This window comes from Chrysochloris asiatica, unplaced genomic scaffold, assembly GCF_000296735.1.
Source record: "Chrysochloris asiatica unplaced genomic scaffold, ChrAsi1.0 scaffold00007, whole genome shotgun sequence".
In the NCBI taxonomy this organism is placed as follows: Eukaryota; Metazoa; Chordata; class Mammalia; order Afrosoricida; family Chrysochloridae; genus Chrysochloris; species Chrysochloris asiatica.
Genome location: NW_006408525.1, coordinates 4,119,387 through 4,179,276, shown reverse-complemented (window position 1 = coordinate 4,179,276; position 59,890 = coordinate 4,119,387). Strand labels below are relative to the sequence as shown.

General features: G+C 46.9%; 3 protein-coding genes across 5 annotated transcripts in view; 1 reads left to right on the top strand and 2 right to left on the bottom strand.

The window, feature by feature from the left end:
• Positions 1 to 3,786: 3,786 nt before the first annotated feature.
• Positions 3,787 to 36,462, bottom strand: UNC45B (unc-45 homolog B (C. elegans)). Of its 3 annotated transcripts, none has more exons than XM_006832326.1 (19): positions 36,295 to 36,462; positions 35,782 to 35,818; positions 33,900 to 34,075; positions 31,269 to 31,358; positions 29,549 to 29,716; positions 27,652 to 27,820; positions 26,319 to 26,489; positions 24,907 to 25,078; positions 20,777 to 21,077; positions 19,263 to 19,357; positions 18,925 to 19,075; positions 17,386 to 17,526; positions 14,405 to 14,532; positions 13,847 to 13,913; positions 12,318 to 12,431; positions 11,720 to 11,835; positions 10,043 to 10,160; positions 6,846 to 7,001; positions 3,787 to 4,047 (listed from the first exon to the last, which is right to left on the bottom strand). In XM_006832326.1, exons 1-19 carry the CDS (start codon positions 36,460 to 36,462, stop codon positions 3,787 to 3,789), a joined length of 2,799 nt encoding a protein of 932 aa, XP_006832389.1. The 3 variants fall into 3 exon arrangements, with proteins under 3 accessions (XP_006832389.1, XP_006832390.1, XP_006832391.1); XM_006832327.1 differs by having other exon boundaries at positions 18,934 to 19,075; XM_006832328.1 differs by lacking the exons at positions 18,925 to 19,075; positions 19,263 to 19,357.
• Positions 36,463 to 40,227: 3,765 nt separating this feature from the next.
• On the top strand, positions 40,228 to 49,875 carry NLE1 (notchless homolog 1 (Drosophila)). The gene is made up of 14 exons (XM_006832325.1): positions 40,228 to 40,257; positions 40,400 to 40,543; positions 42,454 to 42,671; positions 43,334 to 43,413; positions 44,633 to 44,709; positions 44,867 to 44,874; positions 44,947 to 44,964; positions 45,280 to 45,472; positions 45,956 to 46,091; positions 46,195 to 46,241; positions 47,649 to 47,851; positions 48,892 to 49,051; positions 49,127 to 49,197; positions 49,809 to 49,875. Exons 1-14 carry the CDS (start codon positions 40,237 to 40,239, stop codon positions 49,819 to 49,821), a joined length of 1,389 nt encoding a protein of 462 aa, XP_006832388.1. The 5' UTR covers positions 40,228 to 40,236; the 3' UTR covers positions 49,822 to 49,875.
• Positions 49,876 to 51,759: 1,884 nt separating this feature from the next.
• Positions 51,760 to 59,890, bottom strand: part of FNDC8 (fibronectin type III domain containing 8) — an 8,707-nt gene continuing 576 nt past the window's right edge. The window contains exons 2-4 of the mRNA XM_006832324.1: positions 55,069 to 55,438; positions 52,828 to 53,064; positions 51,760 to 51,912 (exon numbers count right to left, since the gene is read on the bottom strand). Of these exons, the coding sequence (XP_006832387.1) occupies positions 51,760 to 51,912; positions 52,828 to 53,064; positions 55,069 to 55,438 (760 nt within the window). The remainder of the gene's footprint in view (positions 51,913 to 52,827; positions 53,065 to 55,068; positions 55,439 to 59,890) is intronic.

Below are 59,890 nucleotides of genomic sequence, written 5' to 3'. Positions count from 1 at the left end.
TGAGTCAGTCCTAACTCATAGTGATCCTGTATAGAGTATCTGAGGAGCAACTGGTGGGTTTGAACTGCTTACCTTGAGGTTCAAACTGACCTTGTGGTCCAGTGCTTTATCCCCACAGTGTCACACCAGGACATAAAATTAGGAAAGATGTAGTTTTTAAAAATCAGTGAGAGATTGAGCAGCTGGGGACTCTAGACCCAAAGAGGGAGACGGACTGTGTGCTGATGACCGGGGATGGGGGTGGTGGGGGGAGCAGGCTTGCAGGATATACCCTTTGGTTGGCTGATGATGCATGGAGGGGATTGTAACCATGGCAACAAAATTATATACGATAGGATAAATGTAAAGCTAATGTTCTCCCATGTAAACTATCACATAATTCACAATAAAATATTTTAAAAATATATCAGTGAGTTAGAAGATTCTAGTTAAGATAGTAACTTAGCTAGAAGCAACCTGGACATCTCCCTACAGCATGAGTCAAGAAACCAAATGAAATGAATCAAACAATGACCCCAGATCCCTGCATATCAAAAGAAAGTTTGGAGAATTGGACTGAGCACAAATTTGAAAGCATTACAATGAAATCAACAGGGACATGAAGATTCTCAGATAAAACAATTCCAACCTGCTGGTCTGGCACTGCACGGCCATTATGAGAAGGCACCAGGGCACATCCCAGGGAAGGAGCCCAGGCGGGTAATTTTGCCAAAAAATGCTGCTGGAAGCAGAAACATTGAGTGAAGGATCCTGGAAAGAAACCAGGTAGGCAGGACTGGTACTGAGTCCAGGCTATCCAAAAGAGACACAAGGGAGTCTCACAGCATTGAAAATAGGAAAACATAGGGAAGTACCAGTAGAGAAAAGGGGGGATGATCCAATTGTTGGAGCCTCAGGACACGATTCTATTAAAATAGGGAGTGCACTTCTAAAGAGGGATAAGAGTAAGTACAGGAAGGTGGGTAAGAACCTCAGAGTCCCTGGTGACTACAGAGAAGGGAGGGAACAAGAAAGTAGGGACAGGACTTACTATCAGCTGTAGTGCACACCCAATTGCTCAGAAGAATCCATGGAATAATGAAACAGCAGAGCAATTATCAGAAGTTTCCCTTGACTGGCTTCCTGGTGGTCCCCTTCCCCTCACATCTGAGTAGCCCAAGTCTCCGCACCTCACCCCTTGCCCCCAGGACCATCAGCTACTTGCCCAACATTTGACATGGTCACAGCACACCCTGCCCTGGGTGGTTTGTCCTCCTCTGAGAGAAGTCCAAGAGACATGCCCACAGCCTGTCCACCCAGCTCCAGTGGAGGACAGTTTCAAAGAACACCCAGAGTTCCTCTCTCCTGCTCAGATGCACAGAGAAAACCCCTAAAGAACTGCCCACCTTTCCTCTCACCCACCTGAGCTCACCTAGCACCCCAGCTGGCCTGCACTGCAAGACCCCCAGGTCGTTCTTCACTGCTCACCCCAGCCTGCTGGATCCCACAGTGCACATTGCCCAGCCTGAGAAAAGAGACATTCCCAGTGAATGGTCCACTTTATGCCCCTTCTATACCCCACCTAGCCCAAATGCCCCAGGGTGGCAGGTGCCAGAGAACTGAAAAAAAATGGAGCCACTGGACTGCACAGATGCAGGGGACCAAAGGGGACCAGGAGCAGGCTGCGTAGAAGCTGGCTTGAAACAGTGAACATGGGAGTAAGTATCACCTAGAAGATCCTTGGAGCCTTCAGTCTCTTCTGGGCCCCAACTACTTGTGTCCTGGGCACTCTCCTCTGGCCTGTCTCAGTGCTCTTAAATTCTGGTGAACGGATGTTTCTCTACTGTCAGATATAAAGGAATCACGCTGCAGCAAGAGTGTCACATGAAAACATAGCTACACTTAAAATTCTGTGGAGGTACAGTCCCCAAGCATACTGGCAGGATTCTAAGAGACTGAACGGAGGAAGACAGAATGTCATAGAAACTATTCTTTATCTCTTTAAGCAGGTGGGTGTCCTGGGGTGTGTAGCTTACCAAAAAAAAACCCTACTAAATCCATATAAACAGTCCAACTTATACTAAACTGAGTTCAAGCACTTTCCCCATCTGCAGCCCAACTTTCAGCACCTCCTGCCTCCACGCCCATCTGAGGATTCCTTTCTAGTACCACATCCACCATGAATAGATGTTGTTAAATGCCATCGAGTCGGTTCCAACTCATAGTGATCCTGGATAGGGTTTCCAAGGAGTGGCTAATGAGTTTGAACCACAGACCTTGTGGTTCAAACCAACCTTGTGGTCCAGTGCTTTATCCTACTGTGCCACACCAGGACTCCATGGATAGATAGGAAAGGAAGTCTCCTTTCCCTCAGGTCTCATCCTCTGGGGACTGGTACCTACAAGAGCTAGGTGGATCTCAGTTATGGAACACTGGTGCTCTGTAGGTTAATCTGAGTCCTGCTCACACCAGCCAATCATGCTGTTCTACAAAGACTTCCAAGTCATTATTGGTGTGTGCCATTGACTTCATTTCAATTTACAGAGATCCTGTATAGGGTTTCTGAGGCAATAAATCTTTACACAAGCAGAAAGTCTCATCTTTTTCCCATAGAATAGCTGGTGGATTCAAACCTTGTGGTTAGCAGCCCAATGCATAACCCACTACACCATAAGTTGGGATGCGGTAGAAATCGTATCAGTCTAACGCTCTCTCTCTCTCATACATACACACACTCACTAAGAATGTAGTTTCCCTCACTCCTTTTCTTCTTGCTGCCTCTAAGGCATCTTAGCCCACTAGGGCAGTAGGATTTTTTTTACTGACAGTGGTGAGCACTAGTGTTAAGGTTCAGAGAAAACAAAATTGAACATGCAAATACTCTCCAGGCACTCGAGACATGCAAGGATCAGTGCTGGTGGTCCTGTTTGTATGACCCTGCAGGCCCAAGAAGAAGACCAGGGAGGGAAGAGCAGACCTTACCAGAAAGGAACCCACACCTGGGGTGGGGGAGCGGGGAGACTAGGTAGAACCTTGGGAGCTCCTTGGGCACCCTCCTTCCCCACCTTCCTCAGCCCCTTTAAAGCACAGGTGAATGGATGTTTCTCCTCATACCAACTCTCCTGACAAGGACGCTAAGTCTCCTAGACATAATGAAGCAGAGATGACTATGTTTTTTGGGGGAGTTTACAAGTCTGAACTGCGCTTCCTCACCATCTCTCTAATCCCCTCCCTAACCTGTTGAAGTTGTTAAGTTCTGACTCATAGTCACCTTGTATAGGGTGTCCATGGAGTATGTGGTAGGTTTGAACTGCTGACTTTGCAGTAAACAGTCCAGTGCTTATCCTACAGCACTACACCAGGACTGTTGAAGTACAGCTCCCTACTCTAATGTTGTTTTGTTGTTGTTGTTGTAATGTTGTCATTGTTGTTAAGTGCTGTCTCATAGCAACCCTGTAGAGGGTTTCTGAGGAGCAGCTGGTGGGTTTGACTCCATCTTTACCAATCCATTTTCAAGAATATAAAAAACATCCATCACGGAATTCAATGTGGATACAGAAAGAATCATCAAACTTGTCTTCTAATCACAAATGAAAATTATCCTAGGGATTTCTGGAGTAGAACAGATGGGAAGGAGACAGGGAGTAGGAAAACCAGTGAAACATCCCAACTGTTTCAGGGCAAAGGACAACTCAGGAAACAACCAGACCTTCCCTTTACATTGATCCCTAGCTGAGCTGATACAAGAGTAGCTAGTTCAGGTCTCTGTACAATACAGGACCAGTCCCAGACCCTATACACCCCTGTCTAGGACACAGGTTTGATGAAGCCATAATCCATGCACTTGATGAGACATTCTCGGGCAGTCTGAATCACAGCTTCCTTCTTTTCATCTGGCTCCATTTTGCCCACTATTGTCAGAATCTCCAGCAGCTCGCTTTCCACCAGCTTCTTGGCCAGTTCAGCATCGGCTGCCAGCAGATTGTAGGCGATGACCAAGCCCCGGTGCTGGACTGACAGCCGGTCATGCAGACAAAGCCGCTGTAGGATCTCCAACCACTGGGTTGTCTGGAGAGAGAGTAGGGAAAAGAGGATTGCAGGAATCGTTAGGGAGACAGAGGAAGGAGACAGGAGACAAGATACATAGGAAGCATTGGCCAGATACAGATCCTGGGCCCTCAATAGTCTGGTTATCGGAGTCTGGTACTCAACACATGTGTACTTAAGCCCCTTGGGACTAGCTAAACTGGGAGATGCCCCTCTTCTTACCAGAGCCAGAGCAGGAATCAGAGAACTAGAAGAAACTTGAAATAATCCCAGCCCTTTCATTTGATTAGTAGAGGAACTGAGGACAAGACAGGGAAGCAATTTCCTTGTGGTCACATATCTGATAAGTAATAGAGGAAAAACATCTGCCTATCCATTGATTGTGGCTTGCAAAGGGCAGGAACAGACCCACTGCATACTTCAGTGGAATAGGGAGGGAGGGTGTTGAAAAAGAAGCATTCTCACCCTGGGCACAATGCGGAATGCTTGCCTCTGCCAACCCAGGTGCCCTTTGAGATATGAGCTGCAGGCATGTAGCCCTCCTGCCTTGACTTCAATTGCAATCACTAATGTTCCCTCTCCTCCACCCCTCACTGTGCAGATGAGCAAGAAGTCCAACCACTGGGTGTGGAGGGGCGAGACACTGATCAGCCCAAAGACAAAGATGGAGCTGGGCCTAGAGCCTGGAGACTTGATTTATATCACTCAGTGGACACATATGGTATGAGAGAGAAGGAATGAAAACCAGCAGAGATCTGCATCCAAATACAACAGCATTAGCCTTTCTAGTCATACACCCCACCAACTGGTGCCAGGCAGAGTAGAATAGGTTTCAGAGTCAGAGAGACCAGTATTTCAGTCCAAGCTCAGCTACTTACCAACTACATGACCTTAGGTAAATTATTTAATCTCTCCTAGCCTCAGGAGCCTCATCTGTCATCTGTTACACCTACCTCAGAACACTGTGATGGTTTGATAAATTGAAAGAGTTGAAAATGGGGCCTGGAGCAAAGTAAGAGCCCAACACATGGAAGTTGTTGTTAGGGGCCATTGAGTCGGTATCAACTCATATCGACTTTATGCACAGCAGAACGAAGCACTGCCTGATCCTGGGCTAACCTCACTACTGTTGCCACACTTGAGTTCATTGATGCTGCCACTTGGCCAATCCATCTCGTTGGGGTTCTTCCTCTTTTTCTCTGACCGTCCACCTTACCAAACATGATATCCTTCTCTAGCTACTGGTCCCTGCTGACACTATGTCCGAAGTATGAGAGAAGTTTGGCCATCTTGGCCTCGAAGGAAGTAGACAGGGATAATCATTAAGACTCTAGTCCCAGGATTTTCCCCTTGATGATTCCTTGTACTTGTTATCCTCACCCTCCATTGTCATCATGGATAGATTTCTATACATTGCTCTCAAATGGAGACACAGAGAGGGGAGGAAAATGGAATTCTTGCCTCTGAACATCTATGTAACTTTAGGTAAACTTTTCACTGAGTTGCTTATCTTAAAGGAAATGAAACTTCAGCTGGCTGTGGAAGGATTCTTGGAAAGTTTCAATGTTTATAGAAAGCTAATAATGAGCCCAGTGCCCATCCTCCTGGATGAGTCTTTAGGGGCTGGAAAGAGGGTTCCAGAGAAGGAAGAACGGAGCGCAGCATCCCCAGGAATAACTTAGTGATATGAGACTGCAGAGGTATTCAATACCCACCATGGCCCCAATGACCAAAGGAGGTTTCTAAGATGATGGGCCCAGGAAGCCTCATACAGTCCCCAGGGTCCTACTGTGTGAGTGGGAAATGAGCTGAGATTTCCGAAACCCTCAGGAAGAACAAAGATGTGACCAGGAGTGGACCAGAAATCCTGAAGGATTCCAATCCCTCCCCAAGTAACTAGTTGTGTGATCTTCTTGCATCTTCTTTATCTGTAAAACAGGATACTATAATAATATGCATCTAATAAAGGTGACGGGAAGATTAAATGACTTGATAGACATCAACACATAGGACAATGTCTGATGCACAGTAAGAGCAAGGCGTCACAGAGTGTCCTGCGTAGACCTGCTGACCACAGTTGGGCAACCACAGTTACTTCAGCTGATACTGCTTTTAGGCCAGCATTTTCAAAGAGTAAACCCCAAATCAAAAGCACCTCATCCCCAATGTACAGAATCAGAATACTCAGGGAAGTTGTGTTTTAAGTTCTCCAGGAGTTTCTTAGACAAATTAAAGTTTGAGACCCGTGGCTCTAGGGCCAAAGACAAAGGAGAATGCAAAACATTCAGCAGAGAGCTACCCTTCCTCTGGGCTGTGACAACATAAGACCCCTTGGAACTTAGAGAACACACACACTTGTGTGTAAAGAGAACCATTAAACAGCTATCTAAAGGAGTCTGTCTCTAAACCAGAGTTGAATAAATGTGAGTTGCCAAATATACATTTTTTACCATCAGTAGAGATGGGGGTCCACGAACTCAATTAAGTTCAGTTTGGTGAAATAAGCAAAGTTTCATTTTACACACCATATCTCCCATCACACCTGCTGGGATGACCATAATCTCACCATAGGCCCTGGCCATCATGTCTACTTAGGAGAACCTGCACCCTCTTCATCAAGCCACAAGGTCCCTATGGTATTCCCATCCCTTTCACATTTCTTTTGGGGGCTCAGGTACCCCCCTGAGGTAGCCACTGTTGTTGTTATTACTGTTATTATTGTTAAGTTGTAGGAACAGGCAACCCCTGGAAGGTCAGTATGAGCTGAGAATGGGGAGGTCCCTATAGCATACCCAGCCCCTCATTGCCGCAACTCTCACCACTTGAGTCATCTTGATGCAGAGTTTCTTATGTGCTGCTGTCAGCATGGCCAGGGCTCCAGCAGCCGCATTCTGTACCTTGTCATCATCCTCTCCACAAAGCAGCACCACCAGCTTCAGCCGGTCGTTCCCATCAGCCAGGAACCTCTCCTGCACCTATGGGAGAAGTGAAAGATGACAGCCAAGGAGTCAGCTACACGACTTGGAGAAAACCACTGCCCAGCCTGAAAACAGAAAGATGTATCTGATGCCCTGCATTCTAACCCAGAATCCCCCAGAGCTTTTCTGTGAGCAGCTTCCTCATGCCACCTCTCCTCCCTGAAATCTAGATATGAATGGGACTAGAAATTTCTCCTGCTAAAATGTTAGAGTCTCTATCTGGACCAAAGAAGAGTGAAGAAAATCAAAGGCACATGGAAACAAGAAATCCAAACAATTAATCTAAGACCAAAAGAACTAGATGGTGCCCGACTACCATTGCTGACCACTCTGAAAGAGATCACACTAAAAGGTCCTAGATAGACTAGAAGAAAAATGGGGAATAAAACTCAAAATTAATATATGTATGCATAAAAAAATGACCAACCTTACAAGTCTGACAAAGAGCGGTAGAACCCCTAACTGGTAGGACAAAGGCTATGGCCCTTGGTCACTCTTCAGGCCTGGAACTGAACTCATGCCCAGGACTCAACTTGCAGTCAAACACCAGAAAGGCTTACAGGGTGAACAGCAACACCAGGGAGATATCACTCCTTAGAACAATCAACCACAGGAGGCCAAAAGGCCAGCATTTGCCCAGGGATTTAAAGCTCAGAAGGCAGGAATGGATAGGAAAGAAGAATGAAGGCAAATGGAAAACACAGAAAGGAAGTAGAGAAGAGTTTTGTTATCTTGTGGGGGTTGCAATCAATGTCATGAAACAAAAAGTGTATGAATTGTTGAATGGAAAACTAATTGCTCTGCACATTTCACTCAAATAACAATAAAAAGTTTTTAAAAAGTTAAAGAGAATAAGGGGCCCCTGGATGGTGGTCCTACTACCTCTGTTTGCTTTCAGCTACCGACAGCAGGGAGAGAAGGCAGGTACAGACTACAGAAGGGTTGTTGTAAAGTGCGGTCAAGTTACTTCTGATTCATGGTAGCTGAGGATTCTAGATTCATGGAAAGAGAGGGACTAAGAGCTGGCGGCCAGGAGGCAGACTTGCAGAATGTGCCCTTTGGTGGTATAAATTACTATATATGCCTGAGTGTTTTTGAAAAAAAAAGAGCTAAAGCTAATAGAGAAAAATACTGTTGACTGATGGTACATGGAGGGGATTATAATCATGGTAATGAAACAAAGTGTATGATTTGTTGAATGTGTTGAATGTAAAACTGATGATCTGCCCTGTAAACTTTCACTCAATCCACAATAAAAACCTTAAAAAAAAAAAAAAAAAAAAATCACAGTGCTTAAGGCAGACATTTTTTTTTTACTAGTTAAGCTAGACTATTGTTTGGTATTTAAGAAGACTTGGGAAGACATTTTTGGTTTAAGGTTTAAAGAATATCTCAGGGCAATGGTTTCAGCCATCATTCATCATCTATGACTCTAAAATGTCTAGAGTCCATGAGAATTTGAAATTCTGGTCAGCATTTCAGTTCCAACTCATATTGACCCTGTATAGGGTTTCAGAGGCTGCAAATCTTTATGAGCGTAGAAAGCCTCATCTTTCTCCCATGGAGCAGCTGGTAGATTCTAACTACTGATCTTGTAGTTAGCAGCCCAACTCATAACCCACACAGAGAAAAGATTGAAGTTGTCAAACACTTCATTTTGTTTGGATCTACAATCAACATTCATGGAAGGAGCAATCAAGAAATCAAATGACGTATTGTATTAGGTAAGTCTGCTGCAAAAGATCTTTTTAAAGTGTTCAAGAGCAAAGATAACAGTTTGAGGACTAAGGTGCACCTGACCCAAGCCATGATATTTTCAATCACCTCATGTTGTTGTTGTTAAGTGCCATCGAGTCGGTTCCGACCCATAGCGACTCTGGATAGGGTTTTTGAGGAGCAGCTGGTGAGCTTGAACTGTCAACCTTGAGGTTCAAATGGCTTTGCAGTCTGACGCATTAACTCACAGTGCCACACCTCATAGGCATGTGAAATTTGGGCAACAAATAAGGAAGATCTGAGAAGAATCAATGTATTTTAATTATGGTGCTGGAGGAGAATATTGAAAGTACCATGGACTGCCAGAAATAAATCTGTCTTGGAAGAAGTATAGCTAGAAAAGCCCCTAGAAGCAAGGATGGTGATACTTCATCTCTCGTTCTTTGAACATGTCAGGGGGAATTAGTCCTTGGAGAAGGACATCATGCTTGGTAAAGTAGAGGGTCAGTCATTAAAAAAAGAGGAGGACTCCCAAAGAGATTGGTTGACACAGTGGTAGGACCAATGGGTCAGTTGAGAGGATGGTGCAGGATCGGGTGGTGTTTCATTCTGTTGAGCATACAGTCACTAAGAGGTTCTTTGAGTCAGAACCTACTCAAGGGCTCCTAACAACAAGAAGTAACATAGAAGTTCCCAGGTGGTGCAAATGGTAACATGTCAGGTTGTTAACCAAAAGGCTGAAGTCCACCCAGAGGCACTCAGAACAAAGGCCTGGTGATCTCCTTCTGAAAAAGTAGCCATTGCAAATGTGATGGAGCACAGTTCTACTCTGACACATGGAGTGGCCATAGGCCAAAGTCAACTTGATGACTTTAAAATAGAGAAATATCACCTTCACCTTAAAGATTCAGCCCAATGCTTTGGGTTCAAAGTCCCAACTAAAGATAATATTAATTTGTATGCTTTCTCTTGTCTCCTTTGTATAGGAATGTGAGGGTGGTTATGTGCCGTGGAGTCAGTTCCGACTCATAGCAACCCTGTACAGGGTTTCCGAGGCTGTAAATTTTTACAGGAGCAGAAAGTCTCATCTTTTCCCCCTGAACAGCTGGTAGTTTCGAACTGCTGACCTTAAGATTCACAGCCCGATTCATAACCACTACGCTACCAGAGATCCTTTTGTATAGAAAGGGGCTTTGTAACTGCAAAAAGATTCAGAGATTCTGGGGTTCTCTGGAAAAATGCCATCTTGTTGTAATAACCCCTGACGTCATCCTAGCCCTGACCTCTGGCTGAATCTCTATGCCTTGGACCCCACCCCTTACCTCCTTGTTGGTCACCATGTTGCACATGCATTCTGTGGCCGCCTGCCGCAGCTGGTCATGATTCTCAAACATGTAGTTCTCAATGTCTGGCAAAGCCCTCTCTTTCACGATCTTTTGCCTGTGGAGAGAAGGGGTGGTGAAATAGAAGCTAGAGTGAACATGTGTTGTTTTCAATTACTCAGGGCTTGTTTCTCCACCCCTTTCGAGTGGTGTCCTCCTCACACCCTCAGCCAGCTTGGTTTGAATGGTGTTGACCCCTCTCTCAGCTCCAGGAGGGGCACCCATGGAAATAAACAAACTAAATGACAGATCCCAGCATCCTAGACACAGCAATGAGTTCTGAGATGAGCCACGTCACACAACTGGGAAAGTTTAAATTATTATTGTTGGAGAAAGGAAATTATTTTTTTCTCTCTTTTTCTTGCTGGACATGAAGCTAAGAAGATGAGAGGAGAAGTCTGAAGGCATCCTTGTGACCGTGAGAGAAAGGAAAAGAAGAGGAGAGTCAGAAAGACTTAGGGCCTGGACCAGCATTGTAACCCCTGCATCAAGCCACACCTGAATTTGGATCACTATTTTCATGAGCAATCAATTCCCATTCTGATTAAGCCAGTTTAGGTTGAATTTTTAGTGCTGTTAATTTATTTTTTTAAATATTTGTTGAATGTAAGATTAAATGAACAATAGAATGAAATAGATAAGTGAATACTGAAAACAGTAAACCAGTGTAGGCTTTCTAGAAAGTACATGGGTCTTAGAACCAGACAAATAGGAGCAAATGTGGTCTCCACATTTACTAGGTACAGGAATATGGAAACTGATGGAATGTATCAATCTAGCTTCCACACCTGAGAAACATTTCAAGTAAGAACGCATCTGCTCATCAAGGAGCCCCTGGGAGGCAATAACAGTTAAGCATTCAGCTACTAAATAACAGGTTGGTGGTTGAATCCCCCCAAAGGCACCTTGGAAGAGAGACTTGATGATCTACTTCTGATAAATCACAGTAGTTGAAACCCTGTGGAACATAGTTCTACTCTGATATGGCGTTGCCATTAGTTCGAGCCAAGTCAAAGGCAACTGGTTTTGCTGTTTTGAATGTTTTGTTTTGTTGTGTTCATCAAAGCTGATTCTCTGGCCTTTGATAGCTGTCCTCTGGGAATTGAGATTTCAACCACTTGCAACCAAAAGAATCCCAACTCAATACACACCATTGCTTCTAAGAAGGAACATGCTTGATCCCCACTCATCTACCCAGTTATGTTTATTAGTGGTGGTTATGTGCTGTTGGAGTTGGTTCCAACTCATAGTGACCCTGTGTAGGGTTTCCAAGGCTATAAATCTTTATGGGAGCAGAAAGCCTCATCTTTCTCCCATGGAACAGCTGGTAGTTTTGAGACCTTGAGACTAGCAGCCTGACTCCTAACCACTACACTACTGAAGCTCCTTAGTTATATTCATTACTATGTTAAAAAGAAAAGAAATCTCGTCACAGCCTCTCTTGGCTTCAGAACCTTCCTTCATGGTCTTTCCCAGTGTTGACACACATCCCTCTGACTGGGGTTCCTACCCACTGCCTTAACTACTGTCCTCAGAGGGGAGCAATTGTAGTACAAGATGTAGGTGGAATTTCAACCACTTTATGGGATGGCTCTCCCTCCACCCCGCCCTACTCACCGGAGTTTGTCGCTCCGCCCAGACAGGTTGGTGAGGCTCAGGAGCGCCTCATAATTCTGCAGCCCATCCCTTTCTGTGTCCAGGAGACGCACCAGGGGCCGTACCACCTCATATACCTGTGAAGGTCAGGTGGGGTCCTGTTACTCATCCCCATACCCTTACACCCGGAGGTGCCAAGCTTTAACATTTCCAAAGCATTTTCACACACATTGTCTGATTTAATATTCACAGTTATCCAAACCACTGCCACTATACCAATTCCCACTTGTAGCAACCCTACAGAATAGGGTCAAACTGCCCCATGGGGTTTCCAAGGCTGTAATCTTTACAGAAGCCAATTGTCACATCATTCTTGTAAGGTGTGGCTGGTGGGTTTGAACTGCTGACCATTCAGTTAGAAACCAAGTACTTAACCACTATGCTACCAGAGTTCCTAATGATCTGAAAGGCAGAATTATTTACTTTACTTTGCCCAGCGTCTTAGACCCAGATAGATGGGAACATAATGTCTTCTCTGTGACAGCATTATGCCCTCTTCCCAGGCTGGGGGTAGGTTGGCAAGGGAATGGTCCCCACTCCACCCACCAAAGACACCTACCCGCTCTCCTGGAAACGCAATATCTGGGTTGGAGATGGCAGCGATCTTTGCTAGGGCGTGGGCTGCCTTCACCTTGCCCACGTCAGTACCCTCCAAAGCCAGGGGAATCAGGGCCTGCAAGAAAGGGCACAGTCAGACCCAGCCTCTGTCCAGCCTTCCTCTCCATCAGAGGTGCAGCAGGAGGACACTTAAAGTACAGTCAGCTCCTTAGACAGGCCTAGAAGGTGAGCAATAACTCTCCATAGGATCATCAACCACACGAGATCAAAAGGGCAGCACTTGCCTAGGAGAAAAGCTCAGAAGGCAGGAATGGGTAGGAAGGAAGTACTCATGGAAATGGCAAACCCAGGGAGGAAGCGGGAAGAGTGTTGTTACACCATGAGGATTATAATCAAGGTCATAAATCAAAATGGCTACAAATTGTAGGATGGAGAATCAATGTACTCCATAAACTTTCACCCAAACCACTAAAAAAAAAAAAAAAAGAAGATGTAATCTGCTCTTGAGCAATCATAGAAAATAATTAAAAATGTAATTTTAAACTAAAAATGTAAAGACTATCTCCTAAAAATGCATTCTGCTTTTGGAAAAATCTATCAATCCATAAACTGATCATTTACTTTCTGTCTAAACCAAACCTAAGCAAAGCAGCAGCTTTGAACACTTACTATGAACCAAGACTTCAAATGTCTTCTCTCTACTGTTTGTGACATCCTGTAAAATATGAGTGATTTCAACTGTAAAGGTAGAAGTTTTGTAACAAAAATCAGGGGAGTAGTTAATCTTACAGTCCAGGAACAAAGGACTCTAGGACCATCAAGGGAGAAGAGCATGAGTGGAATGTGGGACTTTATCCAGAGAAGCAGTGACACCAGTGATGGAGGCAGAGATGGGGACATGGAGAGAGAAAGCAGCTGAGGCCTCTAGACTGAGTGCTGGCAGCCAGGAGGTAGGCTTGCAGAATGTGCCCTTTGGTTGTTAATTCCTGAGTGTTTTTGTGTACAACCTCCCACCCAAAAAAAAACACACACAGAGGGAATGGAAGCAAAAACTGTTGAATGGTGATGCACGGAGGAGACTGTAATCATTGCAATGAAATGATGAGTGTAAAAATTTTTTTTTAAATGTGACTGAGTTGTCCCATTTTACAGATGAGGAGACTGTGGCTCCAAGAGTTTAAGTAATTTACCCACAGCTAAAGAAAGGCACAGCAAGGATTCAATTTCAAGTCTTCTACTTCAAAGTCCAAGTTCTCTATATTTTGCACCATGCATCCTTCTAATAGGAAGGAAGGAAGTAAATTTCTTGACACCAAAAAAGCAGCAGAAATTGGTATTGGGTTATGTGCACAGACAACACAGATAACTGAGTGACCGTGTCCCAGGAGGTTGGGTTGGGTTGAGCAGGGGGTCCATTATCCTCGGGCCAGGCAAAGACTGAGTATACATGTGCATACACATACACACCCACATATACACATGCACACATACAGCTTTCAGGATGGCAAAGCTCTTATACCATCCAATTACCTTGCCACCACCTTGAGCGACAATGGTACCTCTATCCTTTGGATTGTCACACAGTGCCAGAAACACCCTGTAGGACCAAGGAGAAAGGAGAAGATTTAAAGCCCTTCCTACAGCATCAGCAGATCAGCAAGTCAGAACCAACCAAACCCTACAATGAACAGGAGTACATCTGCCTGAGGGGTGGGGGACGGGGGGAACACTGCTTGTGCTCTAGTTAGCTCTTTGCATTCTCCCAACATGGTGTTCATCACACTGTACTGAAACAGTGACCTTGGCTGCCTTCTCCACCTGGCTGTAAACTTCCTGAGCAGAGACTATGCTTTAATCTCAGGAACAGTTGATCCCACCTGGGACCCAGGATGGACAGTGACTGCTGTTTTCCTAATGTAAATTTCCCCATGCAGTGACCTGCCTCATCTAGTCACTTTTCAATGTTGAGCCTTCTCCAGGCTCCTTCGCGTCCCAATCCCTTCACTGATTCTACTTCCTGGGCCAGCCTCCTTTCTCCACCCTCCGCAGACCCCAGCCTGGCCCGCTTTTGGCCCACAACAGCCTCACCTGGCCAGCAGCTCCTTGGTCTGGTTGGTGAGGATGGCGCTGTCTGCCTTCACCATGCAGGCCAGCGCAGAGATGACCCCAGCCTTCAGAAGCCGCTTCACCCGCATGTCTATGAAGTCCTTCTTGTCCTGAGGAGATGTCAGGTGAGAAAGGGGAGGAGGCCAGGGCATCAAACCAATGTGTATTAAAATTTAAAGATGGTCTGTTTCTGACTTCTTGTGGTAGCTGAATTTTTAAAAAAATTTTAAAGAGGAAGACTGCCCCCTAATAGGATAGGTTGACATAGTGGCTGTAACATTGGGCTCAAACATAACAATTGTGAGGAGGGTACAAGCAAGGGCATAGGTTTTGTTCTGTTGTGCATAGAATCACAATGAATCACTAATAACTCAAAGGCACCTAACAACAACTATGTCCAGGCACGAGTCTCCAGAACCTGAGAATGTAGTCCCCTACATGGAGAAAGGGACTTTAATCCTTAGATAGGGAGGTCAGCCTGGATTATCCAGGTATTATCCAATGTATTCAATATTTAGGTGCTATCTGACCATGCTCCCCTGTTATTCATTAAAGTTTTCAGTGACTAGATATTCAGAAATAGTCTGTCTCTTCTTCCTCGTCTGTCTTAGTCTAGAAGCTCAGCTGAAACCTGTCCACCATGAGTGACCCTGCTGGTATTTAAAATACCGGTGGCATAGCTTCCAGCATCACAGCGACATGCAAACCAGCACAGCACGACAGACTGACAGACGAGCCACCCTCCTGTTGGATGCAGTCGTGCATAAGGTTGCTATGAGTTGGTAGCGACTCGATGGCACCTAACAAGAACAACAACAATCCAGTGTCATCACAAAGGCCCTCTGAAGAGGAAGGCAGAAGAGTCAGACAGAGTAGCAGGAGATGCGATGAGGGAAGCAAGGAGCTGGAGACATTTGGAAAGGGGTCACAAGCCAACGAATGCAAGCAGCTTCCAGGAAATGAAAAAAGCAAAGGAAGGAATTCTTCCCTCCCAGCCTCCAGAAGGAATGAACCCTGATGATACTATGACTTGTACCCAGTGAGATTGATTTTCTGATCTCTGGACTATAACACATTAAGTCTGTATTGTTTTAGGCCACAATGCTTGTGGTCATCTGTTTTAGCAGGAATGGAATGTAAAACACTTCTCTTAACTCCCTTTGTCCAAGCAACTGCCAAGGGGCATGTGGCATTTTAACTATATGAATACAGAGCCCCAAGTAGCTGATAGAGTAAGGAAATGAATTTTCAAAGGCTCTTTAATTCACAGAAGAGTGAAACAAATCAACAACAACAAAAGGATCATCCAGAGCACTAAACCCATATATCATTTTTCTTGCAAAAGCTTGGTTTTCCATTAGAGGGTGTGAGGTATAGGCCAGAATAAAAGAGGTTAAGGAGAAGATGAAGTTGATAACAATGGATTCTGTTTTGCTGGAAACCCACAATCAGCCCCAGGGTTGAATAGTTATGATAGTACATCCTTTGAGTGGTTGACCAGAAGGGACAGTCCCCGACAGTCTCTAAAACTTTTGTGATCCACCCCTTGCCTGGATGAAATACTGTGCAATTTTTGTTGTTGTTGTTCATAATTCAGAGAATGACATAACAATGTGGAAAACACATAAAATATTTTCCTAAAATTAGGCACAAAATAATAACTACCTTCTGTTATAACCATTAAAAAAAAAAAAAAAAAAGATGCAGAAGGGAAAAAACATCTCTACTAGGTAATATAACATCAAAATGCCAACAGCAGCCATATGGAAATAATGCAATTGTAAATGATTATTTTCTTTTCTCTATGACTAACTTTTTTGCTTGTTTTACAACATGGTATATTAATTATATCATTTTTTAAAAAATAAAATGATGCTACTGAGAATAGGATACATATATTCATATGCAAGTAATATACTTATATACATATATACATATACAGGGAGTGCTGGTGTGGCGCTGTGGGTTAATACGCCAGACTGCAAAGCCAGTTGAACTGCAAGGTCAGCACTTCAAGCTCACCAGCTGCTCCTCGTAAACCCTATACAGGGTTGTTATGGGTAGAAACCAACTCGAAGGCCCTTAACAACAACAACATACTTATACATATATGCAAATGATACCCTTGAGTGGAGGGGTCACTAGGGAGGGTCTCAGAAGGATTTGTGGCATTGAAGGAGCTCTAGTAGCGTAGTGGTTGGGCTGCTCACAGTGAGCAGTTCGAAACTGCCAGCTGTTCTGTGCGAGAAAGATGAGGTGTTCTGCTCCCATAAAGATTTACAGCCTCAGAAACCCTGTACAGGGTCGCTATGAGTCGGAACGGACTCCATGGCACACCACCACCAACAACAACAAGCTAATGTTGACCTCATTCTCTCATTATTCTTACTTAGCACCCAAGGCCCCAAATCCAGACACTCTGGAGGAAATTTTTTTCTATTTTATAAATACCAGAAACATGAAATAAAACTACCTGAAATTCATAAAACCAACAACATAAACTGAAAAATGCTCATTATGGCTCCATTTGTTTCCTCAAAGTACAAATTAATTGCTTTTCCATGATCGAAAATGAAAACAAAGACAATACATGAGCGCCACCTGGTGGGAGAAAAGTCATCTTCTACTTCTCGTACCTCTTCCCTTCCCTCAGCAGCTAACCCTTCAAAACCCCACTACAGCCCAATGGATTCCAACTCACAGTGACCCCAGAGAACAGAATACAACTGCTCCCTAGGGTTTCTGAGACTGTAAATCTTAATGGGAGCAGACTCCTTCATCTTTCTACTACCACAGAATGACTGGTGGGTTTGAACCATTGACCTTCAGGTTGGCCTCCCAGCACTTAACCTGTAGTATCACCAGGGCTCCTTGTCCCAAATCATCCCCCACACAGACCACACAACACGCAAGCATCCTTGTTCTTCCTCTTTGACACTCTGGCAGCACAGACCCTGGCCCACCTTGGGGTGCTCCTCAGGCACGTGTTGCTTGGAGAACTTGGCCAGCTGTACGAGCTCAGGAATGACCTCCTTGACATCATAGCTGTTGGTGCAATTCACCAAGGTGGTGGCCACCGAGTACAGGATGGTCTTGTCGCTGGTCTAGAGACATGAAGAACTCGGACATGACCATGGACAAGGCATGGTCTTGAACTTGGACAAGACCTTGGACAAGGCATAGTCTTGTCACTGGTCTAGAGGCATCCAAGAGGGCTCACTCACATGGCTTGGTAAGTTAGTTTAGGGAGTGTGTGACTGGTGTAGCTACATCTTGGAGGAGAAAACAAAAAACACAATACATGAAAAGAACCTGGTCTTGCTCATAAAGGGAAGGTTAAAGGCATTCTGTACACTTAAGAGTGGAGCCCTGGTGGTGCAATGGTTAAGCACTTGGTGGTTTGAACCCACCAGCCACTCCATGGGAAAAAGACATGGCAATGTACTTCCATGAAGCTTTCCAGCCTTGGAAACCCCATGGGGCAAGTCTACGTGTTGTTTGGAAGAACTTGGCTAGCTGCTATTTATACAGTTCTGTCCTATAGGGTCGCTATGAGTTGGCAAGGACTTGATGGCTAAAGATTTGCTCTGGGTTTCCTCTGAGAGTCTGCACAGGAGTCTCTAGTCCTTGCTTAAGGTCTCTGATGGCACAGGTAAGTTTACACTTAACCACTAACTTACGGCTGACAGTTCAAACTCAGCCAGCCTCCCCATGGAAGATATGCCTGGTAATGTGCTTCCATAAAGATTAAAATCAAAACAAAACCTCTCTGTCACTGAGTCAGCTCCAACGCAGAGTGGCTCTATAATGCAGCGTGAACTGCTCTTTGGGATTCCCAAAACTGTAAATCTTTACGGGAATATACACCCTCTTTTTTCTCCCTCAAAGCGGCTGGTGGGCTTGAACCACCAACCTTGTACTTATCAGCCCAATGCTTAACCCACTATGACACCCGGGCTCCCTCCATAAAAATTACAGTCAAGAAAACCCAAGGAGTACTTCCAGGGTCACTATGTCTCGGAATTTATTTGACTCTAATGCATACCTGGCTTTGTGTCTCTTTAAAATTCCAGTCCTACATGCTTTTCCTATCCAACCAGGATGCAGATTGGGGTGGGAGCTGGGCAGCCTCTGATCTGGCCAGAGATCTTCCCATACATCCTCCTTTTACTGGTGGAACTAAGCTAGAGAGTTGGCCTCGAAAAGGAGGCGAGACTGAGAAAGGCAGGAGTCTGGGAAAGGCTGGACCTTCCTTCTTGACTTTTTAAACTTCTCTTGCTAAGGCCCCAGGAAAAAATGCTGTCCTGTGCATCCTCCCAATACCTGGAAGCCATGAAGATTTGTGAGTCCATTTTACAGTCAGGTAAAATGAGGACCAGAAAAGAAAAAGGGAATGACCAATTCAGGTTTACACAGAGAGTATAGGGTAGAGTCAGGATGAGGCTCCTATAGGTCTGGACCCAGAGGGGACAATAGGCCTTCCCTGAGTCAGGAGCCAGGGCCCGACTTGCCTTGGCTAGCTCAAACATGGCCTGTAAGGCAGGGATGTCCTGGACAAAGTCATCCTTCACGTCTGCATCCAGCGTGAGGTAGGCAAGGCCCTCCACTGCCCAGCGTCGGGTCCGCGTATCTATGGACGCATTGCACAGCCACCTGGAAAGGAGGGAGAGGTGCTGGACGAAGGGCGCCAAGATGAGAACCAGAGAGCCAAGCAATCTCAGGGTAGTGGACAGCAGATGAGGAGCCTTTCCTGTCTGGAGTCCACTTGAGCACACTTCAGAGGCTCCTACAAGGAAGCCCATGGGAAGATGCTAGACCTGAGGACATTCAACTCCCTCACTTGCGACATTGTTTGGCCAGCTTCTCCGTGGAGCCTTCAGCAAACTGCCTGAGTCCGTAGTCTGTGCCGCCGGCGGAACCTAGCTTACAGAGTCCCTGCAGAGGTGAGAAAACAGAAGCTTGTAAGGTCAGACACCAGGCTTGGGGACAAGGGCTTGCTCACATGGACCCCTGCTACAAGAACATCTTGGCCCTTTTTCTTCACCTGGATAAACCTCTGTGTCTAAGACCAAGCAGCTAAGGCAGCACCTCTTCTGAGATGCCCTCCCTGATCTCGGGAGATGAGGGTCAATGCCCACAAAACTGGAGGTGTTTATCCTGTCCTTTTGTCTCTACTATTTCATCCCATGAGTTTTGTTCCTGACATTTCTTTAAAAGCCACCACAAGAGAACATCAACCTTGTCCCAAATTGCAACAGTAATCCCTGTTACAGTATAGATGTTATGGGTAACATATTTAAAAGTACAAAATGTGAACCCGGAAAAACTGTACTCTAGCCTAGTGTGGCACTGTGGGTAAATGCGCCAGACTGCAAAGCCGTTTGAACTGCAAGGTTGGTGGTTCAAGCACACCAGTCGCTCCTCGGAAACCCTGTTATAGGGTCGCTATGGGTCGGATCCGACTCAACGGCATTTAACAACAACAGCAACAAGTTAGGAAAAAAAAAAGTCTTCAATAAGAGAAAACTCCCCAGGACAGAAGAAGCTAAACATTTGTTTTATTTTTTAAAAATTCATATGAACAAAAAAATTAACTCATATCTTTATTGTAATATTTACAAGGGAAAAAATGAAAGATGGATAAAATAACTTCAGGAAATTTCAAATGGAAGCAGGTTTAACTATGCTATAAAAAACCTAAGGAATCCAAATGGCTGGCTGCTAACCACAATGCCGGTTACTCAAACCACCAGTCAGTCACATGGTAGGAGAAACCTAGGGTGTTCTGCTTCCGTATGATACGTTGTTATTGTTAAGTGCCATACAGTTGGTTCCAACTCACAGCAACCCTGTGTAGAGTTTCTGAGGCTGTCAATCTTTGTGGGAGCAGAAAGTCTCATCTTTGTCCCAGGGAGCGACTGATGCACTCAAACTGCTGAGCTAGTGGTTCACAGCCCAGTGCTTATCCTACACAGTATCTGAGCACCTCTGTAAAGATTTACAGCTTTGGAAATCCTATGCAGGTAGTTCTACTCTCATAGGGTCATAGGGTTTTATAGAGAAACTGATTAAAGAAACAAACTGACTTCTTGAAATTTGCTCTGGAAATACTTTCTGGACTAGAGTCGTTCATAAGCATAGAGGCAGATGTACTAAAGCTAAGACAGCAGCTATGTTCTGCAGCTATGTTCTTACACACACCAATTCTTCATGGTTGAAGTTATCACCTCGTTCTGCAAGGGCTGGGATGGGGCTGTGTACTCCTTAGAGCATGAGCCCCCCAAGGTTAGGGACCATGTCTGATTCACCCTGGTAGCCCTGGTGCCTGGCACCGGGGCAATGAGCAGCACTTACCACCAGGGTACGGATCTTGATTTTCTCATTTTTGGTGGTCTTGTAGATCTCCTTGAGCAGCGACACACCGTTGGTGATGATGAAGCTGGCCCGGCTGAGCTTGGTGGCAGCATGAATGAGGGCCTCCACAGCTACCAGCTGGTCCTGCTCACGCTCCGAGCCACACAGCGCTACCATCATCTCCATCACACCCTTCATCCCCAGCAGCTGGTTGCCCAGGTCGAAGGGGCCCTGTAGTATCCCCGACACCGTCTGGATGGCACTCACATTCTTGTCCATGTCTTGTGGGTCAAACTTGCCCCTGGAATGGAGGGAGGATAGGAGTGATGAAGAGAACTGGCTCAGTGGGGCGGGAAGGGTGTAAGATCTAGAGGCAGACAGGAGGGCAGCACCACTTGTATCCTGTGTGACTTTAGCCAGCTCACGGAAACTTTCTGAGCCTCACCCTCTTGATCTGTGAATGGAGGAGTTCTGAGGTGGCGCTGTGAGTTAATGCACTGGACTGCAAGTCGATTTGAACCATGAGGTCGGCAGTGCAAGCTCACCAACCATTCCTTGGAAACCCTGTACAGGATCACTATGAGTCAGAACCAACAACAACCACTACATCTGATATTGTCATAGGGATTGAATGACACAAAAGTCATATCAGAAGCTGGGTCCCCAGGAAGTGTACTTTGAGATAGAAATTCACATGCAGTAAGTTTATTAGGGTCAGCACCTGTTGGGGGAAGAAGGAAGCAGGCCTAGATAGAGGGAGGGACTGGGCTGCAATGAAGTCAGCACAAAGCTTCCACCTGCACAGAGTTCTGGAGCTAGGACACCCTTTAGAGCTCTTCCAAGTTGTGACAAGGGACAAGTTACTGGGTGCCAGCCACCCCAGGGAGAGTGAGGTGGCTTTCCTCAGCTAAGGCAAGTCCCAAAGAAAGGTGATAGCTGGCAGCTGGCAGCCTTCCCAGCAGCTGGGGACATAAGCCCTGTGTCCTATCAGGATTGTGGCAGGCAGCACAGTATCCACAATGACATGACAGAGCCTAGCATGGTCCTGGTGTGGCGCTGTGGGTTAATGTGCTGGACTGCAAAGTCGGTTTGAACCTCAGGGTTGGAAGTTCAAGCTCACCAGCCTCTCCTCAGAAACCCTATACAGGGTCACTATGAGTCAGAATCAACTCGACGGCACTTAACAACAACACAAACAAGCCTGGTGTCTGGCTCATGACATGGCATGGGACAGTCACTCCCCTGTCTGGTTCAGTTCCCTTCCCTGCTGAGTGAGAGGGCAGCCTGAATGAGCTGGAAGTTTCTGCCTTGTTTTCAGAATCTATTGTTACCTACTGTGCAGGAGAATCTCTGGGGACATCAGAGGTGACATGCCTTCTGACCCTTGAGGACCTCCCCATGCTGATTTAATGTGGAGTGTCGGGGCACAGACACAGCTGTGTGTAAATGAAAGAAGGCGACTGGGATGACTCAGAAGACTCCACACTGAGAAGTGGAGACCTGGGTTTGGGTCTCACCTCTGCCTCTGACTTGCTGGGAAACCTTGGGAAAGTCCCTCTAGGCCCCAATGACAGTGTTTGTAAAGTGGGAGAAGGGTCTCCCTCCAGCTCTGAACTTCAAAGTCCTGTGCGGAAGAATCTCCTCTCCACTCAGTACCCAGACAAGCAATCGGAGTCTTTCCTTGTTAGTTGGGGTGCTGCCCTTTAAACTAGTCCCTGGATGGTACAAACTGTCAAGGAGTCAACTACTAACAGTAAAAGCTCACACCCACTCGAGGAGTCCAGGAAGTAAGGCCTGGCAATCTGCTTCTGAATGATCACAGCCATGAAAACATTAAGAAGCACAGTTCTACTCTGCACACATGGGGTTGCCATGAATCAAAACCCACTTCACAACAACTGGGTTTACTCCCATTCAACTGGAGACTAAAGATGTAAGGTATATCACCTGGGCCTGCAGCCTCCCACTTTCCTGAGAGACAGCCTGACCCCCTCAGCCTCTGCTGACTGGCCTAAGGACTGGGGGCCCTGAGCAGACTCAGCCATTCCCCAGACGGACAGGGGAGGGGCCTCCACTTAAAAGTGCTGCCAGTTGAGGACTAGCCAGGTGATAGCTGTTGGTGTTGTCCCTGAGTTGATCCAGGTGCATGGAGACCCCGTGTATCCAGAGGAGAAATGCTCCATAGGGTTTTCAAGGCTGTGCCCTTCCGGAAGCTGATCACCAGGCCTTTCTTCCCAGGTGCCTCTGGAGGGGTTCAAACCACCAACCTTCTAGCTACTAGTCAAGCACTTAACTGTCTGCACCACCCAGGGACTCCTAGATGGCATCTACTAGAATTCAGCCGAGGAACTCCTGAGACACCCAAGAAGTTACCAGGAAAAGCTGAAGCTGAGAAGATGCGAGCTGCCATGAAGATTTGTAACTGAACCAAAGTTGTGACGAGTAGAAGTTACTAAACAGAGCAGGAGTCAGCAAACTACAGCTGTGGCCAAATTCCCAAGTCCTCAGGGCTAAGAATGGTTCTCTCATTATAAGGCCAGCAAAATCATTTGGCAACCGCAATTCCAGTCATCACATTATAGCAGGCTAATTTTTAAGTTGATAGTTTCATATAGCCAGCTAATGATGTTATAAATATCCAACTTGCCCTTGACTGAAAAAAGGGTCCCCCACCCAGTTTTAAAGAGTTAAAAAAGAAGACGATGCAATAGAGGCCTAGCCCCTGCCTCAAAAGCCTAAATAAATAGTCATTGTCTGGCTTTGGCAGCCAAAGTTTGTTAACACCTGAGACAGAGAAAGGAAAGGCAGTAAAGGTAGTGTCTTCACCCCTTGAGACTACCTGGGGCTTTTTAAACATGCAACCTCCTGAGTCACACCCCAGACTACTAAGTTAGGATAGAGGGGTCCCAGGAATCAGAACAACAAGCCCCCGCAGTGATTCTTGTGCACAATAAAATATGAGAGTTGTTGGAATAAAGGGTTAAAAAGCCACGTAGCAATGAGAAAAGATGGAGAAAGACACACAGAGAGAAGATAAAACCCAGAGGGCACCTCTGAGCCACACTGATGATGGAGCAACAGAAGGAAGACCCAGGAATTTGGGTTGCTGAGGGCATGGTGCCCTGCCCACACTCTGCAAGGCCACCCAGTTCTTAAAGTCTCAAAAGAGTCAGGACACCCTCCGTAACAAATTGAAATCTGTTCCTTTCGACCACAGGAGCCTGGAAGAGCTTTAAATATGTCCAAAAATTACCTGACAATCTTCCCTTTAAAAGAAGGAGCCCTGATAGCATAGTGGATTACAAGCTGGGCTGCTAACCGTAAGGTCAGCAGTTCAAATCTACCAGTTGCTCCATGGGAGAAAAATGAGGGTTTCTGCTCCTGTAAAGATGTACAGCCTTAGAAACCCTACTCAGGGTTACTATGAGTTGGAACCGGCTCCACAACACACCACCATCACCACCACCACCACCCTTTAAAAGGTGGAACCCAATTCTCTCCCCTTGAATGTAGGCTGGACTTTGCAACTTGATTCTAAGGAACAGAATGTAGCAGAAGTGATGGTGTGGGGTTTCTGAGGTTAGGCACAAAATACATTGCTGTTTCCTCCCTGCTCTCGCTTGGACAGCTCATTCTAGGGGAAGCCAGCTGCCATACCGTGAGCATACTTAAGCAGCGTATAGAGAGGTCCACAGGGTGAACAGGGAAGTTTCCTACCAACACGTCTCCTACCATCTGAATGAGCCATCCTGTGGAGAGGTGAAAAACTGAGGTCTCCCATCAACAGCCACATGAGTGAACCATCCTATGGAGCGGTCACATGGAGAGGCACTGAGGCCTCCTGCCAACAGCCAGCAACAATACGCCAGCCAGGTGGGTGAGCCACCTGACAGCAGATCTTCCAGCCCCAATCAAACCTTCAGATAACTACAGCCCCAACTGAGAACTTAACTGTGACCTCCTGACAGACCCACGTCTATATTACCCAGTTAAGTCACTCCCAAACGTCTGTCCCACTGTGAGATAATACAGTATTATTGTTGTTTTCAGATGCCAAATCCTGGGGTAATTTGTTACACATCCATAGAAAATTCATACTGAGCCCAGCCCCAGGCCTCCAGGGAACTCACGTGATGTACTCCTCACAGATCTTGCGGAAATGATCGCGCTCCGGGTCACAGCGCAAGTCATCATAGAGTTTGTTGATGAGGATAGAGGCAAGCATATGTGTGTTGTCTGTCAAGGGCAGGCAGGATGGCAGATCTGGGACTTGTCCCACCACCTTCAAAATCTTCCTCAGGCCTGCAGGATATACAGCAAGTATAAGATTCCTGCTGGGCTTTGTCTTCATAAACACACATTTTCATGCAGGAATGTCTAATCAGCAGCACATGGTTCATCCGTAGTGAAGAGGGCTGAATGAGGCAAAGAGACCCAGGTTCTACACCTGACCCTGTCTCTACCTGAGCATGTACCCTTGCACAATCCACCTTCTATTTTCACATTTCAAAATCAAGACTAATTACTCTCAACTAGCTTTGTATAATGTATGTTGTTGTTAAACACTGCTGAGTCAGTTCTGACTCATAGCCACCCTGCATAGGGTTTCCAAGGAGCAGCTGGTGGGTTTGAACTGCCAACCATTTGGTTCACAGTACAGTGCTGACTCCACAGTGCCATATCAGGAGTCCATGTATAATATACATTTGATGTCAATTTCTCCCTTCCACTGTTGTTGTTGGAGTCCTGGTGTGGTGCTGTGGGTTAATGCGCCAGACTGCAAAGCTGTTTGAACTGCAAGGTCAGCAGTTTCAAGCTCACCAGCTGCTCCTTGGAAACCCTATACAGGGTTGTTATGGGTCAGAACCGACTCGATGGCACTTCACAACAATTGTTGTTGTTAAGGAGCTCTGGTAGCGTAGTGGTTACGAGTCAGGCTGCTAACCTCACGGACAGCAGTTCGAAACTACCAGCCGTTCTGCAGGAGAAAGATGAGGCTTTCTGCTCCCATAAAGATTTATAGCCTCAGATACCCTATACAGGGTCCTATGAGTCGGAACGAACTCCATGGCACACCACCACCACTGTTGTTGTTAAACGCTGTTGATTCTGATGTTAAAGAGCAGTTAGTGGGCTTGAACTGCTGAACTGTTGGGTGCAGTGCTTATCCTTCAGTGCTTATCCTTCAGCCAGGAGTCCAGGCCTGCGACATTTTGGCAACTGTGAAGCATCAGGAACATCTCCCTCAAACTTGGTGACTGAATGCTGTCTGGTTTCTGCTCCCATTTGTGAGGTAACTCTACCCAGAAGTTTTTGGAAATGTTTGGAAACTTTCTGGGTATGTTCAGGTTCTGAATTCAGAGCCTTGATCTACAACATCCCACTAGTGGCTCCTACGGTGTTAATAACTTTTCCTGTCTTTTTAGCTTAGAAGTCTCCTCCCAAAGAAGAACTACAGCTCTTCCACTTTCTTCTGGGTGCCACATGCCCTGGTGCACACTTACAAAGCTGAAGTGAACCCCAAATCTTCCCACCTGCTCACCATTATCCACCACATAGATGGTGCGTGAGTTGTCGTGAATGGCAAGGTCCTTCCTGGGGACGTTCTTATTGAGCAGATTCAAGGCCTGATCCCGACCCTGGCCAGACACCTTCTTACTGACCAGCATGTCCAGCAGGTGGCTGGAGATCAGCTTCAGGTCCTTCTTGGTATCTGAGTTAAGGAAAACAGAGCAGGGACCCTCAGACAGAGGTTGCTAAGAGGAGTGTGGAAATATCAAATCCACTGCTTCTTAGATACTTGAATGAGGACACAGTGTTCCCCACTCGACCCAACCTCTTAAAAGGGAGGGAAATCCATAGACAGCACCCCAAAGGGCCCTCCAGCCACTCCCTGAACACTGACTTGTACAGCAGGGCATTTCTCCCTTAAACAACTCAGGTTCTTAGAAAGTTCTTCACTTTCCAGGCAATGATTGGCAGGAATCCAAGACACTTTATGCAGCTTCTAATAAACTGACTTAATAAAATGTTTTCTAGAAAGGAAATTCACCCTCCTTACAGGCATTTACTCCCCAAAGATTCAGGCAAGCGGGGACCTGATTCAACCTCTTTGCCTATAGCAGCACCAGGACCCCCTACTCAATGGCGGATCTTAATAGGCAAGCACTTTTTCCTGCTTCGGCTCAATCAGATCTCCCTGAGATGTTGAGTTTTTTACTCTCATTCTAGGCTAGAACCCAAAGACAGGCAGGCAGAAAAGTAAAGGATCTTAAACCATGTAGGTAAATGGCAGGTGAAAAGATGGAACTATATAACGTAGCCACCACTTGTTTGTCAGTTTGTCGTACTGTGGTGGCTTGCATGCCCCTGTGATGCTGGAAGGCATGCCTCTGATATTTGAAATACCAGCAGGGTCACCCATGGGGGACAGGTTTCACAGAGCTTCCAGTCTAAGAAGGAGAAGAAACAGCTGCAAACATCCATTCATAATCAGAACATGGAATGCACAAACTTTGAATCTAGAAAAATTAATTGAAAGTTGTCACAAATGAAATGGAATACATAAATAATTACTAGGATATTTCAGTATCCCTAGTCATTAGTCCTGGTAGCGTAGTGGTTACGAATCAGGCTGCTAACTTCAGGGTCAGCAGTTCGAAACTACCAGCTGTTCCACGGGAGAAAGATGAGGCTTTCTGCTCCCAAAAAGATTTATAGCCTCGGAAAATCTGTACAGGGTTGCTATGAGTCAGAACCGACTCCATTGCACATAACCACCACCACCTCCACTTCAGGGAATGCCCAGTCTGAGGTTATGACTGGCTCTCCTTTTTCCCTACCTCCCTGAACCCAAACTGAAGACTGTCTCCTACCCAAAACCAGGGCCTCCTCCTTCCCTCGATGCTCTTGCTTGTCGTCCCCGCACAGCGAGTCAATGATGGCCTGGAGCAGATTGCAAACAGCCAGAGACATCTCCTCGTTCTCCACAGCCATGAGACCACAGATTCGGTCTATCCGGACTGCGTGGAGAATCGCTGTGGCCTAGACCCCAACAAGATCCACAGTCAGAGGCCCTGCCCCTCCCTTCAGGCTGCCATGCAAACTAGGAGATGGATGTTAACTACCCCCACCCCACCCCACCCCACCCCACCCCATGCAGTAGGGAAATCATCCCAGGCAACCAATGCCTCTCATGGAGCCCAGGGGCAGCAAAGACCCTTGGCACAAGCCATGCCCCTTTGCAGACGTGTAGAGCTGCAATAGCTGCAATACTGAATAGTGTTATTGCAATATACAACATGGGGGTATTGCAACATGGGGGTTCCAATCTGAGATGTGCAATATGTGTAAAATACACACAGAATTTTGGAGACTTAGTATAACAAGATGGTCCTTTGGAAGCACAAATTGTTTGCACTGGACTACTAACGTAAAGGTAGGTTCAAACCCACCCATCCAAAGTACCATGGAAGAAAAGGCCTGACCTTCTGCTTCAACCAGGAAAACCCATGGAGCAGTTCTGTTCTGTAACCCACAGAGTTGCCATGAGTCAGAATTAACTCAACAGCAACAAACAACAATATTAGTATGACGAAAAAAGTCTGTAAAATATCCCTGTAGTACTTTTTATATTGATTATATGTTGAAACTATATATTTTTTATGTTGTTGTTGTTAGGTGCCATCGAGTCCGTTCCAACTCCTAGCGATCTCATGCACTGCCAGATCCTGCGCCATCCTCATAATCGTCATTAAGATTGAGCCCACACTGGGTAAAATAAGATAAATTATTAAAATTCGTCTCACCTGTTTCTTTTTATGTGGTGCTGTAGGATAAGCACTAGACTACAAGGTCAGTTTGAACCACAAGGTCAGTGGTTCAAACTCACCAGTCACTCCTCGGAAACCCTATACAGGGTCACTATGAGTGGGAACCGACTCCACAGCCCTTAACAACAATGACAATTAGAAAATTGGAACCCTGGTGGTGCTGTAGGATAAGCACAGGACTGTTAACCACAAAGTCAGCAGTTCAAACTCACCAGGCATTCCACGAGAGAAACATGAGACATTCTACTCGTATAAAGATTTACAGGCTCAGAAACCCTGTACAGGGTCGCTATGAGTTGGAATCGATATGATGGCAGTGGGTTCGGAGTTATAAGAAAATTTAAAACTACATATATGCTCATATTAGATCTCTATTGGACAGCAGCGCTGGCTCCTCCCTCTCAATCTTGGGTATCCCTGTATTCCCTTCACCACCAAGAACTCAAGAGCAGACAGAGAGGGGCATCTTCATCCTAACCACTCTCACTGCCCTTGTCATTGGTTGGTGGCTACATACCGTAGTGTCGGTTCTGACTCATAACGACCCTTTATAGGGTTTCCAAGGCTATAAATCTTCACGGGAGCAGAAAACCTCCTCTTTCTCCTGTGGAAAGGCTGGTAGTTTCAAAACTGCTGACCTGGAGGTTAGCAGCCCAACTCGTAATCACTACGCTACCAGAAACCCTTTCCCTTGTCATAGTCTGCCTTTAATCTTCCTCCTAAACCAATTTCAATAATCTCATCTTTGCTTAGCTCGACTCATTTCCAGTTCAAAGAAGAACAAGGGGCACATACTCTCTGTTGAATCCAAAGTCATGCAACCAAGGTTGAGGGGGATAATTTCGACTTTGCATCAGAGCCTGCATGTGCCGGGCACAGCCCTGACTACAAGTTATCCTCCAAATCCTTGGAGGGACAGCCCCCCACACCAGGTCCGCACCCTAGATCGGTGGCCAGTGCACATGCCCGACAGGGTCCGCACTGCCGCCAGCACCAGTTCAGGCCTTTTAGTGTCCAGGAGCTGTAGCAGCAAGGCCACTCCGTTGTTTTGGAAGATCCTCTCAGCACCAGCATCCTCACGGCCTAGGACAATGAGGTTGTTGGCGGCCTGAAGAATGGAGGAGACAATGAAGTTCTTAAGGGAGGTATGGTTACTAAGACCTGGGCTCTGGGCCAAGGACAAGTGCTGTTCCAAGAGTGAGGTCTTCAAAACATCTTCATATCTTTTTGAATTTATAATCCTGAAAATATAACCCAAGAATATAATTCAAAAGAAGAAACAAAGTAACTTCCATAAAGACTAACTTGCAGTCATTAAAGTCATAAACAGAAAAACTATAAAGCAACTGGGGGAAATGTTAGTAAGAAGAATCAGAATTGGATGTTCTCTCTGATTGCATTTATGTTCACATAAAACTGTATTTGTGCTTATGAAATAAGGATTAAAAGAGAGAGAAATGAAGAATTTTCACATGGAGAATTATTTCCTTTAAATTTTTTTCCTTTTGGAGTTCCTTTAAGATGGTTTTGTCTTTGTTGGTTTGTTTACCTATTCAGGGTAACCTGGAGTTTTGTAGGGGTTCACAGACAAGTGGAGGGTGATGGGCAGAAAGAGAACAAGATGGGTTTGAGTTCTGGCTCTGCAACATATTAGCTATGTGAGTTTGGGTAAGTCAGACCACCTCTCTGGGCCCCAGAGTTCTCATCATTAAAATTAGGCAATTGAACTAGAAGGTTCCTAAATCCCTCCCCATGGTAAAGTCTCCCACGTGAGGATACATGTACCTTATGGATCTAGAACAGGAGGCAGCAAGCAGGACCTGAGAATGGAGGGCTGGGGAAAGACCTTGTGTGGCAGGAAGAGAGGGGGAAGGTGGGAAAACAGATGGGCAAGATGGGCTGGAAGCATCATCACTCTCCATCAGCCAAGGCTTTATACTTTTCAAAGCACTTTTAACAACTCATTAAGTCCTCACCAGCTTTTGGTGTAGAAGATATTTGCATATTACATGGATTTATTGACTATAAAACCAATAAAATTTCCTCCAGGCATTGCCTGTCAAGTTCTTATGAATGTAAAATATTTAAATGTTTAATATTTTTCCATCTAAAGGACTAGAAGGGAACATAAAAAAGGAAACAAATTTGGGTAAGAGGATGATGTTATGAGTAAATATTTTAATATTTCAAAATGACTTTTTGTGATATTTTTTAATGGAGTGAAACATTATTTTAGTGTGTCATTGTTTCTCTGGGTTGGAACTAGTGTGAGGCAGCTGAGAGCAAGTCACCTTGAGGGCAATATTCAAGGAGCTGCCAAAAACACAGTTATTAACACTTAAGGCAAAACCTTTTAAAAATAAAAAATTAATGCAGAAAATCCATAATGAACAAAGAATCAGAAATTAAATAAAGGAACTGACGCTACACGTAGATGACTTAACTCACTTGACCCATCCTAATGATGGCTCTTATATAGTTTACTGCTGCTTTCTAATCTGCTTACTTTTAGCCAATTTTCTTATTCTTCTAGTACACTTCTCCCGCTGCACCCCCTACCGTGCGGTGACGTTTCAGTCCAGAAACTAAGGGTGGGGTCTCCAAGCTGATTATTTGGCGGGCTCAGAGAGCGCACTCTACTGTCACTGCCCAGTACTCACCTTCTCCCGCTTGTCAGTATCGCTGTTCTCGTCCAGGAGAATCTCAAACATCGTTTGTACCCTCGAGTCTGTGGAGAACTGCACACGGAGCTGAGGAGAAAGGAGGAGATGAGGAGACAGGCGGATGTCTGTGTTATTTCGTTAAGTTCATCACAATAAATATAGTCTCTACTTCTGTTCAGTTATTCATTTAACAAACTTTTACTGAATAACTACTGCGTGCCAGCAACCACTGTTCTAGAGACTGGGGGATAGAATAGTGAACAAAACCACATCCTTGCCCACAAAGCTTACAGTCTAGTTAAACGATCATCACAACAGTATTGGAAGGGAAGAAGGAGATCAGTTTTAGAGTCCAGTAAACAATTGTTGTTAGCTGCCATGGAGTTGACCCTGATTGCACAACTAAACAAATATGATTTTCATTGGCTGATTTTCAGAAGTATGTTGCCAGGCCTTTCTTCCTAGTCTATCTTAGTCTGAATACTCCACAGAAATCAGTTTGGCATCATAGCAACACACAATCCTCCAGTGACAGACAGATGATAAATGCACACAAGGTGCATTAGCCAGGAATCAAACCCGGGTCTTCTGCATGGAAAGGGAGAATTCTACCACTGAACCACCAATGTAGCAAATTGCTGTTGTTGGTTTTTTGTTAAGTGCTGTGGAGTCAGTTCTGACTCCTAGCAAACCCTGTATAGGGTTTCCAAAGGGCAGCTGGTGGGTTTGACCCACCAACCATGTGGTTAACAATCTAGTGCTTACCCTGCAGCACTATACCAGGACTCCATGTAGTAAGCTATTAGTCATTAAATATTTAACTTTGGACTAAAATTAAAATGTCTCCAGATCAGAAACCTGAAGTAGCTTCTAAGCATCTGTTCAAGCAAATTAAAACCTTTTCTTTGTGGCCCTCAACTACCCTTCAGGTCTGGAAAGGAATGCACTCTTGTGGTCCAATTTCCAGCCAATCAGTAGCTACATACATAGGGGAGACAACATTAGTAAAGTATGCTCACCATGGAGTGGTAAGTCATTCAAACTCAGGAGGGTAACCTTTTCCTAAGGACAAAGTTGAAAAGGAGTAGGAAAGTAGATGGAATGCAAACAGGAAGCACAGGGAGGAAGCGGGATCACTGTTGTTTGGAGAGGATTGAAATCCTTGAGATGTGTAGGATTTGTTGACTGTAAAGCTGATGATCTTGTCTGTAAACCTTCACTCCACTCACAATAGAAAGTTTAAAAAGATCAAACAAACATCTTATCTTTGGATTTCTAATCCTTCCCACTGCCCACCCCAGCTCCAATGTTCTGAATTGCTCATGAAATACCTTGCCTGATCCCATCTCACCAGTTCCTTCTGCACTGCCTGCTACATCCTACCAGTCCTCACGCTCTACTGGTCTACCCTGGGATTCATTTTCTTCCAGTTTCTCATTCTACCACCCCTTCTCTGATGGCTCCTTTATTAGTGTCCCTAGCCCTGAGTCTGGACTCTATATTGTGTGTTGTGGTCCCACCACGAGGCTACCCCACCACGTGGGAGGAACTGAGTCTTGGAGCAAAGACTTGAAAGATCCTCCTGCGCTTACAGAGAGGAACCCAACACCTTCAGGGGACAAGTTCAGAAAATTGTGGCAGGACCACCCCACCCCACTTTCCTAGAAAAGAGTTCACATCCCTCCTGGCTCCTGGCTCTCATATTGTTGTTGTTGTTGTTGTTAAATACTGTGGAGTTGGTTCCGACTCATAGTGATCCTGGACAGGGTTTCCAAGGCTGTAAATCTTTACGGGAGCAGAACACCTCATCTTTCTCCCGCAGAACCGCTGGTAGTTTCAAACTGCTAACCCTGAGGTTGGCAGCCCGATTTGTAACCACTACGCTACCAGAGCTCCTTGACTCTCATATAGCCTCCATCAATACTCCCCAAATCCCAGATACCCAGGTATCTCATCCCTTTGTCCTCATAAAAAGAGAGGGTGATTGTGGTGTTGATATACTAACTTAAGCTTTAAAAAAAAAAAAAAAGAAAAAACCTCCATTTAAAAGACCTGAGTCTAGTCCTAGCTGGCTTATATAAAAGACCTTGTATGAGCCACTGCCCCTTCTGATGATCCAGAGGGAAGCCTGACTGTGTGTCACCTGCCTTCTCCATCTGACTGTGTGGAGTTGGGCCAGCCCTGCTCTCATGTCCCATTCCTCAACCCTGTTGTCCTTGCTAGGGATGGGTTGTTGTTGCTGTTAAGTGTTGTCGAGTCAATTCCGATCCATATCGACCCTGTACAGGTTTTCTGAGGAGCAGCTGGTGAGCTTGAACCGCTGACCTTGCAGTTCAAACATCTTTGCAGTCTGACACATTAACCCACAGCGCCACACCAGGACTCCAGGGATGGGTGTTGTTGTTGTTGTTATGTGCCCTGGAGTCGGTTCTGACTCATAGTGACCCTGTACAGGGTTTCTAAGGCTGTAAATCTTTACGGGAGTAGAAAGCCTCATCTTTCTCCTGCAGAACAGTTTCAAACTGCTGACCTTGAGGTTTGCAGCCCGATTTGTAACCACTACGCTACCAGAGCTCCTTCTAGGGATGGGTAGGGATGAGTAAATTTTGTGGGAAGGGGTGGGTTCACCTTCTCCTGGATGCTGGTGCTGAGCCTCCTTAGTGTCTCCTGGAAGTTCTGGTTCCTTGGCTCTAGGGTAGCACAGCGCTGCACGTCCTTGAAGGCCTGGTCCAGCTTCCCCAGGTGTTCCAGAGCCTGGCATCGCCGATACAGGGCCTTGATATCCGAGGAGTTGATGTCGATGGCTAGTGAGAAGAGAGGACAGGACAGGGCTCCAGACCACCCACCCCCACTCCCACTGCCCCCAACTCCAACAGCATGCTTTTGCTTGACTTCTGTGTCTTCCTTGGAGATCATCCACCCTCCCAACTGGGCTATTTATCCCACTCCCATTGTTAGGAAGGCAGTACAAATGATCGAGACTCAAGGTTGGAAAAAAGTGTAAGGGTTATCTTGTCCAACCCCGATGCTTGAGTCCTACTACATGATCCCGGCCCATGCTCATCCAGTTGATGCTTGCATGCCTCCAGCGATGGGGTGCTCCCTACTTCTCAAGGTAGTCAGTTGGCTCCATGAGAAAGCCCTTCCCTCTTTCTACCTGAAATATATATCCCTATGACTTTGTTCTTGTGTCCTAAACCCAGTCCTAGAAGCCCCAAGATGAAATCCAATCCTGCTTCCTGGTGAAAGTCTTTTAGGTAATTGAAGGCAGCTGTCTGTCCCACCTAGGAGTTCTCTTCTCTGGGCTAAATATTGCCACTTACCCCAACTGCTCACGTGACAAGTTTCCAATCCCTTTCAGGCTGGTTCCCTCCCTCCTATACTTATTCCATACCACCTGTCTCTCCTAAAAAATACTAACCCAAATCAAATGCAAAACAGACCCATGCAGAAGACAGCCTCCTTCATTCTGTATGTTATTTTACTTAAAAAGGCAGCCCATGAAGTCTTCCTATTTTCATCATGGGCTTAGGTGTAGATTTGAGGCATTCTGCCACCCACTGCCATCTACTCAATTCTGATTTTTAAGGGCCCTCTAAGACACACCAAGGAGCTCTGGTAGCGTAGTGGTTAGGAATCGGGCTGCTAACCTCAAGGTCAACAGTTCGATACTACCAGCTGTTCCCCGGGAGAAAGATGAGGCTTTCTGCAAATCTGTAAAGATTTGCAGCCTCGGAAACCCTGTGCAGGGTCACTATTAAGAGTCAGAACTGACTCCACGGTACTTACCAACAGGACACACTAGAATTGCCTCATAGGGTGTCTGAGGCTATACATTTTTATAGAAGCAGACTGCCTCATTGTTCTCTCACTGGGTGGCTGGTGGGCTTGAACCGCCAATATTTCAGTTAGCAACACAGTGTTTAATTTACTGTGCCTCCAGGGCTCCTTTTGCTAGCACTGACTTATGTTTTTCTCCCCAGTGTCTGTGGGAGAAAGACAAGGCCTAAGGCCGCTTGCTGGCTATAGCATCTTAGCCCTAGGCCCCAAAGCAAGAACTAGACTGATTTGCCTCTTTACAGGGAGCCCCAGGAACTCACCCAACAAAGTTGTTGTTTTGTTAAGTGCTGTAGAGTCGGATTCCGACTCTATAGGGTTTCCAAGGAGCAGCTGGTGATCTTGAACCGCCCACCTTGCAGTTCAAAGGGCTTTGCATTCTGGTGCATTAACCCACAGTGCCTCACAAAGTAGGGTGTGCCTATTATTATAACCAAAGCAGTTCCAGAAGCATTCCTTCAGAAAGAGAACTGTCCCAACACTGTAAACATGTAACTTAATTAGGTCTGTCCTTTGCTTAAACGATGAGCCACCTAAAGCTCTCTCTATATCGTCAGCCTGACATTTATATAATCAGTCACTCCAGTGAATGTCAGGGACACAGAGCCAGGGAGCCAGTGGGGAAACTGTGGCAGGGGGTGGGAGGGTGAGGGCAAGAGCATGGGTAGCTCACCTCTTGAAGCGTCTGAAGCCGCCTGAACGTAACTCTCCTGAGAAATGGGGAAAGAGTCTCAGTAAATGTGGGCCCAATGACATAGCCAGTGTCCCCCAGAGAGGGGCGGGTGGCGTGGTGGAGGAGCAAAAGCATGGAAAAGTGGATCTGGCAGACCTGGGTTTGAATCCTACCTCTGTTTCTCACTACCTGGGAGATCTGGGGCAAGTGAATTAAGCTCTCAGCCTTCCTTGAGTTTCTCATTGGCAATATGGGGATGAGAAGAGCAGCTACCTCCCAGGGCTGCTAAGATGCCATGAGAGAACATGAAAGCATCCGGCTGGGTGGTGTGTGGCCCAGAGACCTTTGTTTCCACCACACTCGTTCTGATCCGGAGGATTTTCTCTCTATATTGCACTCTACAAAGGGGTGGGTCAGGGTTGTCCCTTCAAGAACAGAATGGGAGGCGCCTCCTGCAGCCCCATGAGTCCAGTTAAGAAGGCTGGAATAACAGACCCCAGCCCAGGCCCAAACCGTTTTCAGGCCACAGGCCGCCCGGTTCCGGTACAGCGTGGCCAGCAGGGCCTTGTCCTTGGTCAGCTTCAGAGCCTGGCTGTAGCTCTTCGCCGCGGCCTTGTAGTCCTGTAGCTGGAAATGTCCATTGCCTTCCTCCTTCAGCTGCACTGCCTCTACCTCCGCCATCTGTCAGAGAGTAGAGGCTCAGTCCCACCCGTCCCTCACTCTAGACAGAGGCTGAGCTCCTGGCCTCAGGGCCCAAACTCCAGGATCCCCTTCTCCAGGAGGCCTGGAGGTGAAGATTCAGCAGGAATGAACCGGCTCCATGGACTCCTAATTCCATTGCCCCAGAAGGACAAAACCAATGCTCAGAGCAAACGACCAAATGGAAAGGGAGCTCAGCGTCCCTACTTCTCTGTCCCTCCCAGCCAGGGTACTTAAGTCCCCACTTTAAAGGCCTAATCTCTCCTTGCAGTTTTTTTCCCAGTCCCCATTTCCCTCCCCAGAAACACCTCTGGGCCCAGCTCACTGTCTCAGGGAGGACCCAGCTCTTGATCTGTGCTCCTGTGAGGTGGCCTTCCAGTCCACCAGTCTGGGTCACTCCTCCCAGCACCCCCTAGGAGACTTTATCACCCTTGCCAGTGGTTCCAGACCATATTTGGTCACAGGGGGCAGGTGGCCCTGGAGTGTGTCACTGATACTCAGGGCCCTCCCCCTTCCCAGACAGACTCGTGGAGGGACTGACTATCCCCTGCCTGAGCACTCTGCTTAGTGGCAGTCCCGCGGGGTCAGACACTCACAATCTAAAGAGAGAGAGAAAGATCCAGAAGGAATAGAAACCTCCTTAGCTGGCCCCTCTCCTTAGGCACTTTCTCCACCTCCATCCTAGATAAACAGCCTGCTCTTTCTCCCTCCCCTAATCACTGCTATTTTGGGAGCAGGGTGACAGCTGAGGGGCTGGCAGACCTGTGCACAGAGCAGCTGCCCAAGTCCCAGAACAACTGTTGACTTCCAGAGGAACTTTTCAGCAGGGTGGAGGGGAGGGACAATAAAGCTCCTTCCACTTGTCTGAAAATCCACCCGCTGCTGTCGGGGCTAATTCAGAGCAATTTTGTAGGACAGAGCAGAGCTGCACAGCAGTGTTTCCAAGGCTGTAATCTTTATGGAAGCAGATGGACATCTTTCCCCTGCAGAATGGCTACTGGGTTTACACTGCCAGCCTTAACCACTGCACCACCAGGGCTACTTCCCATTTATCTGTTGTTGTTGTTGTTAAGCGCTGTCGAGTCGGTTCCGAACCATAGTGACCCTGAACAGGGTTTCCAAGGCTATAAATCTTTACTGGAGCAGAACGCCTCATCTTTCTCCCATGGAGCAGCTGGTAGTTTCGAACTGCTGATCTTGCGGTTCACAGCCCTATTCATCTACAACTCCTCAATTCCTTCTGCTTTCATTTGCTGAAAACATCTTTGCTTTTGAGAAAGACCAAAAGGATTCAGTTTAGTGTAAATGGATTGTCCATTTGTTTCTATCTCATGGCCCCTACTCATCTCTATCTGTATCCAGTGGATAGGATAGTTACCTGAGTGGCCAGCCTGCCTTTCCCATGACTGGCAGCTCCCTGAGGATGAACTCTGCATACCCTCCATCAGACAGAAATCTTCTCCCAAGGCAAGAGCTGGGTCAGACAGGGAGTTTCCTGAGACCAAGGATTGTATTCCCCCCATTCAACTGAGTATTCTTCTGGGACAAATTGAGTCTGTTTTAATTTTCTTTGGCTTCGGCCTGAACTTGTGTATGATCTGGTCCACAGTTTGCCCTGGCATTTTTTGGTTGATGAAATGGAGCTTTTCCACCCTCTCTTTCCAAAGATGTAGCCCGTGAGTTTGAACCCTCGACCTTGTGGTTCAAACCGACCTTGTGGTCCAGTGCTTTATACCACAGTGCCACCTAGATGCTCAGTATTCGCTGAGTGATTGGATTGAAATCATTTCATGAATCTGTGATTTCTAAGTATGATGGATACCAGGATGCTTTGGAAACATAGAACAGAGAAGTATGTCCACGTTAGTGTCGGAGAAAACTTCCTTGAGTCGATGATTCCCCAAACCAAACCTGTTACCATCGAGTAAAATCCAATGGAGAGTGACTATTGGACAGAGTAGAATGTTTCCCCGGGTTTCCAAGGCTGTAAAACTTTACAGGAGATTGCCACATCTTTCTCCAGTAGAGTGCTTGGTGGGTTTAAAGCCCTTGGACTCCTGGTGTGGCATTGGACTGCTTACCAAAAGATCAGCGGTTCAAACCCACCAGTTGCTCCTCGAAAACCCTGTACAGGGTCGTTATGAATCGGATGCTACTCGTGGGCACTTAACAACAACAACAACAAACGTTTCAATTAGCAGTCAAGCACATGTCCAAGGGGCTCTATGCTTGTTCAAGACAAAAAGTGTGCAATAAAAAATTATTGAATGAATCAATGTGTAAGGCAAGACCTGAAGTGTAAGGAACTGTTCCAGAACAAGGAAAATAAAAGTACAAAGCATGAAGGTAGGAAAGATCAAGCCTTAGAAAACAGGAAGGTGACTGGAGAAGAGTTGGGTTTTTTCCTGTATGTCAAAGGGAGCCACTTCAGAGCTTTAGAGAGGGAAATACTGAACCAGAAATTCAGTTTGAAAGTTTACTCTGGCTGCAATGTGGACAACAGATTGTAGGAGTCAAGAATTGGTCCAGGCAGGAAATGATACTGACTCAGACAGGAATGAACAGATTCATGATATAGTATTGCTGGGGCAGAAGCAACAGGCTTGGAACTGCTTACAAGTGAGGGGCATGAGAGAGTAAGGTTGCCAAGGAAGGTCCTGTGGTTTCTGGTGAGAGAGTTCATGTTCCTTGGTCTTTACTTCAATTCCTGATCTGTAATATGGGGATAGAAGGGTCAATGGGAGGATTAAATGAGTTATATACATAAAACACTTCGAGCAGTGCCTGAAACATTGTTAGCATCATCGTTATCGCTTTGCAATACTGGTAATTATAGAAATGTTTTGCTTTTGTACCCATCAAGTATTAACTGACTTGATCCATTAAAAATATTAATAATAATGCCTACTCTCAACTCAGGCACTTAACAACAACAACAACAACAACTCTCAACTCAAGGAGCTCTGGTAGCATAGTGGTTACGAATCGGGCTGATAACCTCAAGGTCGGCAATTTGAAACTACTAGCCGTTCCGCTAAGGAGCTCTGTTAGCGTAGTGGTTATGAATCAGCCTGCGAACCACGAGGTCAGCAGTTGGAAACTACCAGCTGTTCTGCGGGAGAAAGATGAGGCTTTCTGCTCCCATAAAGATTTACAGCCTTTGAAACCCTGTATAGGGTCACTATAAATCGGAACCGACTCCACGACACATAACAACAGTCGTTCTGCTGAAGAAAGATGGGGCTTTCTGTTCCCGTAAAAATTTACAGCCTCGGGAATCCTATGAAGGGTCGCTATGAGTCAGAACTGACTCCACGGCACACCACTACCACACCCCCAACTCAATAATTTCTGGGTTATTTATTCAGTCCTCTGCCATTTGCTGAATATGAGGTTAGACACTTACTTTTTTTAATGGGTCAAGTCAGGTAATACATGATGAGTACTACAAGCAAAACATTTCTACAGTTACAACATTGTAAAGCAATAATAATGATGATGATAGCAAGTTTCAGGCATTATTCTATCTTGGTTTTGGGAGAAATTATTTAACCTATCAAAACCTAGGTTTCAGCATCTATAAAATGGGGCAAGGATCCCTGTTGTGAAGAGGATACGTTGACTGCATCCTCTAAGCCAGGAGAGCACACTTCCTCTCCGGACCTACAGAGGGCAACGTCGTCAGTTGCAGCCTCCCTTCCTTAGGGGCGGCGCTCTATCTCGACGGAGTCTTTCGCCTCCACGTGGGGACGCAGGATGGCGGCGGCGGCCGTGGCGGTGGCGGTAGGTGTGCGTGAATGGAGGCGGGGGATCCCCGCCACTGAAAGCTGGGTCTTTGGGGTTCCTGAAGCCAGAGAGGCGGAAGAAAGGCCTCCTCTTCTGGCGGCCTGTCTGACCCCCGCCCCGCGTGTCTGCGCAGGGCGATGCGGTGGCGCACGACGTGCAGCGGTTACTAGTGCAGTTCCAGGATGAGGGCGGGCAACTGCTGGGCGCCCCGTTCGACGTACCGGTGGACATCACCCCGGACAAGCTGCAGCTCGTGTGCAACGCGCTCCTGGCCCAGGTGAGCGGCGGCCGGGGGTCGGCGGCGGCGCATCTCCTTCTAGGCTCCGGGGGCAGGCAGCGTTGCCCCGGCCGTGTTCAGGCGGGGTATCTAAAGGCCGAGGGTCTGTGGTTCAAGATCCCCTACTACTACTCACGCCGTGAGCCCACAGAAGTGCCACCCACCTGGGAGGGCCCAGAACTTGTAGTCGGTGAAAGCGCTTTGCTCGTTCACCATAGCATCCACTTGCAGAGAGCGACAGAATTTCATTCTCATTGAGTGCAGTATCTCACTGGTTTTTCGCCATAGCCCCTGAGACACATTAATATCAACGTTTAACAATGTGGCCCCGAAGGATTAAATTATTTATTTGCACGATGCTACACTGTAAAGACTCTTGGTGTGGACCTCAAGGTTGGTTTGAACAGCAAAGTCAGCGGTTCAAACTCATCAGCTGCTCCTTGGTAGCACTATATAGGGGTCGCTATGGATCGGAACCGACTCGATGGCACTTAACAACACTGTAGGTAAGGACTCTTAGTGTGGTGCTATAAGATTAGCACTGAATTGTGAACCACAAGGTTGGGAGTTTAAACCCACCAACCAGCTGCTCCTCAGAGAACCCTACTTATGGTTGCTGTGAGTTGGAACTGACTTGGAGGCCCTTAAGAACACCAACACTGTAGGTAAGGCACATGGGTGCTACAAATGGTTTGTGCTTTCTCCCACAAAGAATTATAGTACACCTCCTGGAGTGGCGCTGTAGGTTCAGCACTGGACTGCAAACCACACAATCGGAAGTTCAAACCCACCAGCTGCTTCCTCCGAAACCTTTTGCAGGGTCAGTATGAGTTGGAACCAATTCAAGACATTTAACAACAACAAAAAAACTTGTGGAGTTCTAGTGTGGCTCTGTAGGATAAGCTCTGGTCTGCAAGTTTGGCAGTTCAAACTTACCAGTTGCTCCTCGGAGTACCTATACAGGGTTACTGTAAGTCGTTACCAACTGATGGAACTTCACAACACCTCACCTAAATGTTGTCAGTTTGAACCCACCCTGCAGCACGTGGGAAGAAAAGACTTGGTGATCTTCTTCCGAAAAGATTACAGCCAAGAAAACCTTTTGGAACAATTCTATACTGTAACACATGGGTCACCTTGTGTCCAGTCGACTTGATGGCAATGGGGCACATATAGTAGATGGTGGACCTGGAATTAGAACACAAATCTATCAGCCTTCTAACCCACTGTTTCTCAAAGTGCTGCGCTCAGATCATGCAGTGGGTGGGGAATGCTAGTTTAAAATGTGGCTCCTGGATCCCACCCTAGACCTGCTGAACCAGATTCTGAGGATAAAACAGAGTACATTTTTAACAAAATTTTTGGATGTTTCTTATACATTATGTAGCATAGTGTGGTCCTTTGAGAAACACTGCCTATCTCTGTATGCTATCCCTAGTGGAGTTCTGATGCCCTGTGAGATAAGCACAAGGTTCGTGCTTCAAACCCACCAGGTGCTCCTTAGAAACCCTATGTACAGGGTTGTTAAGAGTCAGAACTGACTTGATGGCATTTAACAACAACAATCCTTAACATTGGTTTTCTTTTTCTGGTGGCTCAGAGGGTTAATTGTTCAGCTGCAAGTGGAGAGTCACCAGCTGCTCTGGGAGAAAGATAAGACAGTCTGCTTGGCAAGTGGGTTTGCTTTTAGGTGTTTGGAACAAACAGAACCCTTTGGTCATCAGCAGTGGGACACTGGGCTAGTTGTTACTGTAGCCTCCTACTCCGAGCCATTTTGGTCCTATTCAGTTGTCAGTGGGAATAGTAATGTATACATCCCAAGGTGCTATATAATGTCATTCAGTCATTTTTGAAGGATTCAGAGGGTCTTGCTCAGTGATGGGGAGTTGCCCTTTGCCTTTGCCTTCTAGGAGGATCCTCTGCCACTGGCTTTCTACGTGCACGATGCCGAGATCGTCTCCTCTCTGGGGAAGACGCTGGAGTCACAGATGGTGGAGACGGAGAAGGTCCTGGACATCATCTATCAGCCTCAAGCTGTCTTCAGAGTCCGCGCCGTGACCCGCTGCACCAGTTCCTTGGAGGGTCACAGTGAGGCCGTCATTTCTGTGGCTTTCAGCCCCACGGGGAAGTAAGGACAGCAGTACTGGGGAGAGAGATGTGTGGGGTACCGTCTCTGGCAGCAGTAAGGAGGGTCCCTCAAGTTGTGGTATCAGTACCATAAGACAGAGCCATGGCTCAGGGTGCAAGTGAGTCACTTTCCCATAGACAATGAGGTTTGGTCCCCAAACGGCAAGGACACGTGCCTTGGAAAAGTTCTTGGACTTGGTGTTGGGAAATCCGGGCTAGAAGCTCAGCCCCACCCCTTTCTAGTGGTGGGACTTGGGCAAGTCACAACTTTTCTGAGCTAATTCTTCATATGTGAAACGGGGTTGTAAGTCCAGGTGTGGCACCGTAGAGATAAGCACTGGACCAGTGGTTCAAACCCACCAGCCACTCCTTGGAAAACCTATACAGGGTTGCTCTGAATGGGAACCAGCTTGACAGCACTTAACAACAACCCCATGGGTTCACAAGCTGCTGTAGCCTCAGGAAGGAAGAGGACAGAAAGGCCTGCTGGGTCTTTCCCAAATGGTGTCATTGTTAGATTTCTCCTTTCTTAGGGGAGACAGAAAAGTCTTGGATTCTGTCACTGAGGACATGCATGGGCGCTGGGGATGGCCTGGGTGCAGTGTTTAGGGGATGGGCCACTCTCTCCCACTGCAGCGGTCTCAAGCAGCCCCTTGTCCCTAGGTACCTGGCCAGTGGCTCCGGAGACACCACAGTGCGCTTCTGGGACCTCAGCACCGAGACGCCGCATTTCACATGTAAGGGTCAGTATGCAGTCAGCCATTTAGGGGGCCTTAACGCAGTGGTGGATGGCTAATGTGCTCAGCTTTTTAACATCTGGTCCATATTCCCCCTGTGGGACCCAGTTAGTGGTTGCTTATTCCTGCACATGGACAGCTCCTTGGAGCCTAGCCAGTGCTTACAAACTGCAGAGACTGGACCGAAGAGTCAACGTGGTGCTGGGATGTATGTAGGGTGTGTAGGATGTGTGTGGGAAATCCTGGGTTAAATCAAAACCACACAGTGTTTCTCACTTTAGTGTGCCTCAGAATCACCTCCAGAGCTTGTTAAACTACACAGTTCTGGGTCCACCCCAGAGTTGTTGTTTTATTAGGTCTGAGGTGGGGCTTGAGAATTTGCATTGCTAACCAGTTCCCCGTAATACACATGCTGCTGGTCTGGGGGCCACATGTGAAATAATCACTGCTATACCACATACTAAGGAGCTCTGGTAGCGTAATGGTTATGAGTTGAGCTGCCAACCTCAAGGTCAGCAGTTCAAAACTATCAGAGGTTCCACAGGAGAAAGATGAGGCTTTCTGCTCCCGTAAAGATTTACAGCCTTGGAAACTCTGTGCAGGGTCACTATGAGTCAGAACCGTCTCCACGGTATTCAACAACAATGCCACGTAATAGACTGGCTAGGTGCCCTTGTTTTCTTATCTGGAAAATGGGGGTGCTCATACTTGCTTTGCTGTGTACCCTAGAGCCACTGTGAAAATGACATAGGGTGATGTGTGCAGACTTTTATACTATGGATCACATGAGCAAAGTGGGTTCTCTGCAGCAGGTTGCATAGTTGGGAGCACTGGGGTTGTATTCTCCCTTTGCCTAGAAGCCTCTCTCACCCTATTTTTGGTTTTAAAGAACCAGAACTTACTTTTTCAGTTCTGGAGGCTTAAACTCTAAACAGGGTCTCTGCTTTGTCAGTGGCTCCTGGTATTCTTGGCTTGTAGCCAGTTGTCACAGAATGTCTGTCTTTCCATCCCTGTATGCACTTGCCTCTGTGTCTTTTGTCACTGAATCAGTGCCTGTCTGCCCTGCGCCATCTTCATGAACATTGCTCTGAGTCCCTTTTGCTTGTTTCCTTTATTCTATCATTTATTCTGCCAATCCACCTGGAGCACCTGCAGTGTGCCGGGCATTGCTAGCAGTAGGGATAAAGCTAGCAGGGTCCTGCCTTTCTCCATCTCTGCCTCTTAGGACACAGACACTGGGTCCTTAGCATATCCTGGTCTCCGGATGGCAAGAAGCTGGCTTCTGGCTGCAAGAATGGTCAGGTATATGGTGGTCAGGATATGGGTCCACTTGGCTGGGAGAATATTCAGAGTCAGGTTCCAGGGGGTTCAGGGAGTCTCGGTGGGTGACAGTAGGTGGGGGACTTGGTGCTCCCAGGGACTGGTTGAGGGGATCATTTGGTAAGCTTCTGCTCTTTAGATTCTCCTGTGGGACCCAAGCACAGGAAAGCAAGAGGGCAGGACCCTCGCCGGTCACAGCAAGTGGATCACTGGCCTGAGCTGGGAGCCCCTCCACGTGTAAGTGAGCTGTGGGGGCAGCGTGTGGGATGTGCTGACTGAGGGGCCAGGGTCTAAAGCTGTCTCCGTCCCTGCTCAGTACAGAGAAGTTCTGCATGGCAGAAATGGGCAGTTTGAGTGGCAGGTGACAGCTTGGCAGGCAGTGGGGACCGTCTTTACCCGCATTGTTGCTTTCGGGGAGGCTACTCGCCATGAGGCCTAAGAGACGCATGCAGTGCAGCCGGATCATGTTAGGACGCTCTCAGATTGTCGCTCGTCTTTTAATTGGGAAGGAGAGGAGCCATGCAAGGCAAGTCACATCTGTCTCCTTGCTAGGAACCCTGAGTGCCGCTACCTGGCCAGCAGCTCCAAGGATGGCAGTGTGCGGGTATGGGACACAACCGCAGGCCGTTGCGAGCGCATCCTCACCGGGCACACCCAGTCAGTCACCTGCCTCCGGTGGGGAGGAGACGGGCTGCTCTACTCTGCCTCCCAGGATCGCACCATCAAAGTCTGGCGAGCTCATGATGTACGAGCCAGGAGGGGGCCAGGGGTCAGGCTGGGAAATTGAGGGTCATGAGGCGCCGGCAAGCCCAGTGTTTCTGACACATTGTTGTGTGGTCAGGGCTACACACTGGAGAAGATTCCATTCAAGGCTCTGAAAATTCTTGCCGTATGGAAAAGCCTGTTTAGCTTTGTCAGACCTAACACGTCCTGAGTGCATTTGACTGAAGCTCTTTTCCTCTGACATACTTGACCTCCCTTCCTTGAAACATATTTTCGGAAACATTGATCAGGAGAGGGGCCCTTATTTTACCAAGGAGGAGACTTGAGTATAACATGATCTGATCAAGATCACGGTGAATGAATGGTGACACTGGACCTGATTCATCGTCCCCATTTCATATCTTCAAAACTAATTTTGGGGGTGTGGATCCCCCTAGGGTGGAAAGTGGTGAGGGGGATGCTCTGTCTGGGTGGCTGACCTGTGTCTCTTCTCCCCCACCCGCAGGGAGTGCTGTGCCGGACTCTGCAAGGCCACGGTCACTGGGTGAACACCATGGCACTCAGCACTGACTATGCTCTTCGCACAGGAGCCTTTGAGCCTGCAGAGGCCTCCGTCAATGCCCAAGACCTCCGAGGGTCCTGTGAGTGAGCGGAGGAGGGGAGAGGAAGCTGTTGGACCGCTTGTGTGGGGTTTTCTAATAAGCCTTGTTCCTTGTCTCCTCTCCTTCCCATGCCTGGCCACAGTGCAGGAGTTGAAGGAGAAGGCTCTGAGCCGGTACAACCACGTGCGGGTGAGTTGTTCTGACCAAGTGCCTCCCCAGTTCTGCACCTCTTCCTCCACTGGTCCTCAAAACGGGCTTGCTAGCCCCAGCTCAGAGTATAGTTTTTTCAGAAAGTTGTTTTTTATTATTTTAGTTTACAATCCTAAAATCTGAATGTACAAGGGGTCACTTTGTCTTACTTTGTTTTGTTTGCTTGCTTATGTATTGCATTCCCAGGGTGCCTCTCTTTCTCATTTAATTTGTTGATTCAGTAACACATTCATCTGGTGTAAAGTTCGAAAGATACGAAAGGTATTTAGTGAGAAGTCTTGCCATCTCTGTTCCACAGATAATCAATCAAGCAGCCAGCACTGTCAGTACTTATGTCTCCTGTTGGAGATTTTATATACACCTACCTATGTGTGTATATTATATAAGTACAAACACACATATATCTTGCTTTTTCATGTAACATCAGACTGCAAAGTCGTTTGAACCGCAAGGTTGGTGGTTCAAGCTCACCAGCTGCTCCTTGGAAGCCCTATACGGGTTGCCATAGATTGAAACCGACTTGACACACTTAGGAACAAATAAATCGTAAGACTCATTCCATGTCAATACATAAAGTTTTCTTTTCCTTTTGGGGGAAGTGACTGGCCTGATTAGTGAATAATTTCTAAGGATCAGCACAAAACTGATCTGGACTGGGGCGTAGGTTGAAGATGTCCAATCGTCCAACTTTTCCAAACTGCTATGCCATTCCATCATCTAACATCAACTCCTCCCCCTCACCTCAGTACTTTTCCTCCAGCCTTTGGGTTTGGTGATTCACTGCACTGTCTCACAGAACTCACCAGTAGTACTTAACACTTCAGTGGTTTATTAACAAGCGAAGTCACAAACAGGAACAACTCAGGATACAGTTCTGAATCAGGACTGCTGCTTTTCACCCTCTGCTGGTCAGCCTTGCTTGGGACTTGCTAGGGGTCAGCAAGCCTCACTTCAGCCATCCCCTGCTGCTATCTCTCTTGCTGCTGCTGAACCACGTTCTGTCAGTGTCTTCCGTGTTAGAGCTCCTCCCTCTCACTCTCCCTATTTCCTTTAAGTCTGGTGGGCTGGCAGAACTGACCAGTCCCCTCATTAGGGGTCTATACACTTTCTTTGCATGGTCCCACCCCTGCACCTTAGTTATGTTGGCAGCATACTGTCTGATCCTCTTCATGGACCACAAGCTCCTTATTTGCATCGTCCCACTCAGTCATTAAATGGGGGTCACAGAGACTACGGCCAGAAGTTGAAAGGCTGTATTAGGTAGTTGACTTCATCTTACCTGGGGGTTCTTTCTCCTAGTCCAGGACCCCCTGGTCCTGGGTTTGGGTAAGAAGTAGTATTTGCTCCTGGACCACATCTCTCACAGTATGCTCTCTGCCTCCCCAGGGCCAGGGCCCAGAGAGACTGGTGTCTGGCTCAGACGACTTCACCCTATTCCTGTGGTCCCCAGCAGAGGACAAGAAGCCCCTTACACGGATGACGGGACACCAGGCCCTCATCAACCAGGTGCTCTTCTCGCCTGACTCCCGCCTTGTCGCTAGTGCCTCCTTCGACAAGTCCATCAAGCTGTGGGACGGCAGGACCGGCAAGTGAGTGGATGAGGAGAGGGCTTAAGGAAAGAGCTGGGCTTGGGCAAGTGTTTGGATTTTCAGGGCCACTTTCCCTTCTGTAACATACAAATGAGGCCCTGCTGTTACGAGGATTAAGTGGGATGGTATATTTAGGGTCAACCCTAAATGGGCTCTGCAGCTGCCCACCTGTTTATGTCTGAGGAGAGGAATGATTTTACAAAAGGCTGGAGACACGGCAGCCCTGGAGCTGGTGGCGTACAGGTTTGTGCTCTCCTTGCCGTCTGACCCTCACTCCTCAGAGTATGGGCCACAATCAGTGGCATCTGCATCACCTGAAAGTTTGTTGAAATGCAGTATCGGGCCCCACCCCAGCCCTTCAGAATCACCTCCTGCTTTTCATCACCTGAAGGTCCCCAGGTGATGCGTCCACCTGTTCAGGTGGGAGGAGCACTGCTGCAATGAGGCTGCCTATGCTTGGGGTTGAGTAGATTGGAGCTAAGGCAAACATCTGGGCAAGTAAGCAAAAGGGGCAAGAGAGCCCTTATTGGGCCTGAAGGGGAGCTGAGCTGATTCTGAGTGCCCACTATGTATGTGTCAGGCATTGTGTCTTTTCACTCAGAAACCCTTTGAGCTGGGTAATTCAGTTTTTTAAGAAAAGGAAACCGTCGCTCGGAGAGTCCTCACGGCTTGTCCTAAGACACACAGCTAGTCTTCACTGGTATGAAAGCCCCAGATAGGCCTGGCTCTCTGTCATCCCATGCCACCTGCCACTGTGTACGGAAGTGTTGAGGACAGTCTGACAGGTTGGCTATCCAGATGACAGCATGGGATTCTAAGGTGTACATAGTAGAAGTGGCTCATTTGGAAGAATTTCACACAACAGTAATGACCAGTGTGCTTAAATTGATCTGGGGTGGGAGCCAGGCAGTGAGATTTCCCCAAAGTTCCCCCAGGTAATTCTCCCATACAGCCAAGGTTGAGAACCACTGCACTCGGTTTAGGAGACTCTGCAGTCCAGGTTTGAAGCCTCTTGGCCATCAGCCTCTCCCCTGGCTCAGGTACCTGGCTTCCTTGCGGGGCCACGTGGCAGCTGTGTATCAAATTGCATGGTCAGCTGACAGCCGGCTCCTGGTCAGCGGCAGCAGTGACAGCACGCTGAAGGTGTGGGACGTGAAGGCCCAGAAGCTGGCCATGGACCTGCCTGGCCATGCTGACGAGGTATGGCGGCCACCCTGGGGGCAGGAGAAGGGCTGGGCTGAAGCCTGCCCCCTAACCCTCTCCTCTTTGACTTAGGTCTATGCTGTCGACTGGAGTCCTGATGGCCAGAGAGTGGCGAGCGGAGGGAAAGACAAGTGCCTCCGGATGTGAGTGGGAGAGGTGGTAGCTGGCTGCTCAGCGTTCCTTCAGCCTTTCTCTTTAGATCTAGAATTCTGAGGGACCGTCGGGTGCCAGGTTCTCAGTGGGCAGGTGGGAGGCCTTCAGGGATCATGGGAGACTGCCAGCGCTCCGGCCATTCTGCAAGAAAGAGCCCAGGGCTCGGTCCAGAATGTGCCTATAATTTTGTTGAAGCCTGGACTTTAAAGTCTTCAGCTCTGAGTTCAAATCCTGGTTCTACCTTTCTCTGTACAGTCTTGATTAACCTGTTTCTTGGGAATTATCAAAGCTCAACAGACGGTTGGGAGGAACAAAGAAGGAAAGAGGGGAGGGACATGTAGGGACCTGAAGCCTTCTGTGCTTGTGAAGCATGGTCACTGTCACTGCTGGCTGTGGTGGGCTTCCCAGTGGAAGGCCTGGTCAGTCAGTGGGTGTACAGCCTGAATGTGAGTGACTGCAGCAGAGCTAGTGACTAGGACCCTGCTGAATGTGAGGGGAAGCCACAGGCTCTTCCCTTTAGTGGGCTCCTCGGATTAGACAGCAGCCTGTCTCCCTTTGCTGAAGTGGGATCCCCATCCTGACTCCCTCCTCTTCCCCCCAGATGGAGGCGATGAACTCCCCCTTCTCTCTGATCCCCACCTGGACTCAGCCTCTGCCAGCTGCCTGCCTGCCCCAGAGGGGACCCTGAGAAGGCGTGTGTCCTGCTTTCCTGGGACAGACCTCAATGGCGTGTCCCACAGCTCCTCTGTCTGGGCCACCCAGAGCTGGAAATGGAAGGTCACAGGTCACCACTGAGCTCAGCATCTAACCATCATTCTCTTGTGTTGGCAGAGTGGCCGGACCTCTGCTGCTCTCTGCCTCCTTTCCTGACCTCGTCAGGATCAGATCCCAGAGTCTTTTGGCCAGATAAATAACTTATATTTTGTGTGTTCAGTTTATAATTTTCTCTTAGGCTCTCAAAGCTCAACCAAGGTCTGTGCTGAATCACTTTGTTTAACCCCTCCCACCCCCACCTCTGTAATGGACCAAATGAAAACCACAGTGATCAGGAGTAGCTGCTCTGCTTGCCCTGTGCCTGTGAAGGGGAGGCCACCCAGTCCCAAGGCTAGGCAGGGCAGAGAAGAGCTGGCAGAAGCCCATCGGGATGATGGCCAAAGAGGATCAATTAAGGTGGTACTGTCCAATGGGGCAGCCGTTTGCTCTATGTGCCTGTTAACGCTAGCTAGAATGAATACAAATGTAGCTTCTCAGTCACTTTAGCTGAAGATGCCTGAACTAAATGGCCTAGATACAGAATGTTTTCGGCATTGCACGCCTCTGTTGGGCAGTGTGCTCTAGATGGGGCAGCCCTTGGCCTCCCAGGCCCTATAGTGCACCCAGCCCTGTGCTGGGCTCCTGTGACACAGGACAGAGGACTGTGGAGGCTCTGTTGGACTGGGATACTGTGCTGTGGGTGGACTTCTCTGATCCTTGGTCAAGTTCTCACGCACTGTGCATCCTCCATCTAGTGCTGATGATAGCTACTCAGGTTGAACTTCCAAGCCATCCCCGTATGTTAGCATGGACTGCTCAGGACCGCAGTACTTCTGAGATGTGGGTCCATGTCACACCCCCATCTACACTCAGGATTTGGCAGCTCATCTAGCTGCTGTGGTTCTCAGTTTCCACCTTGCACATCTCTGACATGAGGCTGGACAAGTGACAAGGGACCAGTAGTGACAGAGCTTCTGCTCAGGACTAGAACTTCTCACCTGTGGTCCTCACATTAACCCTGCAGCAATGCCTGCGAGATTCTCATCCTTTGTGTGTGTATGTGAAGGAAAATCAGCCTAGGAAGCTTAAAAGATTCCTCCAAACCCCTGTGGAGCACAGTTCTACACTGATACTCATGGGGGTTGCCTTGAGTTGAGTCTGAATTAATGACAACTGGTGGTTACATCCACTAAGACAAAGAGCTAAGAGTAGACCCAGATCCTGTCCCCAATGCTTGTACATTTTCTACCACATCCAAATTTCCTGTCCAAAATCCCTGATTTTCCTGATACGATAGTGTTTTTGCCTTTATGTGCCAGTCTCTCCCAAAGGAAAAGGTGGCGGTGGTAAGTCAAGCAGTTGGTTGTGATAGTGTCCTGTTCCATGGCCACTCTTTGCCACCTACCTGGACTCTTGGTCCTGGCAGAATGGAGAAAATGTTTACTTACATCTGACCCAGCTGAGACTCCACAGAAGAAAACAAAATGGAGGGCTGCTGGGTGACCTGCAGTTCTTTAATGAGGGACCTGGACCCAGCCCAGATATGGGAACAGGGAGACTAACAGCTATGGGCAGGGGCTGGGCTGGGCTAGCCTGTGATGTCCCCAGGTGAATGGGGCTCCCGCCTGACCTTAGTCCTGGCCCAGGGTTGGAGTTGCAGTACCCGGCTGCCCGGGCATGGGCTAGCAGGCTTGTCAGTGGTTCTCTGACGGGCCGTTGGTTGTACATCTCATGATTCTGGCTCCTCAGGGCCCTGGGCCAACGCTGAAAATACTTGGACTTTCCTGGGGACCTCTCCCTTAGTAGGGAAATAGGTGTTCAAGGTCCTCTAGCTTCCGCATCTCATTGAGCCCGATGGTTACAGTTTTCCGTTGTGGTTCCCTGCGCTGCACAGTGATTTGAATAGGGTTGTTCTCGGGGAAGCTGTTCAAGTCAGTGGCCACAGTTGCAAACTGAAATAAAACAAAGCCCCTCAGGATTCCTTCCCAGACCTGATTCTGGCTTACTTTTTGTCTGTCTCTGATTTGTCTGCTAGATAGGATCTTAAATAGCTTTCTCCAACCTAATCATTGACACAAAAAGGGTCCTGAAATTGCTCAAGGTTATCTATCTGATAGTTACCAAACATGATTCAAGGCTGTGCCTCCCCAGTATGATGTTTCCACTAAGGACTGTGAACTCAGGCCTCTTTACCGTGTCCACCCTACCCCCAGGCTGTACCCTTCTTTACCCCAGTGCCCCTGTCTTCCTGGTCCACATACAAATTTTGGTACTGAATTGTGGAATCCCAAAATCTCATGGTGATGTTGCAGTCCTGGTAGGCCCTAACCTCAAAAAACCACTGCCACCAAGCTGATTCTGGCTCATAGCAACTCCCTAAGACAGGGTACAACTCCCTAGGGTTTCCTGAAGTTGCAGATTTTTACAGGAGCAGACAGCCTCATTCTCCCCTGGAGTGACTGATGAAGTGAAACTGCTAACCTTGTTAGTTGCCCTATGGGTAACCCAATAAGCCACCAGGACTCTTTAAACCCCAGAGAGACTTAATCCTTAACCCTCCCAGAGAAAATCCTAGAATTGCATGTTTTTAGGTGCTGTCAAGACGGTTCCAATTTAGCAGAACAAAACACTCCCCAGTCCTGCGCCCTCCAACAATTGTTTGAGCCCATGGCTGCTAGCAGAAAGGTGAATTGTGAGGGTCTGGGGTGGCGCTGTAGGATAAGCACTAGACTGCACACACCAGTCGTTCAGAAATCCCATACAGGTTTGCTGTGAGTTGGAACTGACTTGACAGCACTTCACAATAAAAATGTCCCCAACCTCCAAAGCCCCATACTTTATGCCCCTAGCCATCTCCCAGGGCTCACTTTGTAGGGCTTGCACCACTTGCCCACCCCAGCTGTGTTGGCTGCACGGACAGTGAGGCAGTAACTGGTGTTAGGCTTCAACTCCATCAGCTTGACGGTGGTGCCAAAGATCTTGCTGAAGATCCATGGACGATTCTTTGTCTTGGGCAGCTCATTGTCCTTTATCTTGGCTACTTCCTGCAGCAAGACCTGGTAGAAACTGACTTGCTGCTTGCCCAAGGCATAGGTCCAGGAAATCTGGGGGAAGATAGGCCCAAGACTTCCTCAGATGTGGTCTGTCCTACCACCCACCCCTGCAAGTTCAGGATGTTGTCTCCTGTTCCTTCCCCGCCCCTCAGTCATCCCTGGGTAGCCTCTTGTCACCTTGGGGTGCGCCCTCAGTCCATATGTCTTATTGACTCTAGAGTCCACATCAGGTGAGAGGGACTTTACAGAGCATCTTGTCCACCTTGTTCATTGCAGATGGGGTTAAGGGTCCAAAAAGGCTAAGTAACTCAGCTAGGGTCATACAGCAATTAAGTGGCATAGCCAAGATTCAAACCATTTCTAAAACCCACAGTGCCCTGTAACCAAGCCAACTCAAATGACTGCTGTCAAGCCTGATTCAGTGACCCTGCAGGACACAGTAGACTAGCTTTCTGACCGTAAATGTTTGTGGAAGCAGACTGCCACATCTTCCACAGAACGGTGGGTTTGAACCACTAACCTTTGGGTTAGAAACCAAGGACTTTAACCACTGTACCACCAGGGTTCCTTTCCACTACAACAGTGGTTACCAAACCTGGCTTGCCAAGCATCTCAGGGCATTTTTATGACACCTTAGACTCTGGTACTAGCTGTCTCCTGTCTGGTCCTCTATTTCCAGTTTCTTCTCTCTAGATCAGGGATTCTCATACTGGTGTGCATCAGAAAACCCTGGAAGACTTGTTGAAACACAAATTGCTGGGTCCACACCCACAATTTAAGATTGAGGAGGCCCAGGGTAGGGGCCAGAAATGTCTCTAACAAGTTGTTCTGTGATACTGATGTTGCTGGTCTGGTGTCTGGTCCCCAGAATCTGAGTTCAGGTTTGGGATGGGACTGGGGAAGCTACCTCTTTAATCAGCTCCTCAGATGGCTGATGCAGGTGCTCTGAGAACCCCTGCTAAGACTTTTTAAGTCCACCCTCCAAAGTGGTGTGCAGTCACTCTGGGGAATGACCACACTTTGAAAGGTAAAATAACAGTTTAAGTTGCACCTATGTTAAGTTCTTTCAAGTTGATTCAGACTCAGAGACCCTGTATAGGATTTCCAAGGAACCGCTGGCGGGTTTGAACTGCTGACTTTGTGGTTAGTAGTCCAGTGCTTACCCTACAGTGCCACACCAGGACTCCCAAATTGCACCCATAGTTCCCATAGCCTGATACAAATTTTGCCAATAATTTGATACAACCCTTTCAACTGTGCCTATGGCTCACAGAAAATTGTTACCATAGCTAACATTGGAAGGGCTCCCCCAAATAACCCCAGACTAACTTTCCTCCTCAATTCCCCTCTATTTCCCCTTTCCCAACTCTAGGATACTGCTACTCAACATGTAGGTCCATAGGCCAGTGACAGCCCCACCTGACACCTAGTGAATCTGAACCTCAGGGGAGAAGGCTCAGGAACCTGAATTTTAACAAGATTATCAGGCCATCAGAGAAAAAGAGGAAGACCACCAACGAGATGGATCAGCCAGGTGGCATCATTGATGGTGTCAAGTGTGGCAGCGGTAGTGAGGTTGGCCCAGGATCGGACATTGCTTCATTCTGCTGTGCATGGGGTTGCTATGAGTTGGTTTCGACTCGATGGCACCTGACAACAACAACAACATCAGGCCATCTATGTAGCAGGTTAAAGTGTGAAAAGTACTGGATTAGGACCTGAGATCAAGTGAAGCTCCAGTTTCCTCTTTAAATTCTACCTCTGTCCCACCTCCTAACGTTAACCAAAAACCACTGAGCTGATTCCTGCATCTGGAAGTCATGTTTCTTTGCCTCTGAGTTCCTGGTGGCCCTTGACCTGAGCTTTCCCTCTAATATTGATCCCTTTGTGTCTTGCATCAGAGCTCTTTAGACACACACCCTTACTAAACCATGAACTTGAGGTCAGGATGCAGGTCTGAGGCATTGTCACACTTCCCACAGAGCTCAGCCCAGTGCCTGGCATTGGATGGTGGAAAGAGGAGGCCTTTGTTGAGTGTGAGCAAGTACCACCCACCACAGCTGTGGAGTCAGTGACGGTGTGTTCACAGATGAAGGGTGCTTCCGGTACATCCACAACCACAGAGGATTCAGAAGGTGTTGAGGAGGTGTCTGTGTCCAGCTCAGGGTTGTCAAGGTCCAGAAGGCCCCCAGGGACCACTTGCGTCTGAGATTGGTGGCAGCAGAGAGCCAGGTCCCTCTTTTCTACCTTCTTGGTCAGAGAGGAAAAGCTGAATCTATTCAACTCCCCCTCCAGCATCCCTGCAAAGAAACTGCTGTTGGGCTGGGTGACGGTCAATTTGATGGGATTCAACAAGGTGGATGAGATGGGGGAGATGCTGGTGTCATCTGAGCTGCATTCAGAATCCTGCACTGGCACTGGCTTCCTGAATTGGGAGGGAAAGACAGGTGAGCAAGGTGACGGAACCAGGGAAATGAGAGATCACTGCAGCCCACTCCGTCTGGAATCTCCCTGAGGGCAGTCCTGAGTCTGATTCCCCATCATCCACAATGGCTTCTTAACAGGTCAGAACATCCTTTTTGCTCTGTAACAGTGCAGCAAACCCACTTGGGTGCTTAATAGAAATGCAGATTCCTGGTTCCTGGTCCCCAGCAATTCTAAGTCAACAGGTTTGGAGTGGAACTGAGGAAGCTGCATCTTTAATAAGATCCTTAGATGATTCTGATGTTCTGAGAAGCACAATTTGAGAACCCCTGTTAAAACTCTGAGACCCTTCTCCAAAGTGGGGTGCAAACACCCCAGGGGATGATCACAAAATGATCTATTGGGGGATGGGTAAATACCTAAAAAAGAAAATAATAACTTAAGCTTTGCTGAATTTACTGTTTACTAATTTTATTGACTTCACATTTTAAAAGCATTTCACAATATTTATTTTCAAATACATAACATGAAAATTAACAGTAGTGCAGACAAATATAAATGTATTTGGGTGAATGCTCAAAAACTCTTCCATTCTGATTTAAAAAAAAATATTTATGAAATATTTTAAGTATCTACAGAGATATCAAGAATAATATAGTAAACTTCCATTTACTCACCATTCAGCTTAAGAAATAAAACCTTATCAGTAAAGTAAAGCCCCCTGTGTATTTCTCACCCCACTGCATTCCTCATCCTCCTATCCAGAAATCACCAACACAGTGCAGTTAAATTGTGTTTCTTATTTCCCACATATGTCTATAGGTTTGTTACATATGTATGTTATCCTTAGGCAAGATCTAGTAAATTTTTTTGGTATATGTTAAAGCTTTATATAAATGCTATCATGCAGTACATATCCTCTGAAACTTGCTTTTTTATCACTCAACATCTTTCTTTAGATCCATCTATAGTGATAGATGTAGCTTTAGTTCATTCTTCTTAACTGTTGTATGATTTTCCATTACACAGATATTTGCATGGTTGCCAATTCTTTGCTATTACAATTCCCTCTCTCAACCTTTTTTTAAACAATGAAATGCAGTCCAAAAAGTTCGGCTTTCAGATCTCTTTTACTTTGGCCTAAAGTAAAAACATTTTATGTGGTAGCGTAACATACAGACTCATATAACTGTTGTTGTTGTTGTTGTGTGCTGTTGAGTCAGACCTAACTCATATGTACCCCATAGAGGATTTCAGAGGCTTTTTAAAATTTTTGTGGGAGCAGAAAGCTTTATCTTTCTCCTACAGAATGGCTGGTAGATTTAAACTGCTGGATCTTTGGGTTCTATAGATAAACTGACAAAGAGATGGAAAGATGGAATCCTGGTGTGGCATTGTAGAATAAGCATTAGACTGCTAACCATATGATTGGCAGTTCAAACCCACCAGCAGATTCTTGGAAACCCTATATAGGGTCCCTCCTAGTGGCACTGCAGGATAATGCGCTGGAACACAAGGTCAGTTTGAGCTGCAAGATCGGCCATTCAAACCCACCAGCTGCTCCTTAGAAACTCTATACAGGGTTGCTATGAGTTGGAACCAACTGAATGGCACTTAACAACAACAATGAGTTAAAATCAACTAGATGGCAATTAACAACAACGTATATATATCTTTATATATTCCCATAAAGATTTACTGTCTTGGAAACCCTATGCAGGCTTGCTATGAGCCAGAGTCGACTCCCTGGCATACCACCACTACCATAAGTATATGGAATGCAGTGACTCTATAGGATAAGCACTGGACTTCCAACTACAAGATCAGTGGTTGAAGCCCAACCACAGCTGCATGGGAGAAAGAAGTTTTCTGCCCCCACAAAGATTTTAAAAAGTCACACATCTATGCAATATATATGCTTATATATAATGTATACTGCTATACACTGTCATATACACTGTTGTTGTGAAGTGCTGTCCAGTGGGTTCCAACTCATAGCGACCATGTATAAAGTTGTGAATTTGAATTGACAATCTTGCGGTTCAAACCGACTTTGCAGTCCAGTGCATTAACCCACAGCGCCACACCAGGACTCGATATGTATAACATATACTATATATAACGTAAGGAGCTCTGGTAGCATAATGGTTATGAGTCAGGCTGCTAACTTCAAGGTCAGCAGTTTGAAACTACCAGCCGTTCCACAGGAGAAAGATGACGCTTTCTGCTTCCATAAAGATTTACAGTCTCGGAAGCCCTATACAGGGTCACTATGAGTTGGAACCAACTCCACATCACATCACTACCACCATACGTAATTTATACTTGTATGTATATATATATATATAAAATATATGGAGTATATGGAGTCCTGGTGTGGTGCTGTGGGTTAATGCACCAGACTGTCCTGCAAAGCTGTTTGAACTGCAAGGTCGGAAGTTCAAGCTCACCAGCTGTTCCTCAGAAACCCTGTACAGGGATGCTATGGGTCAGAAATGACTCAGCGGCACTTCACAACAACAACAACATATATAATATATACTTGTATATAACTGGTGTGGCACTGTAGGATAAGCACTAAACCACAAAGTTGGTTTGAACCGCAAGATCGTCGATTCAAATTCATAACCTTATACAGGGTTGCTATGAGTTGGAACCGACTGGACAGCACTTCACAACAGTGTATATAACTAAAGCAAATGTTTCGCAAAGTGGTCATTAACGTGCAATGTACTCTGGAATTTCATGTTTTATTTCATTTTTGTAATACTGGCCTCTACTACCTAAATAATATCTTAATCTGTTAATGGGTCACAATTCACAGTTGGAAGAACCCTGCTTTCGAGAACAGTCACAGAACCTTTAAGGGTCATGCAATGAGCTGATAGCAGAATTAGAACCCAGATGTCTCTGTCTCATGCTTTCCTCATACCATGCTATAGTTTCCTTCTGCCTCCAGTGCTTTCTGGTTCCTCTACTTCCTGTGCCACTTCCCTGGCTGCCTTGCCAGGTCCAGCAAGGCCACCCCTGGATCCCTTCCTCCAGTCAGCCTCTGGCTTCATGGTGGATCCTATGGACCTCATTGATCTTTTCCCAAGAAGTCTTGATCAGCTATCACGTATACTTGCCCATGTTGATTCCCCGCCCCTCCCGGGTCCTATTTAGACTGAGGAGTCTGTGTACTGATGTCATTTATACTTCAGATTGTCCTAGTGAATCTATAGACTGGATCCACTTATTGGACACACTGGTGCCGAAGTGGATGTGGAAGGCAGTGAGGCCTTCCACATCCACTTGACTTGTTCTGATTTCCCCAACAGCCCTGCCACATGGGTGTTAGCCTTATTTTGCAGATGAGAGACTGAGGTTACTGATTATGATTAACTTGTCTAAGGCCATAGATCTAAGGAGTTCTGGTAGTGTAGTGGTTACAGGATAGGCTGCTAACCTCAAGGTCAACAGTTCGACTACTAGCTATTTCTTGGGAGACCCATGACGTTCTCCTCCTGTAAGAATTTACAGCCTCAGAAACCCCATGCAAGATTGTTATGAGTTGGAACCACCACCACCAAGGCCATATATCTAAGTGGGCAGTTGTTGTTATTATGTGCCGTCAAGCCGGTTCCAACTCATAGTGACCTTGAATAGGCTTTCTTAGGAGACACTGGTGAATTTGAACTGCCGACCTTTTGGTTCAAATGGACCTTGTGAGCCAGTGCATTAGAACTTGACTTTGAACTCAGGTTTTCTCATTACCATGATGTTTCCTAAAAGCACCTACCACTCCAGTCACACCTGCTGACTTACAGTTCCTTACGGACTGGACACTCTGTTCACCCTTTCACTGAATTGGAGAAACTCCATGAAAAAGGAAAAGTGCAGGGCCCACTTTTTAAAATTATCAATAATTTCAAGAGTAGATCAGGGCTTTAAATCAAGCACAGGGGCCTTCTAAACAATGAAACAGGCCCGGTGTGTGACTGGCTCAACCCTCAGTATTCCACACTCCACTCCTTCGTTTGTCAACTTCACTTTCTTGGAAATTCAGTTCCAATAAGCCTCCAATAATTCATTCCCCAAGAAGCCACCTTGAACCCCCTAAGCTATACTCTTTCTTCAAGGTATCCCTTCATAGCACTGTGTCATTCTCATTAATGCTTGACACTCCCCTGCCCCCCACCACCACCAGATAGGGAGTTCCTTAAGGCAGGGACTGTCCTTTCTAGCTCAGCATCCCTGAAACTTAGCACTGGACCAAGCACCTCGCAGGTACTCCAAGAGCTTTGGGAAATGAAGTAAAGGAAACTAGAATCATTGAGGAGAAACACTAGACTTGACTGAGGGAAGGGAGGCTATTGGGGGACATATTACACAGGTGAAGGCATCAAGAGGGGAAGATAAAGGAAGAGAAGCCATGCAGGAGGGCATACGTGTGTGTGTGTGTGTGTGTGTG

Excerpts from the sequence above, each read along its gene's own strand:
- UNC45B (XM_006832326.1), bottom strand. The coding sequence starts at position 36,462 with ATGGCGGAGGTAGAGGCAGTGCAGCTGAAGGAGGAAGGCAATGGACAT. Across the intron at positions 21,078-24,906 it reads ATCTGTGAGGAGTACATCAC|GGGCAAGTTTGACCCACAAG; the intron begins GTGAGTTCCCTG and ends CCTCCATTCCAG. Across the intron at positions 10,161-11,719 it reads GGGCGGAGCGACAAACTCCG|GCAAAAGATCGTGAAAGAGA; the intron begins GTGAGTAGGGCG and ends TTCTCTCCACAG.
- NLE1 (XM_006832325.1), top strand. The coding sequence starts at position 40,237 with ATGGCGGCGGCGGCCGTGGCG. Across the intron at positions 40,258-40,399 it reads TGGCGGCGGCGGCCGTGGCG|GGCGATGCGGTGGCGCACGA; the intron begins GTGGCGGTAGGT and ends GTGTCTGCGCAG. Across the intron at positions 40,544-42,453 it reads GCAACGCGCTCCTGGCCCAG|GAGGATCCTCTGCCACTGGC; the intron begins GTGAGCGGCGGC and ends TTTGCCTTCTAG.